Below are 61,121 nucleotides of genomic sequence, written 5' to 3' on the forward strand. Positions count from 1 at the left end.
TTTTTTTAACTGCCAAGGAAAAACGTAAAATGCGGGAAATTCATAAATAACAAACTTTCTATGCGGGTTAAATACGGAAAAACTGGGACCTGATGATAAATAACGTAAAATGTGGGGAAGACGTAGATTCGAGCGACGTAAAATCGGTGTTTCGCAGTGAATGCGATCAGCAAGCATGAAGATAAATATTACCATGCAACAATTTTAACAATTTTCCGAAACATTTTTTGAGAATATTCAAAGTTATTGAACTTTTTCCGCTTTTTTGTCGTTTTGAACCACTGTGCGCCGCTCCGTGCTGCGCCACTTGGTTAGAAAAGTATGCAAATATTTTCATCTTAAAAATGCATGAAACAAAGCATTTTCAAACTTTGCTATGATTTTTTAAGGTTATACTATTTTGTCACTTGGAAAAAATTGTAAGGACATATCTTTATTTTGAGACCAGGAACAAAAATTTGCACATTTTGTCGGACCATAGGATTATTTACAATAACCCAAAACTGTTACGCATTAAGATAGTTTACTTTAACTCGTTCTTTATCAGGCTGAATAACACACAACTCTATGCAGTGGCGCCGACTCCATGGGGCTTGAGGGGGCCCGAGCCCCCTCAAAAATATTTTTGAGGGGGCAGAGCCCCCCCCCAATAAATCAAGAAAATTATAAGTTACATTATGCTTTCTAAACTCATAAATTTATCTTTTATTTTCCTTGTTTGAAGATAGTTTACCTTGTAAAATATATTCAGTAATGAGTTAAAACAAATAATTATTACGGTTGTGTAAGCAGGTTAACTGAAAATGAGTGGTGCGGATGATGATAGTGTTACAGTGCTGCGAGTACTGTAAAAATTTGTCCCAGTGCGCGAACTTTCGGGTCAAGTCTGTTGCCGGTGGGCAGCGCTGCGGCGCGCTCACCTAAGTGTTGCTGATCTGGAAAAAAATATATATGAGAGTTTGATTTGTATATAAAATGGGAGGCGTGATAGTTTTGAATACTTTTGGGAATCGTGTTTAAAAGACAACCTTCACAAAATGATGATCCTTCCCTTCCTCGGAATCGACGTGTACCAAAGAAGTATGAAAACAATGAAGGCAGCTTACCGCACACTTTCAAAATCCCAAAGGAAAATATTTGACTCGCGCTACTTATGCGAAATAGCTATAACACGATTTTTTCTCCAGTATACAGACCTAACGCGAATTCCTCACCGCAACACGAAAATTCTCGGAAGGGAATCGTGGTGTGTTCGTATCAGCTTTGTTATTGGCTACTAAAATTTTTTTTTTTCATGAATGGATCTTTATCCTTTTAGCATCGCTGAGAGTAGAAGTTCCCTTTTCATTTTAAATGCGAAAGTTATTGAAATATAATGACACCTAAGAGCGCTGTTTCATCTAAAGTTTGTGAAGATAAAAAGAGAAAGTTTCATGACAATTAAAGAAAAGCTGAGCTTCTTGAAAAGCTGATGGTCAACTAAAAAATGCGTTGAAGGTAGCACGAGAATTAGGTATGAGTGATTCTTCCGTACATACAATTACAAGTCAAGAAAAGGAAATCCGTAAAATTCACCGACTATTGTCTTGCAAAAATTTATGAAAATAGAAACTGCTCATGTATTGTGTACGAATATCATTAATTGATCGACTGTACAGTACAACTAAAGATGCATTTGCTTTTCTTATTATATACTGTGTCTACCGTATACCGGTTTATTTTTTCTTTCTTTCCCATTAATCATTGATTTTGTACATAGTAGCAGTATTTTATGTTGAATAAAACGTTTTTTTTAAATACAAGTAAACATTCAGTTCTTTATGTAAGAGACAGTAATGTACAGTTAGTTAAGAGATGGTTTTTAACAGTTTGAGGGGGTGTTTACAAGTGTCTAAAATAATTGGGTATGTTTATAAAAAAATTTACACATACCCTTTTCCACAACGCGAAAATTCGACCTACGCGAGAGGTCTTGGAATGCATCCCTCGCGTAAGACGGGAGTTGACTGTACTACAAGGCAATATACATTGAGGTTTGTAAAATGGTGCAATTTTGCATTATTGGGCGATTTACATCAACTGGACGCACACAGGTCATTGCAGTTGAACAAGAGTGCTTGCTTTTATTAAACAGAGGTGAAAGAGAAGAGAACATTTTGAAAAACCAACTGAGTTTTTCAAAAATGACCTAGACATTGAGAGACTGCGTTTACACTTGAATATGTTAGCCGATATCACTAATGTAAAAACAACTGGTCTTAAAAAGCATGCGTAAATTAAATTTCCTTTTTACAAAAATACTGTGTGTGTTTGTATTTATTTCTTCCGTTTTTCGAAGCCAAAAAATATGTGTCGGGCTTGTCGAGTTTTCGAGGTTCTAATGTTGATTATATGATTTTAAAAAAACTTTAAAACTCACTATTTTTCATCTCAAATTTAGAAAATTTCCTGCGGCATGCCCCCTTTCCCCCGATATTTTTTAAGTCGGCGTCTCTGGCAGTGCCCTTCAATGCAAGTCAAGCGCCTTACCTTTTCCATGCCTAGCTACGGCACTGCATGACTCCCCATAAAATATAACAAAAAAATGTCTCTTACTAAGACAAGTGACATGATCTAGTTGAACCAGAAAAATTTGTATACCAATTTTTGGATTGTTTTACTTTGAAAACGCCATGCCACATACTGTTTGTTTTTAAATTATACACACCAGAAAATATGTAAATTGGCATTTTCAAGGCACAACAATCGACCTTTATTTGGGGGGGGGGGGAATCTCCATGGGATTACATAACCCCCTAAACCCCCGGTGATGACTGGGCCAGCCTCCCCAATGATTTTTGCAAGTCGGCGCCCCTGACTCTATGAATAGGAAAAGTGACAAAAGTGTTGCTTACAAAAAAAATGTAGAATGAGTTCACACGTGGGGGGAAGTTGCAAGAAAGGTAAACAGATTTCAAACAATAGTTTATGATTTTTTGAAGAATCCAAAAGAGTACGGCAAGCTTCTCACTCTTACTAAGGATCACAAACGAGCAATTATTCATGGAGCTTGCTTTAATAAAACACTGTTCTACTCGAATTAAAAGATGAATGTGCATCGCACTAGCCGAACAGTGCGCAATGTTTTTCAAAAGAATTCCAATATTACATTACATATGCTAAATTACGGTCACATTCACCAGTTACAATGGTTCAAAAGAAACTTCGATTGGAATTCGCTAAGAAACACGTTTCTTTTGGATCTCGATGGAAATATGTCGTATTTTCTGATAACAAAAACTTTTATTTGCAAGGACCAGATGATTTTCACCGTTACTGGCATGATTTCCAAAACGAAACCTTTTTTGTTTTTCCAAACGACAATTCGGAGCCAGCTTTGTGATGGGTGTGGGCAGGTTTTGCAGCTAATGCAGCACCACCAATTGTGTCTATTCGAGATCCCTTGAATTCAAAATCATATGTTGATATACTAGCTGAAAATTTATTACCTGAAACACCCCTATCGCCAGGATTGGCCAGATTGGTCCCAATGTTTTTTTTTTTTGTTGAAAAAACCCATTATTTAGCCCATTTTTGTTTTTTTAATTTTCTGAAAAAATTAATTAATTTAAATATTTTCACAATTTAAAATTTTTTTTATTTGTTCTTCACTTTAGACAATGGACATAAAAAATGAACTTTGGACTTGAATAGTATTTCTTAACTCTTAACGGCATTAAAAAAATACTTCAAAGATTTAAAATAAATATATTTAACTTTTTTCTTTAACTGGTCAATAAATAACTCAAATTATCTTGACTAAAACCTGTCCTCTCTGATTTTCTCAATATTTGTTGATTGTGCAAATAAAACTACTCTAGCTAAAAAGGCTTTCTTGTGAATTATTTTCTGCAAACCAACACGTTACAAATCTCGAATAAACAAGGTATATTTTTTAGAAATTAACAGGTTTTACAGACGGTCGGACAGAAAACAATAGGATGTACAGTATTTTCATTATCTTACGAAAAAGTTTAATATTTGTTACTCTTTACACAGAAATAGAAAAACAGGCAATATAAAATTCAAAGAAATGTCTTGATTAAGCTGGAATTGAGTTAAAAGGGATTTAAATTACTTGAGGTTCTACAGTATTGCATAACAAAATGAAATACAATAAATAAAGTAAAATGCAAAAAAAAAAAAAAAGTAATAGTAATTAAAAATGAACAATAGATTTTATAACTCAAGAAGTAACTTTGCCTTAAATGTTGGGTAATCATGGAAACTAAAAAATCTGAAACTTCACAATTCTTGAGTTTCGTCGTCTTTTATACTTTTCTTCAGAAAACGCTGAATTTTAGCTAGTTTTCCACCCTTTTTACCCCAAGAAAGTTTTTGCGCTTTGTCCATATACTTATGTTACAATATGCTATAAATACCCCACATTTTCCCTAAAAAAAGACCAAAAAAAAAACACATTTCTTTTTTCGGGTTTTATTTAAAAAAAAAAAGGCGATTATTTGTTTTACCAAGACAATGCAAGTAGTTGCCTTGTATCTTTTGGATCACATCTATGGTTTGAGGCCAATTCATTGAAAATTTTGAACTGGCCCGCAAGAAGTCTTTATTTAAGCCCCATAGAGAATCGGTGGTTCATTTTAACTAGAAAAATGTCTAAGGATGGGACACAATATGGAAATTATGACGAGCGGACGTCATCCATTGAATTGTCATGTAAAAACATTTTAAAATAAGCTTTTAACGGAACTTTGAGTTAACGACTGGAGGATTGATAAGGGCAATTGAAAGTAAAAATGATTTTATAGAATAATTATTTTTTTTTCGGGATATATTTGTTAATGTCCTTATAATTTTTTCCATGTTTCACCTAATGCATTTGTGTTAATTTGTGGTTTAACAATCATATTGTAATTTAATTTCCAGGGTTCGTACGGGTCATGGAAATCCTGGAAAGTCATGGGAAAAAAATAACAGAATTTCAGACCTGGAAAAGTCATGAAAATTGAAATTTTCATTGAAAGTCATGGAAATTTATTTCAAGTTATGGAAAAATGTCTTGGACAAAGAGAAAGGAACAGTGGCTAAAGGAGAATTAGAAATCTTGAGTGATTTAGCAGTCTAGCTCATAAATGCTATTAAAAGTGGAAAATTGAACGTTCCAAAAATCAAATCTGAATTTTGAAATCTCATTGCATCCACTTCTGTCGCAGCCGCTTGCTATTTTTGCGATGTGATTTTACTGCCGGGACATCACTTATTTTAAATTTTTTGTTATTTTCAACACTTCTTATGTTTCATATTCTGTAGTAGTAGCAAAATTTCACGTTCTTAGTTTTGCCACGCCCACCCAAAACAAAAAAAGCAATTCAATTGGATGCGAGTTCGATTCCATCACTCGTAAGGACTTTATTATTAAATTTATCAGAGTTTATCGTAATTTGTTGAATGTTTTAGAATAGAATACAGAAAAAGAAGAATTCTAATGCTCTAAAACAGTAGTGCCCAACATACGGCACGCAAAACTAATCCATGCGACCCACTGCTACGTTCAATGTCGGAAATTAAACGTGTTCTGGAATTTCTGAACCTATTAATTTATATGCATTTAAAAATATGCAAATTAAACAAAACATATATTTTTGAATCAGGAGATTGATTCATTACTGAATGGTTTTTCCAAAAAAGATCTGGTTTAGAATCATAAAGAACTAAACTATGAGGCTTTACTTTAAAGAACCAAAATCCTGTCAAGTTACGTGGATGATTAAAGGCACTGTTGACACTAAAAGGTAACTTTTGAAGCAAATTTATTGAAACTTAGTGATGACTCATTCAACCTTTGTCCCATTCAATATCGTTCTGCCTGTTTTTAAAAAAAATATCAGACATTTAAGCATCATCATATTCGCTTCGCTGCATTTTTACTTGACTTAAATTTATATGATAAAGACAAATAAGAATAGTTAAGTTTTTTAAGTGTGCACTTATATTTTTTCCATTAGGAGTAACGGAGTAAGTTTCAATGAGGCTGTGGCATTCATATAGACGTTTTGCTAATGCTCATTTCCAAATATTACCAAGTTTGAGATTAAATAGTGCTATTCTCTTCGTGTAACGAGGTCATAAAAATTTTCATAAAGTCATGAAAAAGTCTTGGAAAAGTCATGGAATTATTTCATCCAAGTAGAGTATGAACCCTGAATTTCATATTAACTGGTTTCTAATGTTTCCTATTTACAAGTATCAAATTATGTTTGATTTTGTTTGCAGTTGATACAGTTACTTTCGAACCTAACATTCATATTTCGACGTGTTCTTATACTTTTTTCCATGGCTGTATAGAATTTTTATAGCTTTTAGAAGGGGGAAAAAGAATGGAAGGAAGAAAACGTTATCACATTTCTATTTTTTGTAGCTTTACTTGCCTAAATATATTTTTTTTTAATGCATATCGGTATGCTTAATTCATTTTAAATCCAAAGGATCCATTTCCACTCGGGAGAAATTGCAAATTTTAATTTCCCTTGCACAAAATAATGTTATTCCAGAAATTTCCTATGCATTTTTTGTTTTAAAAGTTGCCTTCAGTATCCCACTGTCCTACTTGAAACCATTAATTTATGCAAGCTGTAAGATAATCTAATTGCCCTGTGCATGCACCCAAGCATTATTGCTATTTTCTCACTAATATTCGTTTACTAGGGAAAGACAATATTATTAATTAGTGTTTAAGTGAAAATTTCATTATATTTTCATTTTATGGGGGTGCATGTAATTCTAAAACAAAAAAAGAAGCAACATTCTGTTTAAAATCTCACTGTTTACAAAAAAGAAAAATCATGCTGGCTTTTCACAGAAATCACATGTTATCCAAAATTAACGGTTGAGTGATGATTAGAATTTGGATTTTTTTTTGAGGGGGGGGGGTATTTTAAACAAAGAAAGCAACTGATCAATTTTTTCAATAGGTTTAAAATTTTGGTGTACATTTCTGTTGAAAAGAAAAATAATAATATTGATTGCATGTGTATTTTTAAGTATTTCTCATTTTTATCTTTTCTAAGAAAATGTAACTGACGAACTACATATTTATTTGTAAAAAAAAAAGTTCTGCCCAACTCAAAGTTTCCGAAAATTTTACATCTCTGAAAATGCATACACTATACACTTCCACAAAATACTTTCTAATGCGTTTTCTACCAGGAAATCTGAGCACTATATTACTAATGAGCCCTTTCCTTTTATAGGTGGGTGATACTATCGTTGAACGTAAACTCTAACTCTTATCGGGATTTTTCATAGCCCCCGTCGAGTAGTACATCCGTCCAACCCATTTCCCTCTTTTGCTTGAAGTGATTCCATATGGGCTGTGACAAGTGAGTTGCTTTCCCTTCCTATCCACTTATATAAAACTAAAGCTACTGTAGACCAAAGGCGCCCATATACAAAATTTTAAGGGGGGGGGCTCAAAAATTTTCCGCATTGTTTCACTGAGTCGCTTCCCCATGGAAACCATTTCAGTACAGATTAGAGATATTGAAATTTGATATTTTTAATATCTTATTCATTAATGGCTGGAAAGGAAATTTTTATACATTTTTGCAAAGGAAAAAGCACCAAAAGCAAGGAATTCTCATTTCTAAGGGGTGGGGGTGGGGCTTGAGCCCCCACTTACCCCCTGTATGGGTATCCTTGCCATAGGCACCTTCGCCAAATCATGTAATGGGGTTCTGTTGAAAAAAATCCCCGCAATGCGTTTTTACCTTTTTATAGTGAACTTAAGGATGATGAAAGAGTTGACTTTAAATAAGGGTTTACTATATCGTATTTTGTCAAAGAATAGATGAGGCTGCAAGAAGCAAAGTAATGTAAGTAGGCATAAATTTTGAAAAGACTATAAAACATGTTCCAAGTTCTCTTGTCCCAAAACAGATGAGATTTTCTTCTACCATCTGTTCAAAATTTGGCACTAACTCATTTTTCCTTCTAGGTTAGGCAGGGGTGTCCACCTGGGGGGGGGGGAGAGGGACTTGGCGCTGACTGTGTCATTGAAATTTTTAGGGGAGTGTTTTGGGGTGTATTTTTCACTTTTTTTGGGGGGAGGGGCTCTTGTTTTTTGCGCCTTTGCTCTTGGGGAGGGGGGCACCCCTGGGTTAGGTACTTCATATCGGATCGTGTTGATTTGTAGAAACTGCGGGAGTGGCCATCCAGCCATTGAATTTTCGGTCTTCCCAAGAACCCAAGAAAAACACTCTAGCCGTAGAAAACACGGAGTGCTTTAAAGTGCTTTATTTTAATTCCTATTTTCGAGTGGGGACCCTCAGATTTTGCCTCAATCAATGTCCGACTAGAAAGCTGTTGCACATTAAAGGAAGGAATGGTCTCATCTTCACTGATGATAATGAAATTAAAGTTCTTAAATTTTATTTAATTAGAAGTATTTATAGTCGGAGCAAACGTAACCTGGCAGCTTCGTAATGCTGTGATTGGGATCTGCGCAGCCTTCACAATGCTGCCAGGTTAGGTTTTCCCCTACTATAAGTGTTCTTTCGAACAAAAATTTTCAACGACAGTGAAATTTCTACCTACCAAATTTGTAGTCAACTAATTGAAAGACTCGGACCACTAAATATAAAGCAACATTTATCTTGTGAGACAAAAATTTTTTTGTCAGTGGGAAAATTGGGTAACGATTATTGAGAAACGTTAAAAGGTTTGTTTTTTCTTCGCGGCATTTATTACAAACTTAACGTTATTTGCGTTCGACATTTTTACAAACAAAACATAAGCGAACTTAACGATTCGCTTATGTTTTGTTTGTAAAAATGTCGAACGCAAAGACAATAAATAGCGCCAACATTTTGCAGCTGCTTCTGATGTGCCTGAAGTTCAAAGAACAGTTTCTAGGGAAGAAACCCTCTCTAGCGGTCGGAGGATTTTGTGACCTCAGAAATGCTGTCTACTTTCGTTAATGTCAAGTAGGGTGTTCTTCATCACTTGTCAAAAGATAACTACCGGAAATGGAGTATTTAAAGGACCTATATTTGCGTTTGGCTACATAAACAGGAATTCTTTTTACTGTGCTTATCAAAATTGGGGATGAAGTGGCAAGTGATAACCAAGAAAAGGACAGAAGGATAGATGGGGAAATTATGTTTTTGTAGTCTTGATGTGTGAGGTCTTTTTGTGTGAAACATTTTTGTGTCATGTGTTTGAAGAAACAATCTCTACGGTTGCTTGTTAAAGAAAATTTAACTTCTACGTTTTTTTTTATTTTTATGAATTTACTAATGCAGCGATAACGATTGTAGCAAGAGATACAAATACTTCACATCATCCTCCGTTTTTTAAGCCAAAGTTAAGAGTTAAAAACTAAAAAATTAATGAAGCTAGTAACATTCTAGTATTCATGTTGGTATTAGGTCCCAACAGTATTCTAGTATTCGTGTTGGAATTGATTTTGAAAAAAAAATCATTCGAGTTTTCTGTTAATTTTCCTCGACTGCCCTTAAAAATAGAAAGCTACCTGATAACATTTACACTTTATTCTTTTGCTTTAAATTTTTTTCTAAATGCAAGGGTGAAATACTTGGGTTATTGATTCTCCTGAACAAAATTTTAACTTGCAGATTTTCATATATTTGTTTGTGAAGAATATTTTTCAGGCGGAAAAGATAAATGAAAGTATTGGCATAAATCGTCACGCTGATCAACAAACTCGCAGCCCCCCTCCATTTTCAACATAATTATTTTACGTATTACTGAAATAATGCTCATTAATATTTCTTTTTTCAAAGTCATCTCAGGTATCAAAAAAATATTTACAATATAGGGTAGCTAAGTGCTCCAGTAGTCGGCCAATCTCCAGTAGTTGGCCACAAGGACATTAAACTGCTTATAAATAGAATATGTATAACTCAAAATCGGATATGATGCATTCCCACATTCTTTTACCCGTCCCCAATTATCATCCAATAACTATAAAGTTGTAAATACTTTTTATTAAGTAGTAATGAGTCACTTTATTTCAAATGGTGTGCCTATCATCCTAGTTGGAGATTCTGCTTATTTTTTTGTTAAGTAGACACATCATCTTTAACTGTTAAGTACCCTTCTTTTGGTTTCATTCTACCCTAAATTTGCTTATGTTTTAATGGATTGTATGACATAACGTTTCAATTAAAAAATAAATTCCTTCTTAGACTCTATTATTTTTAGAAGGGTGGCCGACCATTGGGTACTGCATTTCCAATAGTCGGCCATGGCAGATTGACCACTGGTTCTGTACCGTTTGGTTGACTGCGTATTTCCATTTGATTTTCTAATGTTCATCGAATAGTAATTAAAATAAAGTATTGACACAGCCACAATTTAGCTGTTTTAAGTAAACATTCCCTTTCTAACGTTATTTCTTCAAAAGAAAATGTTTAAATTTTGTGCCTTAACTTTTTTCGACAGAAAGAGTCGTTTCATCATTTTTACCGCTTCTAATGTTGAGTCTAGTTTAGAATTCTCAAAAACAGGGTTGAAAACATGTTGTGGATTCAGTCCGTCGTTGCGTTTAGAATATAAGTTCTAATACTCAACTAGTCATTATAAAATGGTAATTCGTTGGGGTTTTTGTTTTTAATCAAATCATGGCATGTTGATGAAATTGAGAAAACAAATGATCTGATTGCACAATTAGTATTTCAGTCATCTGATAAGTGTGTGTGTGATCAATAAGTGTGAGGGGGGGGAGGGGGCAACTGACCCTCTGTATTTTCAAAACATAATTTAAATATGCATTTTTGCTTGTGTTTTGATACTTTTTTCCTATAAAATGCAAAAACTTTGAAAATACGGACCTGCCAACATAATTCGTCTTACTCCAGTTCGTTCACAGTAAAAGTACCTTTTTCCTTAAGATAAATTTTGTTTTGATATGCCTACGATTGCCAATCTTTTAAGTGCTTTTTGAGCGGATTTTTACTTGCTTTGTTTTGAGGTGAAATTCTTTCCAAAACTATAATTTTAATTTTATGTTCCGTATGTTGAAGTTTCATTCCAATGAACATGGACCAGTCAAGTGTCAATCGTATTGATCATTGATTCACTCTTTATCGATCATGAATTTTATTCAGTTTTTAACTTAGCATACACAGTTAAAACTTTTTACGCCAGGGGAGGGGAGGGAGGGGGGCGAATCTACGTTCTCATGTTTTCAAAAATATTTTTCCAAAAAACCCACGCCCTTTCCATTTTTTAATTTCTATTTTCGCATTATATGATACCACTTTAGTAAGCGATATAGAAGATAAATATAATAAAAAATGTATTGCATGGTGATGCATATCCAAACTGGTTGCAAATTGAAAAATAGTATGAACATTGATGTGACGAAGGCATCAAGGATGCAGAATTCTTTCGTAATTATTGGAATAAATAATTTTGTAAGAACAATGCTGTGCTGTAAGTTTCGAATTAAGATTTGTGTAAATTTATTCACTCATACCCCATAAGAGTAATGAAAATGAAACGGCTGACTATGGGCTCATCCATGGCCGAGCTCTGGATTTCTATGGTCGACTATTAGAGCATTTTTTATAGTAAAAATATTTTTATTTCTGAAACAATTCAGTGAATCATTATCAGAAAGGTGTAGCCTAAAGCGTTACAATGTTTTTGTTGTTGTATTGATTGCTGGAATTTATAGGTTAACAAAAAACCGCAATCGCTGTGTTAAATGGCCGACTACTGCAGCTCTTACCCTAGGTGGATTTAAGAAGCCCCTAAGTTTAGCTTCCTCTCGGTAATGAACATAATTAGTGATTGGTATACCGGTATTTTCTGAGGTAAAATGCCAGTATTTTCAGTGTTCGCTTAAAATAATGAATGGTTTCAATTGAAGAATTTTCAATTTATCCTTTTAATATCTACATATATATTTTAAATGTACATTTCTGTTTGCATGATACAGAACCAAAATCTATCTATTGATGTAAAAATTTGGCTTCAAAAGCACGAAATAATCCAATATCATTAAACAAAAGTAGATGAATCGCATTTTCGTGTGCTTTTGTGTACCTCATGTTTTTATTTTCTCCATTTCCCTGATCACTCACTTCCTCTTGTGTGAAAGTTATTTCCGAGTGAGATTTTGAATGCATTTGCAGGGGTGCCCACCTGGGGGGGGGGGGTCATTTTTAGGGGAAGGGGTCTTCGCGATATTTAGGGGAGGGGGGTGCGCCCTGGCTCTTAGAGGGTGTGGGCACCCCTGGCATTTGTCCTATAAACAATTTATTAGGCTTAGAGACGTTATGTTTTTTACTATTATTGATATTTTATTATGACATTTGTTCCTTCATTTTATATTTGTTCAAAATACGTTTTCATTAAATTTTTGAACAAAGTTATGAAATGTGACAACGAAACAATATGTTTTCAAGCCTTTTTTTGAGAAATTTCAAATGCCAGTATTGAATTTTCGGTTCGGTATTACAATCCCTAAACATAATAATACATTTTGTTCAAGCTAAGCCAAAAAATATCGTTTTGTCATGGCATTGAAGTTTTCTGTCAATTTTCATAGCATTCTAAGGCCAAAATTATAAGGCATTTAATTAACTTCACGTAAAATACTTTTTTCTTTATTGTCGGATATTTCCACTAATTCGAGCGCATACCACAAAAGAAAATATTTAGGTCATACAATCGGAACGTTCTAACCACTCAGCAGACTATATGCTTCCATTCAGCAATTTATTTCCACTCTTTCAGTTTCGTTTTTATTCTTGAGGAAGAATGTGGAACTGTGCTGGTTGTCCATCCTCTTTTAAAGTAGGCCAGGAGCTGATCACGTCTTCACTTTCCTTCTTTTCAGCAAAAGAAATTGTATTTTTGCCCATAAAAAATAGGATTTTAATGAAAGGGCAAGCACTGGATTACTTATCATTCTAGTTTTTGCATCTTGACCTCTCTTACAATAAGTGTATGTGTGGGTGTGTAGGGGGGGGGGGGAGTGAAAAATGGTTTTCATAATGGAAATTAAATCTTGAGCAAAAGTGATAAATGTACCACCTTCATCAGCTAATCCCCAAAATCCAATCATTATAATAATTAAAAGTTGAGGAAGTCATTTAACTGTTAGGTTAGTTTATCATCCGGATTCCAAAAATGGTTCCAATACAAACTTCCGAACTTGTTTCCTTGGCAAGTCAAAATCGTGACGCAATGTAATTTAAACCAGTTTTCTCTGTCTGAATTTAGTTACGTTTTCAAATTATTCGAAACTCTTATATGAAATCCAAGTATAATTACCTTTGGTTGTTATGGTTTTCGTCGAGGAAGAAGCTGTAATAAAAGAGCGAAATGTTTTGAAATGTTCACCTTGATGCTTCTTTCTTTCTTCCAGCTTCTGGTTTTGGAGAGGTAATTGCCGAAAAGGGGATGGGGGTCAAATGTGCAATTTTGAGAAATAACAAAGTATTTCTCCCAAAAATGTTTAGGCTATTTTTGGTTGCTTAGAAAGGGGCTAGGTGGTTGCAATTAAAAGTATTTTTTGAAGTATTAAGTCATGTTGGACTTATATTTTATACAGTTGAAATAAAGTATTCAACTCATCATCACCTTTAAAGTTCAAAAACTTTACCAGGGATGTGCAACAAGGGGGGGGGGGCATAACGCAAACTGCGCCATTGAAACTTATACGGGGAGAGTTTTTTTCTCTTTTCTGGGGGTGGGGGTGCTGATGCTCTTAGAAGGGTTAGACACTACTGCTTGTACAAATGAAAGATCACAATGCTATTGGCTATGTATTAAAACCCAAAACAATAATGTAGATTTTCCAGTTTTATGTTGTTTTTCCTATTTCTACTGAGAAGGCTCGATATGGAAAATATGGCCAAGCTAAGTGAAAAGTTACCACTTTGTTTGGAGCAGGGGCGGATCCAGAAATATTTGTAAGGGGGGTCAAGTTTCAATGGCCAGCATTATATCTCCTACGCAAAAAAGCTTCTCTTAAGCAGGGGTGCTCATCAGCTCAAGGGTGATGCCCCCCCCCCAATGAAATAAAAACCCATTCAAATCCCCCTCCCTAAAATTTTTCAGTGGTTGAGCTAATTAGAGATAATTGTGCTTTTGAAAAAAAAATGAAAATAGCAATAGCACATTTAAACGAACCCGTCAATCCTTGAAACTGACACGTTGAGAGGAAATGTTTTACATAACGAAGCAAAAAACAGGTTAACATTGATAAAAATCTTGTAACGGGGGGGGGGGGGGGTCAGCTGACCCTTTGACCCTCCCCTAAATTTGCCCCTGGTTTGGAGTGAATTGTAAAAATGAGGGGGGGGGGGAGGCATGGTGGACTCCGAAAATGCACATTTTTTAAATAATTATTTAGTGAGGAGAAGTTGTAAAGAAACGCTTGCCGTCACTTGCTGAGAAGGCTCCGACTTTAATAAACTAAACTTGAAAAAAAAAAAGTAGAATAAAACGTAACTGAGCTGTGAAAAATTGGTAAACTACACGCAGTCTCATTTCTCCCCCAGAGATTGTTGGGGGCCCATAGCAACATGCTATGGTAGTATTTTTCGCTTTTGCAACGCCTGCGGCACTGGAATGCTTGCGTGTGAAGAGCATTTCCGGCCAAGTAATAATAATAGCAAAGGGAGGGAGGGACGCAGGGGACGGCGTCGCCCTTTGGTCCAGCAAGTTGAGTGATAAAAAGAACGAAGAACTATCCCCCAAGCTGTGCTGCTTTTTGTCCACGAGAATGAATTCTTGTGGGAAAGTTTTCCTCCCATTCTCAAATGGGGTGTTTTATGATGGACTGTCACATGGCGATTTTATGTTTTTATTTTGGCTTTTGAAAAAGGCATATGGCTAATGTAAATTTTATTTGCGTCATTCGCCTCGATAACATCTTTTAAATATGTCAGGAAAGCGATCTTATATAATTAAAAACTGAGCGTATGTATCTATGTCCGAGTTACTTTTCCCGAATGAGTGATCTGACCGTTGAACCAGGTATCGATGGATTCGTAATCTTCCCGTCTTTATGTTTGGCTATTTAACATAATCCTTCGATAATAATTAGCGGAGATATAAATTAAAAACTATTAATTATGTCACTTAGATTTCGGCATAACATCGCTATTTTTCGAAGGCTTTCCTCCATTCAAATTATTATTCAGTGCTTCATCTCAACTTTCAGCAACAATGCTTCTATTAAAATTTATTGCGGTGAAGCATAGACTCGGTGAAGGAAGAGCATCACTGAGCGAAAGATCTGTTGCCATTTTTGTTTCTCAAATATTAAACAAGTAAAATTCTTGCTTTTGTTTCAAAGGCTTTTCTTATAATCGGAAGATTTAAAATGTTTACTTTTTGGTTATTTTTCCGCAATCTGCCGAAAATTTTTTACTGATTTTATTTATTTTTTGTTCGAACCTGATTGTTGAACACGCGTCTCTGAACATAACTTTTATTTTCGAGGTAGATCGTTCAAAGCCGGGCGACGCAGCTAGTAGAAAATAAAAATCTGAAGGGAAAATTACCTCTCTTTATATTGGTTTAATACTCATTTTTCTAAATTATCCTTACCATGCAGTTTTCCAACGAAGAAACCAAATCAAATTGGTTATTGAGATAGACAAGAAATAAAATGTCATGTAGCAAAGACATTTTATTTCTTGCTATATGACATTAGCTCCCATAAAATTCCCACCTACAATAATTTTGATTGTAGTAAGTATATTTTGATCTGATGTTTCATCGCTGAATTTCTCAATCATCAAGGGTGATTTCAAATAAAAGTATTTAGTGGCTGAGTCAGGTGTTTTTAAACTTTTCCAATTCGCGGCACCCATATTGAAGAAATAGTGGCGCACACAAGGTCCAGAGGGTCCGAACCCCTTCCATGGTCCTTGAGGATTTAATAAATGAAAAAAATATAATTTATTTGCTTTTTCTTCCCCTACAAAATCGAATTATATATGTGAACACAAATTCTTCTATAATGAAGATTTTGCTTCGCTGTTTTTAATTTTTAACCATGAGAAAAGAAAACAAGATTTATTCTTGTGCTTTGTGGTATTTTAATTTTGTATTTCTTATTCATAAATTTATTTTTAAACTAATGCTAAGTAATTGTTCATTATATTTTTTAAAAAATGTTTTTGTTCCCGACAATCGAATATGTTTGGATGTGTGTTGGAGCATGATATGAAAATGGTGCAGCAACGAACCTGGACCGCCCCCCGCCCCTTTGAGGAATTCCTATGCGCGCCACTGGCATGGCACACTGAAGTCCATCTCTTATGCACATATATATTGATACTATGGGCACTTCGGGGTGCGGCACCCTTCGCCTCTTCCTGCCACACCCAGTTAGGAAACCCGTGGAGAGTGGACTGAGGGATAATTTAACTAAGTGAATTAAATTGTTTTGAAAATGTGATTACTTTTGTTAAATTTACTATGTTATTTGGGGAGTAGCAACACTAATGCGCAAAATTTGGGTAATTTTATGATTTTTAACTATGGATTGGCGGTTCTAATGTCATTTTCAACACTGAATCCAAAAATAACCATCATATTTTCTCATCATCCTAGGATTTTTCACAAAGCTTAAACTTCAAAATATGCAAAAAAAAAAAAAAAAAAATAAATAAATAAATAAAAATTGATTTGAAATATATTTTTAAAATATGCTTGGCTCATACTATCCATCATTAAACTTAAATAACGGTGCCATTTGAACAGCCCATAATTTATAATCAAAATTACCGAAAAAAAGAGCCAAAATTTCTTGAATTTTTAAAATTAATTAACAACATTAACTAGTGTTAGAGGACTTTTGTGCTTCTTTTGTTAGAAATTCAGACCTCAGTAAGGCTTTTGTGTCATAAAAATCAATAGAATCAACCTTAATTTTATTAAACTCTTCCCTCTCGCTCCCGTGAAAATGAGGGGCTGGGGTTTCGACCTTCGTTTCTCGCACCCGTAATATTGCCGTGCTGGGGTGTGCAATATTAACGCGACGAAACGATTAAAACCAATTCATTTCTTTTGCCGGGAATACATTTTATTTCTCTTTTCATACACCAGATAACAGCACCAGTCCATTTTAAATGTAATTGCAGATTTTAAATGTAATTGCAGAGATGCAGGAAGAAAATTCGGTGCTACTGTCCAGATTGTGACGTTGGCCTTTGTATGTCATCAGGGTGGCGACAGGAACTGTGAAAAAAAGTTCCCTGACTTTTCCGATTTCCTTGATTAAGTTCATCAAATTTCCCTGATTTACGTTAACAATGATAATGGTTTCCTTTCTTTGCTCTACTTGAAGTCCATTGTATGTTTGTATAAAATGCAGTATTTTAAACGTTTTAAGTTGTGTAAAGTTGTTGAACTAAAGATATATTTTAAAAAGATGCAACTTTTTAAATAAAATGGTAAAAAAAAAACATATCAAGTCAATTTTTTTGGAAAAAGAAAAAACCTACAAAAACAGTATATTAAATTTTTCTACAATTTTATATATATAAATTTAAAAAAAAATTACTTCCAGAAGCCTCTTTACATAAGAATTTTAAGAAACTATTAAAATCACTCTTAAAAACATATGTGTATTTATGATAGAACTAAACAGTAATTGAAATTATTTTGAACTAAATTTTCAAACAGTATAATGATTGTTTCAAAAATAACAAGTAATAGTGGAAGAATAGAAGTAATGTAGTTATTCTTATATAACTAATTGTGAGATATTTATGCAAAACAGATGAAACCATTTGACATCCATTCATAGGGAGCTTTTCTCTAATCAAGAACATTGGTTTTAATGAATGAATACAACATTTTAACAATAAAAAAGATAAAAGATATTTACTTAAGTACACAAGTTAACTTATTTCAAATGTTTTCAGTATGTAACGAAAAAAAAAACTTAGACTGCTTTTGTAACAAACAACTTTGAAATGCAAGGGGGGGAAAAAAAAAAACAGGAAAAAAAAAGCAATTAGTTAATTTCAAATATATATAAAAGAAGACTATAACTTGGTTTAAAGGAAATCATTTAAGTCTGAAGAAAAGAAAACCTTTATAATCTGCGGCGACAACAAATTGAGTATAACGGCAAAAAACATTGTTTTTTTTTGATTGAAAGTTCAATTTTAGCAATTAAATTAAAAACGCGGAAGAAGTAATAACTTTTAAGCTTTTATCAGTATTAATTCAAAAACCAAAGATTTCTTCTTGAAATCGTGATTACAATGGAATAAAGGCAAAGAAGCTAAGGCATTAATGAAGGCTTCCTCTTTGCCTGTATGGTTGTTTATTTTATGTAGCATTGAAAGTATGAAAGGAAATTTCAAGCTAGGTAAAATAAACAACCTTACAGACACAGAAGCAGTCTTAGAAAATTCATCCTATGGTTGATGAGTAAGATTCAATACTTTGACGTTGAGGGAAAAAAATGCACAAATATGCGGCATTGTATAATCGCACCTCATTAATTTTCTTTTTTTGTTATTTTTATTTATTTATTTATTTTTGAACAGATAATTGGTCGAAAATGCGTAGAGAATTATAGTACTTAATTTTGTAAAGCAAAAAAAAAAAAAAAAAAAATTTTTTTCTTCATAAAATCAATTTTTTCTGATTTTTTTGTTGTTTTTTCGAAATTTCCTGAACTTTTCCCTGATCTGTCGCCAACCTGCTAATGCTTTGAAATTTACCACACAAGAAAAAATTACTAATCTTTACTTATATTTCACAAAAGATTAATAGAATGATCTTTTTTAAAAGATATATTTCTTAAACTTTCATTGCTTGCTTGGACTTGCTTGTTGGCTTTTCATAAAATTTAAAATTTTTTATAATTTTAATATAAAAAATATTGAAAATTAAAAATGAGGTTGTTTCCTTCAGTTTAAAGTAGTACTTTTTATCACTGAAATTGATAGAATAAGCAAAAACAAAATAACATGGATTTTGAAAACAAGGCGTAGATGACGTCACAAATGATGCACTTTGCCGCATCTTTCTGCTGCGAATCCACGTAATGTTTATCAAGACTAGTGATGTGGATCGGGTAAATACCCAGTGGGTAGGTAAATATTTTTTTGGGTATTTACCCGGGTATTTACCCAAGGCCTGGGTAAATACCCAAAAACTGGGTATTTTACAAAAAATGCAAAAAGTGAATGGGAATTTGTTTTTTAAATCTAAATATGAAATAATTAGTAAAATTGATACATACATATGTATTACACAGTTTATAATATTTTTTATTGAAAGACTTGATGAAATTATGAAGAAAAAGGATTGATTAAATATTTTTATGCTAACATTTATGTTGTACTGTATTTATTTTTTTATTAAATTGTTTTGTTCTTTAAATTAAACATTGTAAAACAGCTGAAAGGTCTCTATTTTTTCTCCCACTCAATACATATGCTTGAAATACAATAACAAGTCAAAGTCAAAATATCAAAATGAAATAAGCGAACTAAGGACTGATACGTTATCACGGGATAGACCAGCCACTTCGTTCGCAAGGTCCATTCTTCAGAACATCTCTGTTTTGTTCCTTTCTATTTTTGAATTTTAAATGTGTCTGTATATTTTGTGTGTGCGTGCGTGTCTATTATATATATATATCCGTGGATGGCTAATTATCGAAACTTGTTTTCCTAATTAGTCGAGGCGCTATTAGTTTTAGGTTTGAGCTCTTGTTTATTGTTTATAGTTTAGCATGTGGTGCATTTGCCCAATGTTACTCTACATTGCATGTACTGGAGCTTAAACATTCTCTTTTAGTTCATAGTTAAAATTTTGGTCTTCTGACCATATTTAATGAATCCTCCACGGTTGATGAGCTCTGGATTCACACTTTATCATTTCCTATTTAATAGCTATTTGCAATTTTCCTTTTTATTATTATTTTTATATAATTTGTTTAATATTTGGAATTTGGCTTGCTTATTTTATAAATATATATATACATATATATGAGATGCAGAATACGCCTGAACACTTGAACTAGGTTTGGAGGAAATTTCTGCAAAAGATATAGGTAAATAAATAGTAATAATAAATTGAGCGACATTTTGTTGCATTTCGATGTCGTGCAGGGATATATTACTAGGTTATAAAAGACTAGAACCTTAAAAAATTGATGCTTGCTTTTTTTTTTTTTTTTTGTAACCAGTTAAGGTTTTTACTTTTTGTAGGATGACTTTTTATATCTGAAATTTGGCTATCAACATTGATTAGGCATATCCATCACATTTAATGTGAATATCATATTAGATTGCTAAGTTGTTTCACTCAATACTTCTTTAAATATGTGATCAAAAAGAATTTTTGGGCAAAAATTTATTGTTTTGTATAAGGTTGGTTATATACATACATTGTGAAGTACATACATAAAAGTATTTTAGTTGAATATAAATTTTTGAAATAAATACCCGGGTAAATACCCACTTTGGGTATTTACCCGGGTATATACCCTGGGTATTTACCCCTGAAAATAAATACCCGGGTATTTTACATCACTAATCAAGACGCGAATTAAAATTGCGCTCTATGCTTGCTATCAACCATATGGTTGCCAATACATGTGGGTAAAGATGCGAATTTATAATTTTGCTCCGTGAATGGCATTTCATCATTTGTGATGTCATCTGACAGAAGCATAAACATTGAAAGTGCGCCGATTTAAGTAATTTTCAAAAATATTAAACTGAAACAAATTATTTAAAAAATGGTCAGATCCTATGTTTTTAAGCATGCTCTTTCAGAAAAAAAAAACTTTTAAAATTTTGGAAACGACTGCATTGACTTTTATGACCGTTTTCTTGAAAATTATTCGATCGTTAAGGAGTTAATGAATTACAAAATATAATTTATCTTTACCTTTCACAGATAGAAAGAAAGAAATTATGTGTTGCAAAATAGTATAGAAATAATATATTTCAAAATATAATTTATTAAGCATAATTTTTTACTTTGAGGGAAAGAAAACATAATTTATGCAGGAGAAAGGAAAAAAAAAGTCTGTTGATGAAACACTGAAAGTATTGCAATGCAGTAGTAAGAATGTGTTCGTGGGGTGGGGCATAGAGATAAGATGGGCTCAGCCTGGGCCCGAAGCCGGCTCGGGCTCAAGAACCGAAAATAGGTTTCTGGCTCGGGCCAAAGTACAGATATTCAATCGCCAATCTCCATACAAATTCAAAGCAAATAAACATTTTCCTACTGTGAGAAAATGAAAGGTACATTTAAATCAGTTCAATCAATGTCAAATTTACCCCCCCCCTCCCCCCCAAAATAAATTAATTAATGCTTATTTATAGTGTTTTGTTGTGATTACTATTGCAATATGTCATACAGTAATGCATTTGAAGTGGAGCATTTTAAGAAAATTTAGAAACTTCTGTTAATGAAGAACATTTGACGTAACATTTTTCATTAACAGAGAGATCATGTCAGACTGTAGAAGGCTCTGTTTTTGATACAAGAAAGTTTCCTTCGGGCTCAGATTTCGGTTCGAGACAATATCACTAGGGCTCAGGCAGGCTCGGTTACAAATTGTTGGGCCCGGGCTCTCAAAAATGAGCCCGAACTCATCTCTAGTGGGGCAGTGATTCTAGCTCATCCTCAAAGAGAACATCAGATAAATAAATGAACATTTCATGCACTTATATTTTCAGCAGGGTGTTAGCATATTCTCCGTTACTGCAGGAACTTGATGTTACCTCATATTTTTGCTCGCTCCGCCCTCATTTAATGTTCCAAGCTTTTACCATCCTTGATATCATTTCATTCATAAGAAAGAAGTATAGTAAGTAGAAAAAGAGGAAGAATTGCATATATTTTTTGTTTTGGTTGCATTCTTTTTCTATGCATTTTTTGTCGCTCCTGAATTTATTGGGAAACCTTTAAACCTTGAAGTGGCCACTACTGAAGCACTGGCCACTAATGCTGTGTTTACCTTACTTAATTAAATCTATTTAAAAAATTACAATGAAGTGACGGCTCTAGAAACTTTTTTTGGAAAGAAGCAAGCAAATACAAAGCCTTTTCGTTTAATGTGCTTTGAACTTCCAAAATTCCAAGGAACTTCTGAAATGATAAGTTCAGGGATGGAGAACCTGCAGGTTTCAGTCTTTAGCATTCATTTACATTATTCATCTATTGAATTTCATTTTATTTTGGGTACAAAATATGTTCAATTACGTATAATTGCAGTTATAGTGCAGGATCAACAAAAATGGTAAAATCTTAGGAACCAGGAACACATTTTAGAAAAATAATTCCTTTAGAGTTGATAAGAAAAATTCGGTGTAGAGCATGAAAGTGTCGATTTAAAAATAGTACAATAAATAAAACACAATAACCTTTAACATTTTACTCTTGCTCAACTGTCAAATTTAATGTTGGCATTTCAGTATAAAAAGAACTTAACACTAGTTTACCGCTAATAAAAATCATAAATTTGTTATTGATCATTATGTGTGCTTAAAATCTGTACTAGAGCCAGACTGACGCAAGTCTAAAAGTTGCGATTTTCCGCTCATTAGTGCATTGTATGTAGAAGCCTATCCCGCATCCAGCCATGTGAACATGATTCTTTTAAAAGAATCCTTTTGAATTTTTTACCAGGGTTAAAAGAGCACATGTCCCATCCTTTGCATGTGCCAGAAAAAAAGTTTTTCCTCTTTCCTGTAAAATTACCATAATGTGACTTACGTCCTTATGGCTCTGAGGTACCACAGAAATAATGCTGTTGATAGTTAAATTGATTATTAATCATTTCAATTATGCTAAAATACTGTTATTTTGCTCTTTTAGTTACTCCAGATATCCATCCACATAACAGATTCCTGTCTCCTAAAAATAAACGAATTGCTAGAGATCGCTTCAATACAACAGAATATATGAACAATCTGGCAACACTGGACCGATGTCTTGCAATGGATGAAATTCTAGAGAAACGCAAAATCATATTTGAACCACCTATTTTGGCTGAAAATATATATGTGGACGAGTTTATTGATCTTTCTTCCGTCATTCCAAGACACCCGAAGGATAAGGTCAGTAGTGAAGAGCCTGAACACAGGAGATGTTTACTGAACATGGAAGAAAATTAGTGATATTTTATACTATGCATATTTTAAACTTAGTTGCTAAGAACTTGAAAGTTAACTTTTATTTTTCTAAAAATCTCATGGATCGATAATCTCCGAATGCTCTCGTGGAATGGGTTATTTTTGATGGAAAAGCCATAAAAACTGTTTTGTACAATAAAACTTGCAAACAAGTTCTCATACTTGTACAGAGAAAAAGTAGCCATGTCAATATTTGAGGCAAATACCGAAAGTGTTGCCTTTTCTTGGCCCAACTCTACCTGTATGAGAAAATGTAGTTTTAAAAATATTTTTTACTGCTGGGGATGCACATTTAAAAGTATATGCGTCCTAATTCTTGGCATTTATTTCTTTCTTTGCCGAAGAGTTCATTCTAAACAATATATTATACTAAGTTTGTAATATTGTTCAGTATAATTTCGATTTAACGATTTCTGCAATTTAATGATACATTTCACCAGTCCGGTTTTAACTGCACTAAATTTAACGATAACTTTTTCCAGAACCTTGACAACCCTTAAATCGGTGTTATACTATATTCATTTTCTTGTATGTTTGAAGTTGTGATAATTACATAAGATGCACAAAGTTACAGATCAAGTTTAGAAATGAAATTGTTGTTGGCTTTTTGTTATTTTTTGATGTTAATCTGTGTTACTCCTTATGTTTCTCAAAAAAGAAAACTTTTAAGTGTATATTTCCAAAGAAAATATGCTAACATTCAATTAACTGAAATTATTGTAATCATAAACCAGCATTTATGAAAGTAACATGTATTATTTGTTAAATAGTATTTTTGTTGATTTCATTGCTGTATTTCTGTAATATTGTAAATTTAAGATTAATTGAAATTCAAGAAATTACAAAGTAATAAACATACATGTTTAGATCAATGAATTATTTCCAATAGTTAAATGCTTTTCAAACTTATATCATCATACATTTTTGACCGCAACTCTCGCTTTCAAACTTGAAGAACACAGAACAGTACCGGGTGATCAGAAAATGAGTAATCATTTCAAAAATTAATAGTGCATGGAATAATTTAAGTAGATGGGTAAAAATTGACACTCATGCCTGAAATGAAATGAGGTTTCATTGTAACTATGAAGAAAAAATATCTCGAGACTTACTTGTGTTTTAACTTGTGTGTCATAATGTTGTTTTTAGTTTGTCTTATTTAGATCTGAAATGCTTATTGTGATAATCATACATTATTTTGATCTTATGAAAACCACTCATTAAAAAAAATGCAGCCTTATATATAAAACCCGTAGTTTTTTTGAAAATTAATTCTTAATAGTAAATTAAATATTTGTGTTCATCATTCTGCAGAAATTTGTTTAAAGTTATAAATTCCAAACTAAAAAATAGCCAGAGATGGATAAAAATTGTAAAATCTTCGGATCCAGGAAAAATTTTTTAGGCCCCAAATTATTTCTTTGAGTTTTTACTGAAGTGTTAAACAGCTTAGTTTTCAATTAGCTGTATGAAGATGATTCTGTTTACATAATTTCAACATAGCGCACATGGTAAGCTTCAAAAATGATGAGATCCATTTGATATACAAATTTTTATTATCAAGATTATTTTTTTGCATTTTAATGTGTTTTGTTCTCAGAAAAAGTCTTGGAGATTAAAAACTGTTTTACACAAATTGCATAGAATTTTAGTTTTGAAAAACTCGATAAGCAGGACCAGTGTGAATCACACCAAACAAGACTTTGTAAATAACTATACATTGTACGGTTAATATAATTTATATATTTTTGTTATTTTTACAATTTATTTATAGAACATTGAATGTGTCAAGTCTGAATGAAATCTAAAATGCAATACTGCATGAATCGAGTAAATCTTCCTTTTTTATCTAAGATCTGAGATATTTACCAAATAGTTATTTTATGTCTGTATAATCAAGATTTTTGTACATATTTGTATCTGTCCTTTTTATGTATAGGAAAATAAATGTTGGGTGAATCTGTTTAAATGGTCAATTTATGTTCATGCACAATTGAATAAATGCCATTAAAACATCAACAAAATAAATACTTGTTTATTTTAAACAATATCAGTAAATAAAATAAGTGCTTATTAAGTAACTCTATCAAATATTCTTAATAAAAAACAAAGCCATTTATGTTTTACACTAACATAAATAAAATTTTACGTTTATTGCAACCATTCAGCTCACAAATAAATAAATAAATCAAACAAACAATTTCATTCATGCACTGAGCAGAAAAGATAGTTATGTAGATTTATATAAACTAGTTTATTTTAGTATTCAAACTAAAAACAATCTGTTTCTCACAGGGGAAAAAAAAAGATTTTTTTCCATAAAAGATTTTGAAAACAATTTATAAAAATTAAAACATTATTACTAATTCAATGTATGACAACATTTATTTACTCTATATTAAAAGAATTAAATTTAATAATCTTATTTTTATTTTAAAGATTAATTTCAATAATGTACAACAACAGATGTTCCTATCAATGAGGAGTAATTTATCAAAAGGGAACATATCCACTTAAAAAAAAAAAAAAAAAACTCGTTTTTTAGCATTTTCTATATTTTTCGGATGAACTTAATCAAATCTATAGTTTATTAAAGGGTAAAGTTAGGCTTTTCAATCAAAAGATATCAAATCCTGACTAAATCTGTTGAACGAAAACTTTTTTTTTTTCAAAGGAACACATGTCCAAATTCTCCAAAACCCTACTTGGTGTTCTTCGAAAAGTGACAAAATATCCGCTTGGTGACAGGTGATTTTTCGTATGATTCATGGAGAAGACAAATGTTGTTACCATATAAAGAGAGCACTCACAGCCTTCTTCTGCAAACATGTCATCAACTAAGCTCTGAGGACCATGAAGTCGAAGGAGAATGTATTGACGAGAGAAGACATTGATATACAGGTCTAGTTTGATCAGTAACTAGGTTTTAACATGTTAAACTATTTTTTTCTCTTAAAAAATATAGTCCACCTTTATTACTTTATAATGTTTAAAAAAAGAAAGATTTTTTTCAGGGTCGAGAATTTTACAAAAAACAAAATAGTGATATCTTCCTGATTTTTTTTGTTTGAAAATTTCTTACTCTGGGACTCGGGACATTTTTTCAAAATGGGATCCCTTATGATAGATTAGTCCTCAACTATTTCAACTGTTGAAAATCAGTCTGGCATGGCAAGATTTAACCTAACTTTCTCCTTCCAAAATAGTCTTGGTGGGAGACTACCAAAATCCAAGGATCTTTAGGTTCATCTAAGTAATGAGAATTGTTAAGAAAGTTTTTATTATTAGTTTTTTCTCTTGAAAAACTAGAATTTAATCCAAAGCACTTTAAGACTGGGTAACAGGTATCACAAAATGCTGATATAATCAACTGTCACAGCTAATTTTATATCTCCCAGAAAAATTGTCCTTGAATAAAAGTAGAAGGACAACTTGTTTTACATTTCAAAATTTGAACTAGAACCATATAATTAAAACTCATTGGGGCCAGGCCCGTGCCAAGCCTGATCGAAGCCGTCATGCAAATGTCTTTTGAGCGACTTTATGCAGTGGCGTTTGGCGAAAATCTATTTAACACCTGGAATGAGGTTTTGTAGACATATGACGTAGAAAAAAATATGTTTGGAATTTAATTTATTGAAAAAACAATGTGTAAAGATGTGTATTTAATTTTGGATTAAGTGTACGTTTTTACTTAATACCTCGAAGTAATTTCGAGTTCAGTAGCTCCTCTGATATGCTAATGCGTTTTGGAAAAAGAAAATATTTAAATATCAAAGTTTATTCGATGTTCTAAATATCTCTCTAATCTCTATAATTGATGAATAACTATTCAAACTTTAATGTCTGTTAAAACATGACAATAGGGTACTCATTATATTTCTAAATTGAAGTATTGAGGATATCCCACTTTAAAATCTGAAAGCCCCTTTCCGGTAAAACCAATAATTCTGAAATATGGAAGGCATTGAATATGATGTCTAAAATAACTAGAGAATCCAAAGCTCTTTTTTGACACACAAATAGCTAAAGAAAATGGGGGAGGGGGGAATCGAGTAATTTGGTCAAGCTGTTACTTTTTGGAACTAAAAACTTAACCAAAATTGATGTCTACAAAAAACAAATATTATGCACGAGTAAAATATATGCAAATGGACTTACAGTACTTTTTATGAATAATAGCATGAAATAGTCGAATTACCACGAATAATAATTAAAAATCATAAAAAGACATTGTACAAATTATTATACAACATATTCACCTCAAGATCCAAAATAGAAAATGTCTTGAGATTCAAATGCTCAGCCTTGTGTGCTTTAGACCAGTCGTCAGGAGTTACAAAAGTAGTGAAGCTACTGTAGCACCTACACTTTTTAGTATGTAGTTTGTAGTGTGGTGCAAGACTAAAAAAATAGAGTAGCGTGTAGTTCAATACAAAAAAAAAAATATTTTGGAGCGATTTCTGGAAACTACCTTTAAATTAAGTTTAAAAAAAATATTTTATCAACAGTGTAAGAAAGGGGACGGTGTGCAGATCCAGACCCCCCAGGTTGAAATTCAAAATTAATTAATTATATCCTACAAACATCAGTTCCTATAAAATTAATTCCAATATGGAAAATTGAAGTTTTTCTCCTCTGTTTCAAAGATGTTTTCCTCACCTAATCAATTTTATGTGCATGCATACCGTTGTAAAATTTAAATCAAATTATGACTGCTTCTATTTACATTTTTCAAATAGTTGAATTGTAAAAATTTGAATCTTTCAACTTTTTAATCCTTTTTTTGCAGTGAATATTCATAAAAATAGTTTAAAAAAGAAAAGAAAGAATTGATCATTCTAAGTAATATTCCATGTTTAAAAGAGCTGACTTATTAATCTGAGAAACTTTTCGAATTTTTTGTTCAATCGTCAAACTGTGTATGTGTATGCTTTTTATTTATACATTTTTTAAAAAGTAGCAAAGAAGCGATTACATTTCAAAAGTAGTTTGTAGTCATTACATTTAAAAAAAAAAAAGAGTAGTTGACTACATTGGTATAAAGTAGTTGTAGTTGTAAGTTCGCAACAACAATAACGAAAAAAAAAGTTTTTCCAACCACTTCTTTAGACACACTGAAACAGCATTTTAGGGTTCCACATTAGGAACAAAAATGCTGTCGTTTCTGATGCCCCTTGGAGCACTCAAGGTAATGGATAACAAAGACGTTAATCCGTTTTTGAGGCTAATCTACGCGGCATCCGTTTAACTGAGCCCCATTTAGGTGGAAGTCCAACTTTTGCTCAGACATAAGACAGGTAGCACAATTCAGATTTATTACAATCCAAGGAAAAATCAGAAGAACATACAGGGCAGTAGGCGGGGATCGAACCAGCGCCTCTCTCCTTGCAAGCAGGTGCTGAGCAATACCGCTCGGCCACGGAGGCCCCACAAAAATGCTAATGTATGCAATAATTGTTATCACGTTATTTTCATTGTAAAAGATGGCACTTTTGAATAGCATGTTTAGATTCAACAAGGCAATAATTTTTCTTTTTATATAGGTAGCGAGAGGATTACTTGTTTCAATGAGCAGTGTAATTTCACCGCTACCATTAAACATAATCAGAGCCTCATGAACGCACGGTCTGGCACCACAATTTTAGGGGCACCAAAATGGGGTACATTTCGTTATTTCTTCTCTTTTTTGAAAACTTTCCCATGAAAAATGTGTACATTATCTTCTGAGGAGGCACCAAATTTTGTCAGGGCATCGCTTTGGGTTTTTCTTACCCTGGATATATTTAAATGTTAATTTTTATTTTTTTGGTTGAAGAGATTCTTCCACTTGGAACACTTTTGATTGGTAGAGCTTGGCGCCTTTTTGACTCTGGCGCTGTAGTGCGCCGCACGACCTTGCACATAGGGACGGCGCGGCCCTGATTGGGGCTTGCCTCAGTTCAGCTTGTCTGTAATATAAGTTAAAAAGATCTAGAATTGATAAAATAACCAATTTTCAACTCTTAAGAATAAGAAACTTTTAAATTAATACCATTTCTTTTTCAAGAAGAATAGTTAATTACTGCTGACATTTCAGTACAGTGTGAATGTGTATTGAAATTTTTGAAAATAATTATACTAATTACAGGCTCATATTTTTATAGCATTTAGAAACATCTTATTGAAATCCCAATACATAAAAGCAGTAGCAAAATTGTTGATAAATAATATTGGTTGATTCTTCGAAATAAAAGCGGAGGGGGTGCACATGAATGAAGTTATTTTGTATAGAAAGGTGTTTTCTAGCAATAGTGTGGAGAAAAACCGACATACATCAAAGCAAGTAAAACTACTATTATGCACAGAGTTTTACATATTATAAGGTAAGACAAAAGTATTTATAGCTATCTCTATTTATTGTGCAAAATTAACCAATGTGATTACAGTACGAAGATGAGTCATCCAGAACCAGATATTTAGTTCAAATGAATTCAATTCATATTCATATATAATTACTATTTGATGAGTAAACAATTTTGAAAACACTTTCTCAAATTCAGTCATAATTTTCACATATGGTGTGATTCATAAATATTATCTTAATGTAAGTGATAATAACAATATAAACAGAGGGAAAATGATTTCAATACAATACAGAAGGCAGCTGAAGTTACAATTACAAGCACATTACAACTATTGTATGTAATTCTCCTTGATCACATCTCCGATGATATTCTAGTTTAAGTAATTAATACATAAAAAATGGATTTTAAACATAGAATATAATTTAAAGTAAACCTCAAAAAACAATTCTTGAAAACAGCATGAGAATTAAATTTTAAAGAATGAATATGAAATATTTTTGCACATATACATGTTTTTAAATTGTTCAAAACCAAAAAATTAAATAATAAAAATATATATACTGTACAGTGTATATACATATATACATGCATAAAATACATGCTCCTATCATTTTGAATAAACTAAGTTAAGAAACTGTAATTGATCGGTAAACTAATTTAACATAGTTGCCACTCCATTCTGGGAATAAAATTCCCTATATGAATATGCCGGATTATAAACAAGCTAACACTGATACTTAAAAAAGAACATTGATATCCTGATATTTTCATCACAGAGGGGGAAATATATACATATAAATAAATAAATTAACAGGAAATAAAGAAGAATTTATTGTAACTGAAATAATAGCATGGCAATTGAATTTATTTAACTTCTTATTCAAAAAAAAAAAAAAAAAAAAAAACCTTTTTACAACTTACTATTTGGACCTTATGAGATAAAAAATGCAAAAGTATGCAGAACATAAAATATTGATCACTTGTTTCATGCTAGCATAAAATTCAAGACTCATATAAACTAAACAATTTTTTTGCTTTCAGGATAGAGTTTTACTTAAACAAACAAAAAAAAAAGAGGGTAAAATAAACTTATCATTTTCAATTTTATTTATGATCTAAAAAATATTACTATAATAATTATTATTTAATTATTTGGTAGTTTATACACTTGGACATTGATTTTTTGCAACTTCAATTTAAAAAAAAAATATATATATAATTCCATGTATTTTCCAGGTTAATGAAGAATTTTTCAAAATTCCCTGGATTTTCCCATTTTTGATTTTGAAATTTCCTGTATTTTTCCTGTTTCTTCAGGTTTTCCTGTGGTGAAGCAACTCTGTTTAATAACTAAATACCAAATTGTTTACAATAAAATTGTACAAGAAAAAACGTTTGAATCAATGATAATTAATCAATGTATAACATGGCAATTCAACCATATTTAAAACCAAAAAAAAAAAAAAAAAATCGTTTCATCTCAAAAACCTAACAACCCTGGTAAACAGCAATGTGTCAAAAAAACATTTTCTCTGGGACAAGTATCCCAGTTGGGCCTGGATCTATTAATTTTGGCTCCCTCTGCAAAAGAATCTGCAGGGCCCCTTTTCAAGAGGCCAGTCGTTTTGCATTTTTGATATTTCTTGCTCCCCTCCCTCCCCATTTTTCTTTTCTATTTTGTGGGCAGCTGGACAACTTAAGGATGTCCCTCCGCACTGCAGGTGTGCAGATCTGAACCTGATCCCAGTGAAAAGAGTAGGAATTACTTCATATTTATTCAATCTAAGGCCAGGGATCTTAATATATAAAATTTATTTAATAAACTAATTCATGTAATTTCAACATTCAATGCAGAACATTTCTAAGTATTACTCAGTTTTAAAAACTTATTTTTCTCAGAGGAAACAACTAGTAATCAAATGTTATATGTCAGTAATAATTTTACGTGTACACACAGGAACTGAATTTTCAAGGAAAAGTGATGCCCCCCCCCCCCAACCAAAAAGTATCTAATGTTCATTTTTTGGGCATGTTTCTGGCTAGTTCACAAGTACTTGTTCAAATGTACAGATATCTCACATAGGGTGTTTACCAGAAAAGAAATTGGTGGGAGGGGGGGGGGGGGGGGTTAATTGCCGACAAAAATTCTAGAACTAAGGTTAAAATTGTCAATTACTCAAGAGAAACTTTTGGAGCAATTAAAGGCTAAGTAAGCTGAGTGGATTTGTCACTGACTATAATCATTATTCTTGCTATAATTTGAAATTGTATTAGTTTAATTTGCATGGATTGAAGTTTGATATAAAAATTATGCATTTCAAACTAAAATCAAGAGTGCTTCTGATAGTTATGCCTTTTATGATCTAACAAGTCTATTAAAAAAATTTCCATTGTTTGCCATGATTCGAAAGATAGTAAAGATTATCATTACAGGTAAAACCTACAGAACTTAAGCCTAATGACTCAATTTCATCCTTACTTAGAGCATGGTTTACATTTAATCCTTGCAAGGGATAGAAAAATTGATTTAAGCTTAGTTTTGATGATCTTTCTGTAGTACCTTGCTATGCAAAATTCATAGAAGAAGGGGGAAAAAAAGAATTCTGGTGAGTTATCTGATCTGCAGCTTTTAAAGTTTGTATTTTAAATTAAATATTTTTGATACATTAATTATCTTATCACATTTGTGGCTCTCCACAAAACATATCCTACATCTAAAAGCCTTTCTTCTTGAATCATTTTACCTCATCAAAAGGTCTTGAAACTACTGATTTTCCCCTATTCTACCATATTGCAAGAACTTTTTTTCTTTGTTTTTGTTCTCAAATTTTTGGTTTATGTTTTAATTAGGTAAAACTGCAAACATGATTTAATTATGACTTATGCAAGCTTACTGCAGAATTTAGTGGATTTATCAGACAAAGGACTATTTTGTGTACGCAAGATATTCTAGAAATCTAGAATATGTTTTTAAAAATTGGTGAAACCTACCAACCTTAACACTTGTGGAATTGTTTTCTGTCTTGCAGCTAACAAGTAACAGTTGCATCAAATAACACTGAGAGCATGACAATTAGTAACTAGAGTGCAGGAAATATATTAATAAAAAAATGAAAGAGCTTAAAACAAAACATACTAAGTTACTAGAATTTCTTTTTTTTTTAATTTGCTTACTCTTTCATTTCTTGCAAACCTTGCATAATTCATACTTAACTAATTTCATATAGTATACAATCTTTAAAGAAGCACAGAAAAACTGAAAAATGTATAGGAGCAAATCTTCTTTTGTAGAGCTTTTATGTAAATTAAGCCCTGATGTAAGTATTTAAAATGATGGTTACAACCATATATATATATATATATATATATATATATATATATATATATATATATATATATATATATATATATATATATATATATATATATATATATATATATTTAACAAACAGATGCGAAGAATACTCTGACAAGAAATGTAATTGCATATTAAAATAATACCACCAAAGAATTTGAAAGTGAGCAGACATGCAAAATATATTAAACATACTTTTAAGAAAATGTAAAAATGCATTCTTTAAAAGTAAGCCTGAGGTATATGGACATAGACATGAGCATCACTGAAAAACAACTTCTCCAAAAGGTATACATTTTTCAGGAAAAAGAAAATTGTTCCCATTATCAGTTAAAGCTCATATTAGCTGAAACTGGAGTCCTAAGATTTATAAAGTGTGTGTAAGTTCTTATAAATAATGTTCCCATAAAGAACTACTCAAGCTTTTCACGAATCTTCCCTTTAAATAGAATAGGAAGTAGCGACAAAACAGCAAAACTACTTAACATGAAAATGGAATTTAATGATATTGCATCTGTTGACGAGGTCAATTGATGAAGAGTTGTTCCAGCTTGGATATAAACAAATGATGGTGGTGCTACACCTGTAAAATAAACACATCAAGTTAGGTGATACAGCACAATTTATATGTATGTATATGTATAAGAATGTTTTTTTTCTTCTACATTTGAAATTTGGCTCACTAAAACTTCATTTTCATATTTAGGCAATTCCTTCACATATTCAAAATCATCCCCCCTCCACCCCTCAAAAAAAAAAAAAAAAGGGTCAATCTTATATGTTTAATACAAAAATATAATTATTGTACCTCCTTGAAAAACTATTTAACTTGAAGCTATTTTAACTATGGCTACAAATCAGAACTAATTGGCACTGGTGCTTGCTAAGATTGCACGAAACTCTTATACAAGTAGAAAAGAAAAAGATGTGTTCTGAAAAAAATAGTTATTTTATTTTTTATGTGGTCCTTATCTGATGGTAAGCTCAAGAAGAGATTCTTTCCATAAATGTGACCCCTGAATTATTGCACTGGATTTTTCAATGTGTGCAAAACCATGTATGCTTAAAAACTTTTTCAGTACATCTTAATTTTTTCTGGTTTTTGCAATTATTTTCAAAAATAAAATCAGTTTGTATTAACCGGAATTTCGTATTAGTAGAGTTCTTTTCCATTTATCAGAAAAATTATTCAACAAAAAAGTTGAAGATCTTCCTCTATACATATACAAATGTTCAAAATTTTTAAGATTTACAGAGAAGAGCCGTTACAATACCATAGTTTAAGCTTAGCAAATAAAAACAAAATTTCAGTTTTTCTCTAGTTATTATTCAGATTTATAAAAAAATGTAACAACAATTTGTTAAAACTGAAAACATTATCCAAGCAGAACGAGCAGAGTGCTGGGCCCTCTAGTTTTACAAGAAGAAAAAAAAAATGTAGGTTTTCAATTAATGAAAAAATACACATTCTGCTGCAACAACAAAAAGAAGGGAAAAAAAAAAAAAAACAGAGCCAATGGGTGCTGGATTTTTTCTTCTTAAATTTTTTGTTGTTGTTCACTGGCTGAAATACAAATATAGTGCCAATAGAATTGCTTAAATCTTCATTTACTCTGACTCAGTCCACTATTGTTCGTTAAAGAGAACAGCAATACATTGGCCTGTTACAAAGACGCTACCTGCGATGCAATCAAGTGTTAGCTGGATTAAGTTCTATTTTTAGTTAGGATATGCCTATTTGCTTTAGTTAACTTGTGGAGAGTAAACATTGACGATGAATTCTTGGCCATTAATGCAAAAGAGGTGCATGTTAATAGTTTGGACAATTTCTCTGATCTAAGAGGGCAGAGCTTACAATTTCATCAAGATGTGATTAATTTTTAAATTCTTCCTAACTAAGGTAAAAACAGACAATATACCTGTACCATAATCTTACTAAAAATAAGCTGAGTAATATAAAAACAAATTATTATGAGAAATGAAATCAAAAACAAGAAAGTGAAAACAAAGCGTATTTTAAAAAGGGGTCAAATCCACACTTTTTCAAAACTCACTTTATGGCGGTTTTCCAACCCTTTAACTTCAACACATCAGTCCCACGTGAAAACAGCTCAATTTTTTTTTTCTGAGGTAGTTCCTTTTCCATAATAAACCCCTCCACGTTTTCACCGTGAGTACAGGATTTACACACCTCAACAGTACGAAGATTTTATCGTATCCTTCTCAAATTCTAATAAGTCCAGTGTAAAGCACGTAACACGTCAGGGTGTAGCAGATTTTAAAAATTGGTGGCCAGATTATTTTTAAAATAAAGTCTAGTCAAGTAGAAGATACAGAAAAGGAGTTTCCAAGCAGCAAAAAGTTTTTTTTTTTTTTGCTGTAAACAACTTTTTTGAGTTTGTGTTCACAAATCTTGAGCCTGGTGTTGCAAGGGCTAAACCATTTATTGCTTGCTTAGTAGAAGAAAAGTTTTGGCCATCAAAAAATATAGAAAAGCCAAAGCTTTTAATCCTAGACCCAGCAAACAATCACGCTTATTAGAACAAAATTCCAATAAATGAAGAAAAAAAATGGATTTAAAAAAATTACATTAATATATACCAGATGCTAATAAAAATTTCTACCAGGAAATTTACGATTGGCCAACTACATCAATGGAAGAAGCAGCTGTAGAATTTTAATTAAACTTTTATTTGTCATTTAAATTCCTTTTTTAAGTTTTCACATTAAAATTCAATATTTTGTAAGAACAAACTGTATAATCTTTTGCAGTAATAGGTATTTTGAAAAATCTATGTTCATCCTGAAAACGGGTCATCTCCCGTTAAAAAAACACATGTTTTTAGACAATTATTACAACAAAATTTTGGGATCCTGTTAATTTCATCACACCTTAAAAGAAAAAAAAAAAGAAATTAAATGAAATTTAAAAAATAGGATGAATATATGTTTTTTCTTTCCCCTGAAAATTTTGAAAAAGTGGAGTTGACCTCTTTTCAAAACGACCGATTCAACTGAAGTGAAGTGTTGAGTCCAGTACACTCCTTAAGTTGCTGTTTATATGAAATTGTTTAATTCATACTCCTTATTTATTTATTTATTTTTGGTTAAATATGTGATTTGGTAGAAAATAAAAACATGTATTAATGTTTGTTCATTCAGTGCAATGAAAATGAGACTTTCATTTTTTTTTTTTTGGTGCTGGACTCTGCAGGTACAACATGGTATGTTTTTGAATTAATAATGCAAATAAAAATTGAGATTTTATACTGAGAAAGCATTTGAGTGATGATATACTCTTCTTTTCCCCCCATTTCAAGTAAAAACTTCATTTAAAATGCTTCATTTGTGAGATAGGTAAGATTTTATCAAGTTTTGCACAGTAGAGTCCAAAACATGCCAGTTTGTAGTAATGGTAAGTCAAATTAATAATAGTTACTCAGACATACCTATAAATGTACCAAGAATGAATGGCAAGGCAGGAACACCAATTACTGGAGAAGTAATATTGATAAACCAATTTGGTAGGAATGGTGTAATTCGAAGAAAAATTATGTAATTCAATAAATTGGAATGATGTTTGTGGACCTGAAAATAAAATTACATAACATCAAAAAATACTTCAACAGCCAATTTAACTTGTAATATTTATTGCAGGGATATGATTATTAATTTGACAAATTACAAAAGCACAGAGAAAAAATGAAACAAAAAATGGTAAGAGTGGACATATAATATTTGCTAGAGATTATTAAATCATTTTTTCCCCGTTATTTAACTGTGCACGAATTGTTCAATCAAGTATTGTGTAACAAAAAGTTTTTCTTGACTGTAAACATGATTTAATTTTTTCACAAAACACTTAAAGCCTTCAGAACTGTTTTGAATGTATGCTAGCCTGAATTTCCCCTGGATTTGTAAATATTCACATAAAATTAAAAAGAAGCACAGGAGTTGGGCTCCTATGCAAAAAAAGACATGGCTATCACATGATTCATTACATTTGGCTATTACATGATTCATTAAAAAGACATGGCATTTACATAATTCAAATGAAAATCGAGTTCTCTTTAAGGCCCCTTTACAAACTTCTATATTGTAAAAGCGGCTACTCGTAACATTTCACATCTTAAAGCTAGATTTTTCACAAAATTTCATTAGTAAAAACATTTTTTTCATTACTTTTAAGCTCAAACAATTTGTCTGTTAGTAAAACATCATTACAAAATGAAATAATAATTTAAAAAAAACTCTTTAGTTTCCAAGTCATTTAGGTCAAAGGGATTTCAGATTAGGCTTGTGATAACTAAACACAAGGGCGTGTGTGGGGGGGGGGGGATTGATAATAGAGTAAAACTTTTAAAATAATAAAAATCAAAACATTTATATAACTTTTAGTAGCATTTATGGGGAATGCAAATAATAAAAGGAAAAATTATTCAGAAAATAGCAACAATCAGAAACCTTTTGGAAAGTTTCAAGAATAGCTGTATCAGCATTTTTTAAAAACATTTCACATTTTTTTTTTGCAAAAAGCACACCTGATTTCTCTGCTTTAACAGCCATTAGGTTTTTTACATTTTCACTACTAAAATGAACAAATATAAAAAGAAGTTTATTCTGTACCCTTGACAGTTATAAAGATCAGGGACTTTTAATTCTTTAAACACAGGAAAACTTTTCTGGTGGCCGGAAATTGGACATTAAACACTAAAAACCATGATTTTCTAGTTTGATAATAAATTAGCAAAATCTATACATTTGCAGATAAATTTGTTCTAATGTTAAAGATGTTTGTTTCTTTTACGAGGAACTGTAGGCTTGGCTACAAACTAAATGCTAACGTTACAATTGATAAGCAGTTGTTTCCTACAAAAAACAAGGTGCTGCTTTTTCTTTTAGGTACCATGTAAGTTAAATAAATTCTGAATGAAGTTTTGGCTTGCTGCATATAAGAAGTCAAAATACATATTTAATGCATTCCTGTATTTAGAAAAAGATGGAACAAAACCAAGTGAGCAAAGCTTAGATGAGAACGTAATAAATCGTTCGGTTGAGTCTTTTAAAAGTACTGGCCGACCTATAAGTTTAGACTGGATTTTGTTATATAGGAACGATAAATCACACAAAAGGAGAAGTTGGTACTAGTTTTAAAAATGCTCACAAACACATTTTTTTTCAGTTGTAATGAAACACACAACATTACTTTTATATCACATCAAAGTAAAAGAAATAAAAATGTAACTTTGCCGAGTGCACTCAATTTGTTATTTGAATTTTAATCAGATAAGAGAATCCTCCTGATGTAATCAAGTTTTATAATTCCACAAAATTCAAAGTAAGCATTCTGAAGCAAATAGCAAGGCAATTTCCAGTGAAAGCACAATTTCTTCACTGCTATAATTCTGTGAAAACTTGCAAAAATGTTTCAAAAAATCTGAAATTTACTGAAAAAAAAAGAAAAAAAAAAGGAGGAAAAAAATCGTAAAAAATGAAGTGAAATAGTAAAAAGTTACCAATATTTGTAAAAAAAAAAAAAAAAAAAAAGACCTTTATAAAGCAGCTTTTAAAAACATGCCATAAATGTATTATTATGTTTTTAGAAACAAAGTTCTAAATAAGCATCAATGGAAGTTATTAGTGCGTAAACAAATTGAAGGTATATATGACTATCTACCTGTTTTGCCCATGCAGCTGCTCTAACAGGGAAGAACCTCTGAACAATTTTTCTTCCCAACTGAGATGAAAGGACATAGCAAAATGTAGCTCCAAGAGAAGAACACTGAAATGAAAAGAATAAATAGTAAAATAATTATATAGTATGGCCCGATTTAACGATTGTCAAGGGACTGGAAAAAGTTATCGTTAAATCAAAAACATCGTTGAATCGAGGAGCATCGACACTCAATACGTTAAATTTCTGACTAGTAAAATGTTTCATTAAATTGAGGAAATCGTAAAATCGGGTATCATTAAATTTAAGTTATACTGTATTAAAAACACAGAAAATTAAGCCAAAACGAGCTGATGTGTGCATCACATGACTTCCTTTTACTCCAATTTAATGTATTTTCTCATTATTGGCAGTTTTAATATGATTCAATAGTTTACTCTCTAAAAATCACCAACAGTGGCCAAATTGAAATCAGATTTTAAAAAAATAAATAAAATTAAAAAAAAAATCGCTAAATTTGTCGCCAAGTTGGCGAAAAAACTTGACAACCAAAAGAATGGTGATATATCGCCAAGTGTTCGCCAAATTATAACACCACTTGAGTTTACATCGAAATTAACAATGATTTCCCCCCAAAAAGGGGCAAAAGACCCCCTTTGGAGCATCCGAATGCAACCAAAAAGAAAGGTGCACAACTAGACCATACTAGGAGTCTACGTATCAAATTTCAATTGTCTAGGACATTCCGTTCTTGAGTAATGCGACATACATACGCACATACGGACGTCATGAGAAAACTCTTTGTAATTAACTCGGGGATCGTCAAAATGGATATTTCAGGTGTCTGTATGTTCCTAGGCACATATCCACGAGTGGTCGGGTTGAAAATAAAAACTAAACATTCATTTGGGAGTGAGCAAAATGGAAATTAAGGCAAATTTTTGGGTGAAATTTTTTTCGCGAATACAATACTTCCTTTTTTGTAAAAGGAAGTAAAAACTTCCCAACTCTACTCCTCATTAAATTTTAGTAACATAGGCACATAAATGCAATAAATCAATTGAGGTAGTGAGAAGAATTACTTCAAGAAATACAAGGGGACTTGGCACACATTGGTCCAAGAGTTCCCCCCCCCCCCCCAAGAGCTAGGGTACCACCCCTAAATATAGCAAAGATCTCTCCCACAAAAGGAAGAGTACCCCCTAAATGAAAAAAAAAACCCCTCACCCCCTAAAAATTTCAATTTTGCAGTCTGCGCCATGACCCCCTGCATTGGTCCCCTTTCAACTTTATTTTTATCACATCAAAAATTTAAATTAGCCAGTTTGAGTTTCACCATATAATTTCAAAACCCATTTCTCATCAGGTTTTTTTTTTTTTTTTGAAAATGTTCAATGCATCAACTTTTTTTTACATTAATTTTTGGACATGTAATTTTTTAACAGAACCTTGTAAATGGTACCAACATGCCTCATTTCCTGGGTAAGTTGGACTGCCTCATGGGACATGTGGGGCCACATTAAAGCAACTTCTGTTACAATTTTAGCGATAAACATTACATAGTATTGTAACTATATTATTTATTTTTGTGTTTAGAATGAAAAACAAAGTGTAAAGATCAATTTACTATATTAAACTAATGTTAATTAATGAAGCACTTCTTACTTACCGTACAGACCAAAAATATTGCTAATGGAAAAGGAAACAGAAATCCAGATAAAATGCTCAAAAATATTGATCCTGGAATGGCAAAAGATTGCAAACTAATATTGCTGTTAAAGAATATAAAAATTATATGTATGCTTTGAAAATAAAAATACAGCAGGATTTTTTTTTCTAATGAAAGGATTTGAAAACTGTTGTTTGAATGAGATTTTACTTGAAAATTGTACTGACATAAGTCAAATATTTTAAAGGAAGCTTTAAGGACCAAAAATTGAGAAAAGGTAAAGACTATAATAGCTGGTTTTGAACATGCCATACCTCTGCCCATAACAGGTATTACATTAAACTTCTTAAGCTTAAATTTTCTTGTTTGTTAAAAATAAAAATGCACTCAAGTCCGTGAAAGAAAAGGAACTAGGAAAAAGTGGGAAAACATCATTTTGGTTAAAAAAAAAAAACAATGACATTTCTACAAACAAAAAATAAGTAGAAATTTAAACCTAAATTTATTCATTAAAAAAAAATTCCTGATCAGTTTTTAAATAATTTCCCTTGATTTGCAATTGCAGCAACGAAAAACTACAATTTTAACTTTTTTTTTTTGCACAGAGAGAGAGAGTTATATGAAAAGAATCAAATTTTGAAATAAAGCTGCTCCATCAGACAACAACTACAGGGCCCATGAGAGGTCATGTCAACTTGTTTGGAAAATAGGGATCTAGCCTGTAAGAGTAGGGCTCAGTATCGAAATAGTATAAGTTTTATACGCTTTACAGGTTGTGAGGGCAGCAAACAAACTGATAAGTGTCCCGCTTTGGCTCTCGCCGGCAATGCAAATCAGGGTTGGTAAAAAAAACCGTTTTTTTTGGTTTAAATCGGGTTTTTTTGGTTTAAATACTATTTGTGAGAAAAACAATTAATTTTCGGAAATTAATTAAGGTTCCATGTAATTAACAGTTATTCAATAGTCACATTATACCTAATTTCTTGATTAATTAAAGAGATTAGAACAAAATCTTGTAACTAAATCAAATAATTAAAATAGCTTTCTGCGGGGAAATATAGATTGAAATGTTTGACTTGATTAACATATTAGTATGCATGTATATATAGACCCTTTATGGTACGAAATACTGGCTTCATTTTTGATTTCATCAAATGAAAGCCAGATTAGGTCTTTTTTTCTACCAGAATTAGACATTCTTTTTAAAATATAATGAGTAAGTAACTTTTGTAAACTGCACAGGTTAGCTAAGGCAAAGCAAATACCAAAATCCCAATTCCAATGAACAAAAGGGGGGAAAAAAACTATGAATTATCTACACCCAATAGTTGTAAAGCAGCATAGGTGCTTTATGACTTTTTTTTTTGATTGGCAGCATAGGCCAATCAAAATCTTTTGAGCACACAGAATCCAAAAAAAAAAAAAAAACCCACCAGTGGAGAGAGTAGTTAATATCTGAAGATTTATATATTTCTCAATCAATTTTTACACATACATTTGCATTTTGTTCTCAGAATTTAAAAATTTGTCTCTTAACCTTCCTACATTATAATATAAGGAACTATTATGTATCATAATATGAAGTATAAACTTTTTTTTTAAACTTTGATTCGAAAAATATTATTTGTGTTCACCTGCAGAACAAATCTTAATTTTTAGGTGCAAACAATTAAGTTATATTGTTGATTACCTTACAAGTCAAAGTTAAAATTCTAGGAAAGTGCAAATAAATGGGCAAAAATGTCACACCCCTGCAACAGGAGTGAGCAATATAATGGATTGCATCTACAATAAAAGATTCAATCCTTAGTAAATCTTAACTAATCATGCAAATTAAGCATAATGATGGAAGTTGACTGAAATCTGCTTTATGGTACATATATGAAATAAAAAATATATAAATATTTTTTTTCAATTAAAGCTTGTAATACATTTTGAAGAAGCAACTTTGCAATTTTAGTATTTATCTCTGCAACTTAGCTAGGAACTTAACATAAATGGAATTTTACATTTTCCAATATGTGTGGGGAAATCAATGTAAACCTGTAAACTGGATTTTTTTTTTTTTTTTTGTGCTTAAAAAAAAAAAAAAAAAAAAAAAAAAAAAAAAAACGCATGGTTTTTATTAAAAAAACCAATTGGTTTAAACCATGGTTAAAACCATGGTTAAAACCATGGTTTAAACCAACGTGGTTTAAACCAAACAACCCTGATGCAAATGTGATTTTTCCTTGTCTTACAGCAACATTAACTAGAGGATGGGTACATGAAGTACAAATGCTAAATTTGAGCTTAAACAGTTAAAATAATAAGTAATAATGTACATGCCTTGAACAAATAAAGATTCAAATAAATATTGATCATACTTTGCTTCACAGCCCCAAGTTGATTCTAGAATGCAACCTCAAAACTTGAGAAAAGATTACTGAACTTAAAAGAAAACAACATATGGATCTAAGCTCCTTCCTATAGTTTCGACCACATGAAGCAGAAGTCTCAAAACAATATTTCTTTTGTACTTTGTATTATCCATTTTATAAAACTCCTTTTGTTTTGCTCATTGAGTAGCAATTCTAGTTGAATAATATAATACTATGCCGTGAGAAATCAGTGCAAAATTTAATTAAAAATAGATCTAAAGCTGAAAGAAAAAGTAATAGTAAAAAAAAACAATAAAACACTTTTTTCTCCTTTCGTAAAATCATTAAAGCTTAAATAAAGTGCTAATAGTGAAAGGGAATGAGATAGAATTATACATAAAAGGATACAAAACATATGTGATGAAGAAGGCAGATAAGACTGTGTAATAATAGCGTTCCTTGTAGCGGGCCAAAATTTTGCCTAAATTTTTAGCATCTTCTATGTCTGTAGGAAGCTTAATGAAATGAACTTCATCCCTACACGAAAAAATAGAAATTAATGATAAATTACGTAATCTTTTTTAAAATGTGTACACAAAACATCTGAAATGTGAATTTTAAGGAATTTTTATCAATATAACTACTTTTTGAAAAATTCAAAACTTACTCTTCCAGATCTGGGAAATAGGTATAAAGGTAAAATAAAGATGCAATTGAAAGCAAAAATATTCCAACTAAAAGAAGTATAGCATTTTTTGTGCTCTGGGGAGCTCTTTTTGATACACCTAGAAAGAAAAAAATAGTTACACTTAACACAAAATATATTTCAAATTTCACAAAAAAAAAAAAAAAAAACATACACACAATAAACATTAAAGTCCTATTTATTTCCTAACTAATATATATTATATAATATTTCATAGAATCAGTTTTGCAGTACTTTTAATTTAATTTTCAAAAAATATTCTCTTTTTGATTGTAAAAATATTAAAAGGAGAGATGGTGAGCCATGATTTTTGAAACAAATCTATACTAATATTATAAAGAGGAGGGGGCGGATTTCTGTGTGTTTATATTGTAACGGATTCGGTGCGACTTCCACTTTCTTGAAATGAAGACACAGTTCTTGATAAAAACACAGGAAATTTATTTACACTATGTACAGGAAAGATCTTCAACAACTGCTAAATTATTCATCAGCAATTAAGCAATTATCATACAACACCGTAAACTCAACGTTTACACAAGTATTTACTTCCAAATACGAAAACAACACAGCGAAATGCCTCGCTATAAACAGAGCAAAATGCTCTCCGTTCGAAATCTGAATCGAAACTCACTGTTTATCCATCGCTAACGGCTTTTATACACCGAAAAGAATTTTCCACAACATTCTTACCTCTTCGCGAAATGCGTAGACCGTTATCAACGAAAAGAAAGGAAATAGGGGTCGTATACTTTAGCCGAATGAAAAAGGGGTTGTATATTCATTACGGGAAACTATTTACAGGTTACGTTCCTACAATAATTACTATTTACAGAATTTGTAACATTGCCCCCTTCCTAAGGACTGCACGTCCCGGGCAGTACAATCCCCAGAAAGGGTGCCAAACTTCTATCACAAGTTTACAAATATACACATTAATTAATAACTAACAGATACAGAAAACACGATAATAACAAGAAATATTACTAAACATTAAAAGCAAAAATTATCTACAACTTTTATGTTATCAACCATGGTTGCTTACGTAATACTCATGAACTATGGCCATAGTATGGGGCTAACCGATCATAATGTACAACCCTAGGTTTTGCATTAGGTGATTTTTGGATCCTCACTACGACGTCATTCAGTCGGTTAAGGACTTTGTAGGGTCCATCCCAATGCGACTGCAATTTGGGTGACAAGACCTTTCCGTCGGATGGGATTCCATAACCAAACCTTGTCGCCTTCGTTGAATTCATGTCCAGTAGACTTTGTGTCGTATCGGGTCTTCATCTTCTCCGCCGCGATGTTGATTCGCTCTCGTGCGAAGTTATGAACGTCTTCCAACCGGGCCTGGAGATCCTGGATGTACTCCTCAGGCGATGCAGGCGCATCCGGAGGACGACCGAAGACGAGATCACAAGGTAGCCGAAGCTCTCGTCCGAAGAGCATCTGAGATGGGGCATATCCGGTAGTCTCGTGGACAGCACTGCGGTAGGCCAGCAGGAACAAAGGCAGCTTCTTGTCCCAATCCTGTTGATTTCTGGAGACCATAAGTGAGAGATTGTTCAGGATTGTGCGGTTAAATCTCTCCACCATGCCGTCCGATTGTGGGTGTAGTGGTGTTGTCCTAGTTTTCTCAATTCCGAGAATTTGACATAGGCCCTTAAACACAGCAGAGATGAAATTCCTCCCTTGATCGGAATGAATCTGCAAAGGTGTTCCATATCTCGAGATCCAATGTTGGACTAGAGTCTCTGCTACGGTGGTAGCCTCTTGATCTGGAATGGGATATGCTTCCGGCCATTTGGTGAAGTAGTCGATGGAAACAAGAATGTATTTGTTCCCATCAGCAGTTCTTGGTAGAGGACCCAGGATGTTGATCCCAATTCGTTCGAAAGGAGCTCCAACGTTGTACAGATGTAGCTTCCCTCTGCTTCTCTTCTTCGGTCCTTTACGAGCAGCACAGGCGTCACAAGAATGGCACCACTTCTCCACGTCATCCTTCGCCTTGCTCCAGAAGAAGCGCTCCCGAACTTTACTGAGAGTTTTCAAGACACCAAAATGTCCTCCAGTCGCACTACTATGTATTTCTTTCAGAACATCTGAAATCCTGGATCGAGGAAGTAGTAACTGCCACCTAGATGTTTTGCCGTCGTCAGATTCCCATTTTCGGTGTAGCACGCCGTTCCGTAAATGGAGCGAGTTCCATAAAGCCCAGTATCTTTTTGTTGCAGGACTGAAGATGGAAACGTCCTGCCAGCTAGGTCGCCGACTGTCACTTTCCATGAACTCCAAAATTGGTTTTATGTCGGGGTCTTCAAGTTGATCTTTTCGAACTTGGTCATCACTCCATGGATCAGGTTCTGATGATGTTGGAGTCACTGTCACCTGATAGGCGGTAGGGCTAGTCGTTCCATACTGTTTCTCGATTCGGGAACAATAGTGGCAGTTCTCAGGACAGGGTCTCCTTGATAAAGCGTCAGCATTACCGTGAGATAACCCTTTTCGGTGCTTGATCTCCATGTCATATTCCTGGAGCCGCTGTATCCATCTGGCTATCTGGCCTTCTGGATTCTTGAAGTTCAAAAGCCAAGTTAACGAGGCATGATCTGTCCGAAGCAGAAATTTTCGGCCGTAGAGGTAATGATGGAAGTGTTCTACAGCTTTCACTATGGCCAGTAACTCCTTTCTGGTGACGCAGTAATTTCGCTCCGACTTTGATAAGCATTTGCTCCAGTAAGCGATGACATGTTCATTTCCGTCAATTTCTTGGGATAAAACAGCTCCGATGCCCTCGTTGCTCGCATCAGTGTCCAGGATGAAGGATTTTTCAGGCTGAGGATAGGGGAGGATAGGCGTTGATGTTAAAGCCTCCTTCAGTCGTAGAAATGCATCTTCGCATTCCTTGGACCATTCAAACTTTTGCTTGCTTTCCGTCAGCTTATGCAAAGGTCGTGCAATGTTGGAAAAACCCTTTACAAACTTCCTGTAGTACGTGCAGAGCCCCAGGAAACTTCGCAGCTGATGGATGTTTTCGGGACGACTCCAACTCTTGACTGCAGATACCTTTTCTGGATCGGTTTGTACACCTTCAGAAGAGATGATGTGACCAAGGTAGTTCACTTCCCGGCGGAACAAATTACATTTGGACGGGCTTAACTTCAGATTGGCTTCCTTAAGCTTCTGCAGCACCTTTCTAAGATTTGCCAGATGTTCTTCGAAACTGCGTCCCACGATGATGATATCGTCTAAGTAGACCAGACAGGATTCGTAGGAAAGTCCTCTTAACACTGTCTCCATAAGACGCTCGAACGTAGCTGGTGCATTGCAGAGGCCGAAGGGCATCACTTTAAACTGCCATAAGCCTTGTCCAGTTGTAAACGCTGTCTTCTCTCGGTCATCAGGGTGTATCTCAACCTGCCAGTAGCCGCTCTTCAAGTCCAGGGTCGAAAACCACTTGTGTCCGGAAAGAGTGTCCAAGGTGTCGTCTATCCGTGGAAGAGGGTAACTGTCTTTCTTGGTGATTTCATTCAGTCGTCGGTAATCGACACAAAATCTGGTGGAGCCATCTTTCTTTCGGACCAAGACGATGGGAGAGGCCCAAGGACTGGATGACGGTTCGATTACATCATTCTCCTTCATCTCTTTCAGGAGGGTCTCAACCTCTTCCTTCTTGGCGAACGGTAGTCGTCTTGGATGCTGTTTAATAGGGGGGTGTTCTCCAGTGTAAATCCTATGCTGCGTTAAATTCGTACGGCTAACATCCTCCGATGTAGATAAAAACAGATGCTTGAAGTCGTCCACCAATTGTTCCGCAGCAGTTCTTTGATCCTTCGATAAGGGTGCACTCCCAATTAACTTCGATGTCAAGGACTCAGAAGACACAGTCTCGGGGGAATTGATTCTTCTAATGATGCAGTTTACGGGAGTACAAGTTGCTAACACTTCGCCTTTCCGGATATTCCTTGGCCTTTCACTCACGTTGGAGACTCTCACAGGAATTACATCCTTAGAAAGGTCCACAAGCGTAGATGCTACCAGCACTCCTTTTAGGCTATTGCTTAGGTTAGGGTATTCAATGAGTCCAAATCGAAAACTATTGCTTTCTTCAAGGGAGCCAGGTATTAATGATTCTGACCTTGAGGGAATCGATAAATCTGTTTGAGCTATTATTTGATGAGCGGATTTTACATCACTCTCTGCAGGGAAAACGGCTATGTCTTCTCTCATCGAGTGCAGCTCATTAGTCTTGAAGTCGAAAGTGAAGTCATATTTCTTCAAAAAGTCCAATCCGAGAATGAAGGGGTCCGTGATATTAGCGACGAATGCCGTATGATGGTAGGTGGCATTCCCAAACACTATTTCCAAGTCCACTTTACCGTCAATCTCAATTTTGTCACCTGTCACAGTCTGGAGACTTACGCGTGGCGATGTCCACAGCAGTTTCAATCCAAATTCACGAGCCACATCTGTCCTAATGATTGTCACATTGGCTCTAGTGTCAACAATCAGTCTGCAGGGGTTCCCATTTACATGTGCGTAAATGAAAAGTCCATCACTGCCACTACTAGAAGAGGAAATCTGCAGAGCTTTAGTGGTGGTGATTTCCTTCCCTCGCGTAGCTTGGCGAGCCGGACAACTCCTTCGCAGGTGTCCTTCACTACCGCATTTCCAGCACTTCTGCTCTTGTTTCTTTTGGGCTGTTATGCTGCTCAAATGTCTTGTCAAGTCACCGAGTTGTCTCTCAAGTTCAGCGAGGTGGGACGACCTGGAATCAGACTCATCAGCTTCCTGAGTCCGGATTAGATGGCGATCCACACGGGTTGCTTCTTGGGCGGCCTCGTATCTCATCGCATACACAACGGCAGAATTCAGGTCTTTGACATCCGCCATCCGTAGAGCTTTCTGGATTTCCGGATCTCGAACCCCGTCGATGTAGTAGTTGAGTGCCAGGTTGTCTCGAACATCCGCTGGGCAGTCGTAAAAAGCAAGATGAGACAGTCTCTCGATGTCCGCCGCTAGCTCTTGCAGGGTTTCCCCGGTTTTCTGGAAACGGGACTTCAACTGGAGTCGGCTGAAATCTTTCTGGCACTTCTCACCGAAGCGAAGCTCCAACGCAGATGTGAGGGCGGCGAAGTCCAGGCACTGGCTGTCCGGAAGGGTCTGGAGAATGTCCGCTGCGTCACCTCTCAGGGATGCTGCAAGATGACAGGCCTTGGTAGCAGAGTCCCATCCGTTCGCTTCCGCCACTTTCATGAATTGGGTCTTGTACACCTGCCACGAACTTTTCCCATCAAATGTGGCAAGTTTAATGGACGGTCGAGCAACCGATGTGGGAGCGCCAAACTGTACAGAGCTGCTTTCCGCGGTCGCCAATCTCCTTTCCACGTCCTTAAAGATCTCTTCTTTAAGTAGATGAAATCTTCTATCTTCATCTTCAAATTTATTTTCTACAGCATTGAATCGGCTTTCAACGGTATCAAATTTTTCTTCAATTGCATCAACTCGATGCTCTATGTCATTAAATTTATTTTCCATCACAGTCTTTACCGAAATAAGGTCGTTTTTAATTTCTTCTTGGTTAGACGTTAAGTCCTTTTTCAGCACCGTTAAATCGCTTTTTAACTGGTCTTGATTTGCCAACATACTTGCAGTCAGATCACTTTTTAATTGTTCTTGATTAGCCGCCATATCATTTTTTAATTGTTCTTGATTAGCTACCAAACTTTCGGTCAAGTCACTTTTCACAGCATTAATTGCTTCCAGAAGTTGTTTTAATTGGTCATCCATTGCGCGAGTAATCACCATAAAAACAAAGTCTATAAATTCAAACAGTCTTTATGAAAAAATGTCCAAAGTCACACTTACTCCAAGAAAGTCCAGAAGAAGCCCCACGTTGGGCGCCAAATTGTAACGGATTCGGTGCGACTTCCACTTTCTTGAAATGAAGACACAGTTCTTGATAAAAACACAGGAAATTTATTTACACTATGTACAGGAAAGATCTTCAACAACTGCTAAATTATTCATCAGCAATTAAGCAATTATCATACAACACCGTAAACTCAACGTTTACACAAGTATTTACTTCCAAATACGAAAACAACACAGCGAAATGCCTCGCTATAAACAGAGCAAAATGCTCTCCGTTCGAAATCTGAATCGAAACTCACTGTTTATCCATCGCTAACGGCTTTTATACACCGAAAAGAATTTTCCACAACATTCTTACCTCTTCGCGAAATGCGTAGACCGTTATCAACGAAAAGAAAGGAAATAGGGGTCGTATACTTTAGCCGAATGAAAAAGGGGTTGTATATTCATTACGGGAAACTATTTACAGGTTACGTTCCTACAATAATTACTATTTACAGAATTTGTAACAATATGTTCGAGGTAATCTCCAGAACAACTGCAGCTATTTGAAAAATTCCTTCACTATACGAAAGGTGCTTTCTTACTGAGTGACATAGGATATAATTCGAAAAAAACCCGATAAATTGTTCTTTTTTAAATTCCAATTTAGAACCAAATTTCACATAAATTCCCGAATATGAGTGAAAACAAACTTGCACACATTAATATTACATATCGTTAAAAAGGGTAGAATTTTCCACCTTCTAAACAGTTTATCTCAATGCTCTAACTTAATTACGGAAGGAGTAATTTGCGTTTTTAGCTCGAACTTTTTTAGGCTTAGCTGAAATTTAGGCACTAATTTCTTCATTAAATCTATCACTAAAAAGAGAAGGAATTGTCCCACAGTTTTCTTTTTGACACCATTGGAAAAAGTGACATTTTTTACTCCAGATCTCTCTTGACCTATGGTCGCAAAACTTAGCTTCAATCTTCAAACGAAATTGAAAAATGTCATTTTGATTCAGGTTGTGAACCATTTTATTTTCGCGTTTCCACGGTTTTTGAATCCATTGTTTCTTTCCTTATTTTGCATTTAATTTCTTAAACTTATTTTATTTCGTGTTCTCATGGTTACGCTTTTAAAATTCATCTTTCGCATTTTAATTTCTTAAGAGTATTTTAATATCTGTCAACATTGTTTGGAAGGGTAATTTTGCATGGTGTTTTTTTTCTTTTATTTAAGCCTGATATGTCACTTGAGACAATTTTTATTTTCAAGGTAGACTGAGCAAAGCCGGGAAACACAGCTCTAAATATATAAAGATTTGAAAGCTACTGTTAATTTGATTTTATACTTTTTTGTTTGTTTGGCGAAACATTTATTAGAACAAAGAAAAATCATCCACTTCACTTGCAAAAGGCTGGGTTCCGGTAGAGTGCCTCGAATGATCCGAGTGACGACAAGCACACTCCCCACCGAGAAGCGCCTCTGGCCGCTGGAGGGCATCTTGACAAGAGTCTTGGAGACTTAACATAGGAAGATTGGGTGGGCCTCAGAAAAACGCTTTTTTTGTGAATAATCAGTTTTATACTGACATTTCACCTTATGTCTCAAGTGCATAAATGTATAGGCTATCACTTTTTATCATTTTTGCAACTCTAAGTGAGAAATTGATTTAATTATAGAGCATTGATCTTGGGATTTTGGTTTAAATTTGTTTATTTTTTGTTTAATTTCATTAATTAACAAAGGAATTAATTGGGAAATTATGACAACATTGAACTTATTCAGATTTTGCGGAAAATTGCTCTTGTGTTTGAAATTTCAATCTTTTTGCATCCTGTAAATATTTTGGCTAATCAAATGTTTTTTTTTTTGCATATGTTTCCTTAGATTAGTATATTTTTTGTTCAATTTTAATAAAAAACAAATAAATATATTTTTTGGGAAACATTTCAACGTTGAACGAACTCACACTTCGCGAAAAATTGCTGCCTGTGTTTGAAATTTCAACTTTTTTGCATCTTGCAAATATTTAAATATATTGACTAATCGGATGCTATTTTCACATATGCTACCTTAGATTAGAATATTTTATGTTTAATTTTAGTAAAATATAAATTTATTTTATGGGAAACATGACAACACTGAACTTAATTAGCGAAAATATGCTTCACTTGTTTGAGATTTCAATCCTTTTGCATCTTGTAAATATTTTTATATTTTTGGCAATAGGAGTTATTTTGACACATGCTACATCAGATTAGCTTTTTTTATTACTATAATAACTAAAGAATGTATTACTTTGGTCTTGTTTAATTATATGCTCATTTATTTTTGCAATTTTGAATTTAATTACCTTTAGCTAATTTTCAATCATAACAGATTTTTTTTTGAAATAAATTCAAATCTGAGCAATTGAGCACCTAACAAATTAACTTAAAGTTTGCATTTTAAATATAAAGTTGAATTTATGAGTACATCATTTTTTTTTATGTCTACTAAAATAATTAAGGTGTGTAACAGGGGTGGTTGTGTTATGATTATTTACTGGAAATCCAGTAGTATTTGTTATGCTTTTAACTCCCTATATCTCCAATTTTTCCCTTCTACGTCAAATGTTCAAAATTACTACTTTAGTAAGGTTGTGGGTGCTTGGAACAGCTTACCGAAAGAGGCTGTAACAGGCAAAAGGGTAGATAGCTTAAGGAGAGTCATTAGTCCTTATTTGGATCTAATAAATTGACCAGACTAGCTAGGTCCAGTGCCTGTTGCTGGTTTAGGCACTGGGACTGGTAATTCTATGCAGAATATTTTGACTTAATAAACTATTTTAACACAAGAAATGAATTGTATGCATATCAAAAGTTATTGTTGTACATATGCATATTCAAGTAGTAGGAGTCTTAGTTTTAAAAATTCTCTCCCCCCCGCCCTGATTTACTCTTTGAAACTTTTCGGAAATTTTTTATGTACTCACAAATTACAATCAAACCTGAATATTATTGTCTATCTAAATTTAAATTTTAATTTCAACAGTAACCCTTTTGTTCCCAAAATAAAACTACTTTTTGTCATAATATATGTCAACTTTTTGTGAATCTTTTCAATTTCGAAATATGGCTCTATGAATCTGAACTTGCACATTTATTGACTATTAGGAGTTATACAGTGAAAGCTGAATAGGCTCAAGTTTACATTCAGAGTATTTATCATTTCTAAATGAAGCTTTTGTATATTTTGAGATGTGGAGACTGGACTGTGGACTTTCATAAACTTTTCTTATTTACTAATTTTTAAATTTACTCGAGGACAACTGAAATGCCTTATTAACTGAACATTGAACAACTAATATATGCATGCGAATAATTGATTTGCATACTCATAAGCAATTTGCGAACCTCTAATATTTTAGAACTTAATAGTGCAACCTGAAATTACTTTTTGGGGGTGTTTTTGTCCTAACTGCCCTTATATTTTGTAATAAACCACCGTATTAATATTGGAAATAAGTGTTGAAACCAGGGGGGGGGGGGGGGGACTTCAAAAACTCCTCTCTGGCAATGCCATTCAACTTGGGTATTTGGGTTTCTTCCCATAAAAGTTAAAAGCACGCATGAAAGTTTTTTTTTTTTTTAATATTAATTTGCTGATTCTAGAAAATATAAATACGAATACAAAAGTGACGACCAGCAACAGGCTCTGGGCCCAGCTAGACTGGTCGTAGTCAATTTACAATCCTCAGTGAAGATCAATGGCCCTCTTAAAACTATCTACTCCCTTGCTCATTACCACCTCTTCTGGTAAACTGTTCCAAGGTTCCACTACACTGCTAAAATAATAATTTTTCCTAACATCCATGTTAGCCAAAGATTTAAATAGCTTAAAACAATGACCTCTTGTTCTGTTTTCAGTGCTAAACTTCAGCCCCGTAACATCTTTCATTTTAATAAATTTAAACAATTGAATGTGGAGATTGCAAAATTAAACCTCTTGGGATCTGCTTCTCTTTATGATTGAACTTTTCAGACATTTTCAGAAAAACTTTCGACATACTAGAGCTTTCATCAAAGTGTCTCTTGTTGTAGAAAAGCAATTTTGTTTTCCTATATTTTTTGGTATTATTGCCTTATTTCTATGTGTTTGCAGTAAATGAAATCTGCATACAATAGTTTTATTACAAATTTATATTGCCTTGAAGAAAGTTTGTTTGCTTCGAAAAATACATGAAAAGTGCTTGAATTTTTTTCTCTCTGAAGAGACCCTGTTCTCAGAAAATTAAAAAAAAAAAAAAGGCTAAATAATGGGTTTTTTTTAAATGGGTTTTTTCCAAAAAACCCATTGGGTCCAACCCAATTGGGTACAATCCGGCCAAGCCTAGTTGTAAGGCATTGTTATCAACTTTGCAACAGTTGCCAGCAATAGCTCAGTGTGATTCATGATACAAACAGATTATTTGGCATGCTATCTCATTTCTTGATTTTTAAGTTAAAAAATGAGACATGTAACTTATTTGTGCCACTCGCCTATACAACATTTCTGATTCATATAAAAGTTTATTTTCAATTATTCCTGTTATGTGTAACTTAATTAAAAGATAAGAATTAAAAAAAAAAAAAAAACTTGAAATATTATCTTGGGAATCCGTGAAAGTAAAAGATCACTCTCCTGGCATTTTCTATACCAAGACAACATTGCTAAAATGTAATATGGTTAAAATGAGTTAACTTAACTTTTCTCTCACTAAGCTCCTCTTAAAAGACTTTGTTTATATTTCTCAAAAAATTTAAAAGCATTTTATTTTGAAAGAATTTGCGGTTAGAAAATGTCAAGGTTTTGGAGAATAACCCATACATATGTTCTGGTGTTTTTAGAAACCCTATCTGGTGATATCAGAAGAAATAAAAAAAAAATCCTTTTCTTAAATTATCATGTTTATCAGACTACTGTACTGTTCCCCCGACCGGATGCTGGGAAAATGCTGATCTGAGGTGTTAGCAATTAGTATATGCTATGCAACTGGATTTATGGACTTTTAAAATAGCATGTAGGATTTAATATGGCTCTCCTCTGATATGACCCCCTCTTGGCGAGATTTTAATTTTTCGCTCGATACGAAAATCGCCAATAAGGCGATAACTTGGCAACCCTGGTTTTGCAACTTGAACGCTGGAAAGTAGTTTCTCCAAGTCTCTTTTTGCACGTGTATGTGTGGTAGGAGGTAGGTGCTCATATGTTTCGCTCTTAGGGAGATTTTAAGTTGAATATTCTAAAATAAAGTTTCAATTCAAACTTTATTTTAGAGTATTCTTTTTCTTGTTGTTTTTTAATGTTAATTTAGTTGAATTTTCTATTTTAATTATGAGTTCGGTTTGTGATGTTGTCCAAATGTATCAATTGAAATTTTTGAATGAATCTTCTTTTTCTTTTTCGTCAGGTCGTCCAACGTTTAGACGTACCGGAGTCCTAAATAGATTTTTTATATTTAAACTAATTGAAAATAAAGAGGTTAGGTAAGTGAACATATTTTGAATTATTGTGTTTTTAGTGTGTTTCTGGTAGTTTGTATTTTGGTCTGGTTGGCATTTTTGTAGCACAAAAATGGTGTTAATTTCACATAAAATCTGTGACTTTATTGTATACTGAACGGAGGAGATCTGTGACTTATATCCGACTGTGATGTATATTAAAAGTCGGAGGGATAACGGACCGAGCGGCAGCGAGGTCCTGGCGAGCCCGAGGTCTCATAGTACTTTTGTAATGAGACCGAAGCAGGGCCAGCGAGCCGAGGTCTCATTACGAAAGTACTATGAGACCGAGGGCTCGTATCCCGGAGAAACAACGGAAAAAAATTAATGCATTAATTTCATTAAATAATTAATGACATAATTTGAATTTTTCCTGTTGGCGCTAAAAAAGCATCGCTAAGAACGATGTATGACATATGACGTCATACATAGTTTTCTTGGCGACGCTTTTTTGGCGCCAACAGGAAAAAGTCGCCAAGAGGAGGGTATATCAGATTTGTTCCTTTAATATTGTGCTCAGGATTTTAAAAAAAAAAAGCACATTGCATTGTAAAACACACAGGCAAGCTCTTAAAATAACAAGATTTCTTTAAATTTGAGGCAAAAAAAGAAAGAGAAATTTATTCCTTCATTCTGCCGGAAAGAAAATTTTAATGATGGATTCAAGGAAGTTTCGATCTTAAAAACGTTTAAGTAAAATAAACAGCATAAACATTTTCTAGCAGCTTACTTGAACTTAAGTCTTCCTCTTTAACACTGTTTATACTGTTAGATCTTTCAAAAGACATTTTCTTGACAGTCTGTTTCACTGAAACGTTAAGCAAAAATATAAATAATAATAAATAAAAATCATACTCATTGGCCGTCAAAAAAGAAAAAAAGTAGAACGCAGAAAGGGATGAAGGGTTTGCTTTAGAAGAACAAGTTAAAGTTATTTTTTTCTGAGAAAAAAAAGAAAGAAAGAAACTTAAATATTCTTATTAAAAGTTAAGTAGTATAGGACAAAAAGTAATCGTGGCGTGAAAAATATTTTTTAAAACCCGAGCAAGTTTACGTAAGGAAATAAACATCTGAACTTCGAATTTGAAAATTTGTGGACGGTGGACGGCTTAAAAATTGAGGGCAAGAAATAAAAGAGGAAAAATTAATAAGGGTTGATTAAAGCTTGAAGAAACAATTTATAATGTTGCAAAATTACATTTTTTTTTAAATTTTTCGTTATTAAAAAAAATGTCTAAGCGCCCTCTGGGGAAATTAACTTTGTCACGCAAAATGGCTCCCGATCAGAATCTGGGGAAAATATTTATGATATGGTTATTAGCGGTACTATTTATTTAGATAAAATTGTAGTTTGCTTGTGCTGTACTATATCGATCTCTTTTAGTTTTTGAAGTAAGTATTATTTGTTTAGTCTGTTTCTAATCAATATTCACTGTAATTAAAGTTTCATGATGGCTTTTTTTCTCATCACATTGACATGAGAAAACAGCATTGCTTGCTATAGATATAATATCCTACGTTTTTAGTTGAATTATTTTTGAAAGTTTGTCGAAATGTTGCAGTTTGTTTCTGTTAGCTCAAGACTAAGTAGTACGAATTTGTTAATTAGTTAATTATGACATCTAAAGTTTTATTGTGACTGCTTGTTTCCATGTTGATGTGTTTATTGAGGCTAGTTTTTTTTTTTTTTTTTTTGCAGTGGAAGAGCTGTTTTTCCTGATAAATTTCTTTCGGTATAATGTCCATTTAGTTTTTGTTTCACTCTTTGAAAATCTCTAAGCACTAAAATCTGTCAAACGGAATGGTCATAAGAAAGAACAAAGTTCCCTATCCAATCCCAATTGGCCTGAAAAATACCTTTTAGAACCAGATGTTCACTGCATGAAACAAATTTAGCAAACATTTTTTAATCTAGACATTTTTAATGGAAAAAGATCTACTAAAAATGCTGGGCAATTTTTTTTTTCTGCATCATAATTTTTGTTTGTACAAAAAAAGTCTATTCTATGGTCTACGATGGTCATTGATGCAAATGATAGTTTTGTAAATGTTGTGTTACTTTCATACGATGAAATAAGTATCTTCAACCTTCCTACTGTGCTGGAAAAAAATATTATGGTTCAACTTAATCCAATAATTTTGTTTAGATTTATTTTGTAGATAGCCAAGATTTGTGGTATATTTTTAGTTGTCATTTATTACTGTATCCTAAAAAATGGCTTAATACACTATGGTACAACAAGATTTCATTTCAAAATAGCCATTAAACATAATAAAATTGCATAAAACTTTCACTGCATGGAAATAAAATACATTTTTGCACATAATTCGACTTTGGCTGAATAATAAACTAAATGTTTGGCCAAAGCCGAATATTCGACAGAGAAGCCGAATTTTCGTTTCATCACTTTTTTAGACCTGAGGTTCCAAACTTTTCTAAGTCGAGCACCTCATGAAGGATAAGAGCTCTCTCATGGAACCCTAGTCTATGTCTGTTTTAAGTACGTATTTACGTCATGGGGACTTAGTGGCACCCTTTGCGTGGGCACCCCTATATTTAAAAACTTTAGAGATCTTATCCTAATTTTAAAAGTAAGTTGAATGGATTCATCAGTTCAGATTGATTTATTATGAAGGTTTTTTGTCTACTTCATCCCAATTGAACAATTGAATCCATTTCAGAACTTTCGTTAACCCTAAGTTGATAAACAATTTAACATAGAAAACTGCCAAGTTTTAAGAATTTTTCTTCCAAACAGTATAAAAATTATAATTCAGGGAAATAGTGGGACCACTGTTTGTAACAATTATAGTGTTAGGATCAGTGGTTATAGCTAGGGGAGGCGGGAGGAATAAATTTAATTGGAGTCACACATTTGTTTTGAAACAGAGCTACTAAAACCTATTATTAAAAAATAGCTACTGCCATGAAATGGAAATAACTAAAAAGTTGGTTTTTCATCCATTGTATGAAATATATTTTGTTTATAAATGTAAGTAATTAATACATATCTACAAATTTTTTGAAAATATTAGTAAAATAAAAAAAAATTGACTTAAATTTAAAAAAAAATCCAATTTAAGTCTGTTTTTTGATTTTTTTTTTCCCGACTCTTTTGATTGAAAAAAAATCACAAACCCTACCAAAACCTATTTCTAACTTCTAACCCATTTTAAAGTTTTCTCTCCTATTCCAATACAATCCAGTTTGCTTAGCAGAGCAACATGCGGTAGTTTATCGAAAGCTTTTTGAAAGTCTATGCAAACAGCATATATGCACTTTTTGTTATCCAAAACCATGTATATTGTCCTCTCTTAAATATGTTTATAGTACTCACTCTAAATATATTTCTTTTCAAGCATCATGTTAATATGTTTTCACTTTTCAGATATGGATGAAGCTCTTAATAAAGAACTGCCAAACCATGAAGCTAGTGTACTAAGCAACTCTACAAGTAATGAAGATACTCAATCAACTTCTGTGTCGCCTGAAAGACAAACAATGAGTGTTCCGAGCAATATGTCTCCGAATTTGAGTGATGTACACACAGAAAATCGACGAAATTCTTCTGATGACAATGATGATGATAGGAATGGTAATAGAGATGTAAATGATGGATTTTTAGATGCTGAAGAAGTTATGATGCAAAGACATGCTATGCTTAATTCTGCAATGGTATCCCAAGAAAGTGAATCCGCTTTCAGTTGTAAATTTCCGGGATGTAACTTCAACTCTACCGATGTTGAAATGTATCTTAAGCATGAAGATACTCATATTGATGGTGGTTCTGTTGTGTGTGATGTGTGTAATATTCGTTTCGCTACATATGCCAGTATGAGAAGACATCGTTTATTGCACTTAGGTGTACGTCCCTTTGAGTGCCAAACTTGTTCGAAGCGTTTTCTAAGGAAAGAGCAGTTTACAGAGCATGTGTTAAGGCACTCAAAGCATAGGCCATCTATGCGAAGCAAAGACTATCGATGTCCTTTTTGTAACCGTAGTTTCAGTTTTCGACCTCATTTAAAATCTCATCTTACTTCTGAGCATGCTGGAATTGTTTTGGACAAAACATGTCATTTATGTGATTTTAAAGCTTCTTCCCCAAATGGTGCTAAAATTCATTTTGCTATGTGTCATCTGAAGCAAAGTTCTGGGACTGAATCTGATAATGATAGATCTCAGGAACCAATTAGAAGCTCTCAAGTTCCAGTTTCAGCAACAGAAAATGGTGCTATAGATTTAGCAACAGTTTCTCAAAATTTCACCTTCATTCAGGCAGCACATTATCCATCATATTCTATTTCATCAGGTGACAGCAATGTAGCTGTTCCTGGTCCTTCTGATCTCAGTCGTACAGCATCAAAAGTGATTCGCATGGCTACTCCAGCTCCTGGACCTACTGCTGTGGTCCCTAGTACAATAGAGCAGAGTGTTGGTATGCCATTAGTAGATGAGGATCGGCATGCATGTGTCAGTGCATTGGCTGGTTCAACTACAGTTGTCAGTCCTCCCACTATTTGTCAGGACAAATCTTGTTGTCGGCCAGATGTACCACATCATGAACTTCCTCCTCGTGAAAGAATCTGTGTTAAACCTGAGCCATCAGAACTTGCAGTTGATGACAGCCAAAGTAGCAATGTTCAGCCAACAAGTACAATGGATTTGTCTACTACAGATGTTGTAGGAACTACTAGCATGTGTAATGAAGCTTCTGGATCATCGGAAATACCATGCAGACGTAAATTTCATAAACATTCTTCGGGTGATGATTCATCTGAAAGCCATAACTCGCCAACTAATCGATTCGATTCTCATGGTGCACAAGTTTCAAATTTGAGAATTGCTCATACATGTTTCAGGTATAGAGGACAGTGTGAAGAGCATGGAAATCGGCGCTGTCCTGAATATTCCCGTCACACTTGTGGATCCCATAGGCACAGTTCTGAGAAACGACCACGATTATCTGAAAGTGAAGGAGATAGAAATGTTCAGAACGACCATTCAGACTGTGAAGAACGCAAGGTTTTTTATAACCGAGCAACTTCTACCAATGCTCTTATTCAAACTGACTTACCAATGCCTAGAACTGTACATCAGGGTACGGCTATGCATAGTAGCACAGTTGCATGTGCTTCAGAACCTAGAGTAGATCCTGCATTTTTTGGGCGTAAAAGCACAATAGTTATTCGTGATATTGAAAGCTGTACACTTACATGTCCTTATTGTGGCATCATTTTTCCAGATCAAACTTTGTATTTATTGCATCGTAGTTTACATTCGGAAACAAGCCCTTGGAAATGCAATTTATGTGGCAAAAGTTGTAAAGACAAATATGATTTTAATTCTCACATTATCAGTAAAGGTCATTATTGAGAACTCATAAATCATTGGCATTGGCAATTTAAAAATGTATTAGTTTTTTAGAAAGTCAAATTTCTTTTTGATTTGTTTACTATACTTTTCAACATTTTGAACACTACTTCTCTGTTATGTTTTTGGAATTTTATTTTTAGGGTAGTTATTCATAAAATAAGATTTTTTTTTTTTTTGCAAATAATGATAAAAAGTTTACAATATCTGAGACACTGAAAACAGATTATTTGTTGATTAGATCTATTCAATTTGCTAAAAATTGAATTTAATCTAATAGGGTTAGGTTGAGTTTTTTTTTCTGCAATAATTTTTAATAAAAGTTGTTCATTGGAGTAATTGTCGAGGGAAAAATCCCGGATCTGTTATAAAATTTTAGAAGCAGAGTTTAAAAAGAAATTAGAGGGCAATAAAAAGGAATAATGTCGTGGAGCAGCAGCTGTACAAAAATTGGAACAAGTGGAAGGCTGTGAGACCAATATGCTTTTCCAAAATAGAGTTACTGTAATCTTAAGGTGTTGTAATGAAAGTCAAGGGTGATTAACTAACTCCCTATCAATAGCTTTGTCATTCAGTATCCAGATTTAAAGAAGGTAATTTTTCGGGAATATTAAGATTTTTGAGGGGTCAGGCGCTTTTGATTGGGTCATTTTGAAATTTTGCTATTTCATTAATCAACTAGTTGCCAACATTGTTTGTTAATTCAAAATAAGAGGTTTTTAAACCACCTTGCAGTTGATGATGAGATATCTCGTCCATTTAACATGTAGTTTTGGGACTGTCCAACTGCAAGGGGGTTAAATCTTTTTTAGTATGTTAGTAGGTTTTTATGGGCTATTTTACCTCAGGCAGTTTTAATCAAAAGAATTGATGATTTTGAATAAGATGAGAACATTTTCTGAGATTAAGGTCGATGTGTGCTAACTTATGCAGGAATTCTACGAAATTACATCTTTGTTTTCTTTGTCTCAAACATGTCAACAACAGAGTTGTGACATAAATTGCAGGAATATTTGGCCAGCTTTCAGTTGCCGTAAGAGAAACTGATTAGCATTGAATAATGAACTGAAATTTTCTGTTTAG

The 61,121-nt window shown here is 33.2% G+C and overlaps 2 protein-coding genes across 2 annotated transcripts; one reads left to right on the forward strand and one right to left on the reverse strand.

Moving 5' to 3' along the window:
- Positions 1 to 32,969: 32,969 nt before the first annotated feature.
- Positions 32,970 to 55,542, reverse strand: LOC129220524 (transmembrane protein 41B-like). Its single transcript, XM_054854952.1, has 7 exons — positions 55,398 to 55,542; positions 43,235 to 43,352; positions 42,976 to 43,104; positions 40,208 to 40,301; positions 38,542 to 38,646; positions 36,314 to 36,452; positions 32,970 to 33,447 (listed from the first exon to the last, which is right to left on the reverse strand). The coding sequence occupies exons 1-7, from the start codon at positions 55,453 to 55,455 to the stop codon at positions 33,278 to 33,280; spliced, it is 813 nt and encodes a 270-aa protein (XP_054710927.1). The 5' UTR covers positions 55,456 to 55,542; the 3' UTR covers positions 32,970 to 33,277.
- Positions 55,543 to 58,058: 2,516 nt separating this feature from the next.
- LOC129220688 (uncharacterized) lies at positions 58,059 to 60,041 on the forward strand. Its single transcript, XM_054855118.1, has one exon. The coding sequence runs from the start codon at positions 58,059 to 58,061 to the stop codon at positions 60,039 to 60,041; it is 1,983 nt and encodes a 660-aa protein (XP_054711093.1).
- The last annotated feature ends 1,080 nt before the right edge of the window (positions 60,042 to 61,121 follow it).

Source organism: Uloborus diversus, chromosome 4 (genome assembly GCF_026930045.1).
Source record: "Uloborus diversus isolate 005 chromosome 4, Udiv.v.3.1, whole genome shotgun sequence".
Lineage (NCBI taxonomy): Eukaryota > Metazoa > Arthropoda > Arachnida > Araneae > Uloboridae > Uloborus > Uloborus diversus.

Coding starts and splice junctions, on each gene's coding strand:
- LOC129220688 (XM_054855118.1), top strand. CDS start 58,059: ATGGATGAAGCTCTTAATAAAGAACTGCCAAACCATGAAGCTAGTGTA.
- LOC129220524 (XM_054854952.1), bottom strand. CDS start 55,455: ATGTCTTTTGAAAGATCTAACAGTATAAACAGTGTTAAAGAGGAAGAC. Junction 36,453..38,541: donor CAGCTGCATGGGCAAAACAG/GTAGATAGTCAT, acceptor TTTTATTTTCAG/GTCCACAAACATCATTCCAA. Junction 33,448..36,313: donor CATTCTTGGTACATTTATAG/GTATGTCTGAGT, acceptor TTTATTTTACAG/GTGTAGCACCACCATCATTT.